This window comes from Aethalodelphis obliquidens, unplaced genomic scaffold (assembly GCF_003676395.1).
Source record: "Aethalodelphis obliquidens isolate GAN/ISIS:26980383/991018 unplaced genomic scaffold, ASM367639v1 scaffold2, whole genome shotgun sequence".
Classification (NCBI taxonomy): domain Eukaryota; kingdom Metazoa; phylum Chordata; class Mammalia; order Artiodactyla; family Delphinidae; genus Aethalodelphis; species Aethalodelphis obliquidens.
The window spans coordinates 77,874,575-77,935,522 of NW_020837946.1; the positions used below are offsets into that span (position 1 = coordinate 77,874,575).

Consider the following 60,948-nt stretch of genomic DNA (forward strand, 5'->3'; position numbering starts at 1 on the left):
CCCCCATCCCCGATTCCCCCCCTCCCTTTCTCCTCTGGAAAGCTCTGATGTAAGGCGCTCGCTAGGTGGGAGAGCGCTTCTCCCGATCGGCTCCGGTAGGCGAGATTCCGAGAAGCCCCTTCCGCAGGACCTGCGCCTGCGGGGTCCGCTGCCCGGGACCCCGCTGTGGGCGCGGGGGAAGCGTCTCGGTCGCTTTAAGGTGTTGCGCTCTCGGAAGGAGGGGCAGGGAGCACGGGAGCCGGCGCGGTCCCGGGAGCGGGTGGGGAAGTCCTGCCGCCCTCCCCTACCTCCCGCTACCGAACGTCCGGGGGCCTCACCGCCCTCCGCCCACAGCGCCCGGGCCCGCCATGCGGCTGTGAACCATGTCCTCCTCCTACGCCAAGAACGGGACCGCGGACGGGCCGCACTCGCCCACCTCACAGGTACCGCCCCCTCCTCCCCCCTCCTCCCCCCTCTTCGGCTGCCCTAGAGCGCCCCGCCTTCGCGCCCGGCGCGCGTGGCCCCCAGTCCTGGGAGTCTGAGGCCCCGCTCCCTCGCCCCTCCCCCCGCGTCCCTTCCTCCTCCGCCCCTCCTCTTTCTCCTCCTTCTCTTCCTCCTCTTTCTCACCTCGTTCGGGTCTCTGCGCTCCCGCTCCGGAGCCCGCAGCCTTCCCCAGCCCATGCCGGGGACTCGGCCCCGCACCCTGAGAGTCTTTGTTAATGGATGTGGTGGGTGCTCGCGGGCTGCTCTTCTCGGGCGCCTTTTCAGCCGTCGAGGCTTGAGTGGATGGGTGGGGTGGAGGCTGTATCTGGGGACCGCGGAGGAGACTTGGGTGCGGGCTCTGGGGGACCCCGGGGATCTGGTGTCCGGAGGCGGACTCTAGCCAGGGGTGGTCGCCCGGTTCCACACTGCCGTCCTTACCGGGTTCTTTCTGGCTCCGTGTGTCGAGTCCAGGTGGCCCGTGGCACCACGACCCGGAGGAGCAGGTTGAAAAGATCCGATGGCAGCACCACTTCGACCAGCTTCATCCTCAGACAGGTAGGAGGCGGGCGCAGGGGAGCAGGTTGGGCAGAAAGCCGAGCGCGCGGCCCCCACGTGCCGGAGCGGCTGGTAATGCCTCAGCGCGTCGCTTTTCGGCCGCGGGCGGGAGCTCCGGCTGGTCCTTCACCCTCTGCCCCGGGTTCCCAAGTCTTCGGGTCCTGGGAAGTTAGTTTGTGGGTGTGGACACAAGCCGGCGGGGACCTAGTTTAGGTCAGGGACGTTGAATTTAAGACTGGAAGTTATTTCTTTTTGCACCTTGGATGCGTGAGGAAGCGTTTTAGTCGTGTGACTGGACTTTGAGCGATCAGAGCCCCTGGGGCCGGACAACTGCTGTGATTCGGCTGAGAGAGGGCTCTTCTATTTTGCCCTATTTTGAATACTCTCCTTTGTCATCTCCGAGCTCTGGTCAAATGAAAGACATTTGGAACAGAAAGTTTGGTCTCGCTTTGGGACCTATTTGGTTCGCTCAGTTAGGGAAAGACAGCGGATCTGGTTTAAATCGAAATAAGCGAAGTCCGGCCCTCAGTTTCGGGGGTCTCGGTGGTGCTACACTTAGTGTTTGTTTTCTTAGGGGTTTTCTTCTGCGTGGTTCTAGTGCGTGTTGACAGTGCTAAAAATCGCCGGTTCAGCTGAATGCTGAGGTGCCTTTTACCTTGACACAGGAAATTGCTCCTTAATTTGCTGCAAAGAAACTACCCCTACATAGCTGCTGGGTGCTAGAGAGATCATGCAAAAGGGAATCACCTTGATCTCTCTTTGGAACAGAAACTGTCGAGGTGTGTGAGTTCGGGGTACCCTGGGAGGACTTTGGTCATCGCACCACGACGTTTTTATCCCAAGGCTCCGCTGTGGGCTGCTGGAGTGACACTGGGAAGTTTTTTTCCCTGTGGGTCACTCAGATCATTGTGTTTTTAACCTATGATGGCAGCTGCACTGTGTTTCTGTAGTGATTGTTATCAATTTAAACAGATTATCCATGACGAATTGGGTATTAGACTCAGAATTGGACTCAGACCTCTCCTAAAAAGTCCATAGAGCATATTTACATAATATCGATTACATAGGCATTCATTTTCTGCAGAAACAGAAGTTATTCCTACGATTCTTTAATCCAGTGAGTACTAAGCATGTACATTTAAAAAATAAATATATTTTGGATTCTGAATTCATTTGAAAGTGTATTCTATCCTTTTTGCAGTGTTTAGATTATTTATGTATTTAATAAAGCAAAGACATTCTTCATCTTTTACAAAAATTGAGTTAGGTGACTGAGATCTTGTTTATGTTATTTTGTAGGTGCCTATTTTTGGTAGTGTTTTATTATTGCAACTTCTTAGAAATGTTAATTATACAGCAGTGTATTCCATGAGCTGTTTGCCTAAAACTTTTGAGTTCAGCTACACCATCACTTCACTAATGTTTTATTCTTCCAAGCACAGAGCCATCAATATCCTTTGTAATATTCTTATTCTTTCCTCAATTTAAATGAAAAAGTGAGATAATGCATGTATAAGTTCTTGTTAAGTGTGCTGGTATGTGTTGGCTTAAAAATGTAAAAAGTATTCATGCTAAATAATTTCGAGAGTAATTTAAACCATTGCAGATTTTTGGAACAAATATATTTCATAAGTCTTTCTGAAAATAGGCTAGGATTTGTTGGTGTAATAAGATGGCCTAATTTAAATTCAGAAGCTAGCTGTAATTGTATTATATACACAATCTTAACTAACTTTTCTGCACAAAAATAATACATAATTTTTGTGAGCACTTACAGTTCGGTACGCATCCTATATATGATCTTGTTTAAATGGCATAATATAGACTTCTATAATGGCTACAATAAAATAACTGAGGGATTTTTATTTATTTGACAAGAGATGAAAAATGATTCCAAATGTAACTTTAACAGTGTATTTTGAAATTAAATTAAACAGTTTTCACCCAAATGCCAAAAAAGTATTTTTTTAAAAAGCACAACAGCTGTTTATGTTACTAGAGACTCGTTATTTGTAGAGTGACCAGTGGCTTATTGTTTTCAAATTCTTGATGTATTTCACAATCTCTGTGATGCCTTTGCACATGATGAAGATAGTGAGGATACCAATAAAAACAGTGCTGCTCATTTCTCTGCTATATCATTTACAGAGATGGGAGGGGGAAGATTTCACTTACTAAAAAAAAAAAAAAAGATTGTGTTGAATCAGATGGGTAAATCTGGGCTGGTGGTAAAGAACAGAGGACAGCTGGCAAACTCATCAAATAGAACAGTGTTTATTCTTTGAGCTGGTAAAAAAATTTCAGTGTTCATGTGTGTATATGCACAGATGAATATGTGTGCACATACATACACAGGTACACATGTGAGTTGGCCTGAAAATGAACAGACTGAGACAGAGAGCCTGCCTCTCCCCTGAGGACTGCTCACAAAGTCCCTCTGGCATCTTTGACCTTGTTTCCTGGTCTCCTAGATTGCTGCCCTCCACAATTTAGGAGGGATGGAGGTTTTGGAATGAATCCAGGGAGCAGCTAAATTATTTCTTTGAGGAAAAGTGAGAAGATTAAGTATTTTGCCACTGAAAGGAGAGAGAGCTAGGGGTGACCCAGTAATGATCTTCAAAATGTACACAAAGATGGGACTTCCCTGGCAGTCCAGTAGTTAAGACTCTGAGCCTCCCCTTCAGGGGCTCGGGTTGATCCTTGGTTGGGGAACTATGATCCCATATGCTGTGCGGTGCAGCCAAAAAAAAAAAAAAAAGTACATAAAGACGTTCTTTGGAAATGTGATGGGCTGTTGTCAGTCTTCACTGAGGACGAAACTCAAGAATTGGCTACAATTAGAAAGGAATGATGCTTTTACAGCAGGACTTTCCGAAGAGCGTTGATATCATCGGAATGGCTTTCCAAGAAAGGCTGTAGAATTTTGTCTCGGGAGATTACTTTTGACAGGCTGTTTATGAATAGATTGTTTATTCATGTTTTAAATTTTTAGGAAACACATTAAATATTTGCTATGTGCCTAGCACTGCACTAGGTACTGTGGAATAGGAATGAAAAGAAGAATGAGACACAGCTTCTGTACCCAAAGGATTTTATGATCTAGTTATGGAGACATAGATGTATACAAATAATACGGTGAAATGGAGCAAGGAATTAGGGTGTCTGCAGAATGCCCATGTGTGCTGAGTATATGAAATACCCATGGGTGGCACTGCATACAGGTTGTGTGGTAGAATGCTACAGGTTACTCTCACTGGGGTTACTCCCACCTTTCTCCCCACTGGCTTTCGAAGGAAAATCTGATCAGAGTGAGATCAGTTTGTTGACCTCTCCTTGTTAAGTCTGCCTTTATGAGAACTGCAGAGTCTCACAAGGCCTGGCTCCTACCAGCTTCCAGCCTCATCTTAAGCCATGATCTCTAAGCTCTGGACACAGATCTTGAACACACCACCCTCCCTCCTGCCATAGGCCCTTTGCACATGCTGAGTTGTCTGTGTGGAGGGCTCTTGTTCTCCCCTCTGCCTAGCTGATTTTTTAATCTTCCTTGAGACCTAAGTTTAGTCTTCACTTCTTCTTCTACCCTCCCTGTTAAGGTTAGTTCCTTAGCCACTTACCTCACCCCAGAGTGCATTGTGCCAGTTCTCAATAGTACCATCACGATTTATTTAACATTTCATTATTTAACATGTAATTAGATTTTTTTTGTTAATGTCTGTCTCCCTATCCAGATAACAAGTTCCACTAGGGCAGGGACATGTCTGTATTTGGTCTCCTTTTTGCCCTCAGCACTTAGCATAGTAGATGTTCAGTAAATACTTATTTGATTGAATGAAGGAGTGGATGAATGGAGGACTAGCTTGATGTATTTTAGACATGAGGTTCTGCTCCAATATTAAACTCTGTTTAATCTGGAGAAATTGCCTCTTAACAAACCTCCCTCAAATTTAGTGACTTAAAGCAACAACATTTTAAAAAATGTCTGTGTACTGAGCAGACACAGTTCTTCTTTGTGTGATGTTACCTGGGTACTGGGAAGGCTGAAATGTCTAAGACAGCCTCACACGTGTGGTTGGTGGTTGGTGCTGGCTGCTGGCTGAGAACTCAAGTAGAGATTTTGGCAGAGGGCTCACTTTTCCTCTACCTGGGCCTCTCAGCATGGTTGCTTGAGCTTCTTCCCAACATGGTCGCTAGGTACCAAGCAGGACCATCCCAAGAAGCAAAGGCTGAAGCTGTAGACTTTATAAGACCTGGTATCAAAAGCTATATGACATCACTTCTGTTGCAATCTCTAAGTCAAAACAAATCAAAGGGATAGCCCAGTTTCAAAGGGAGGGGAAATAGACTCTATCTTTTGATGGAAATAGACTCTATCTTTTGATGGGGTGTGTCAAGGTCACCTTACAAAGGAGCACATAGAATGGAAGATATTGTTGCAGCCATCTTTGGAACCATCTACCTTAAAGCAAGGTTCCTGCTGTTTTTTTCAGATTATGCTAATCAGATAATCATTACAATAATTCAATGAACCCACACTGTAGGTAGAGATCTAAAACACATTCAGGTACTAAGTTGATACTATAATAAAACAAGTTGGCAAAAATATTCTTTGGGTTCTAATTTGAGCACTGGTTATAGACACATTTCTCTGATGAAATGCAGATTCATCAACAGAAGGTATAGGCTTTGTGCACAGCTCTAAGAATAATCATACACTTGGAGTCATGCATATATGCAAAATTTATCCATAAGCTTAGAATCACAGAATTATAGAACTGGAAGAGATTGTGGAGGGAAAGTACTTTGATTCCCCATTTTTAGATGAATGAAACACAGACCCAAGGACATAAAGCCCTTACCAAGGTCACACCAGTAGATAGTGGCAGAACAGAGACAGGAGACCCCCACTCAGATTCTACAGTTTTTCCACCACAACACACTTCATCCCTGAATAATCACGACAGGCACACAAACACACAAGGACTTACTCCTCTTAGAGCCTAGAAATATTCCTAGTTTATATGGTTACTGTGAAGAGCAAAGCAACCACTGAAGAATCTGCAGACTGTAGTTTTTTCCCAGTTTTATCATGGGATGGAATTTTTGTTTGCATGGTTCACGGTTCATGGAGGTTTGTTTGTTTGTTTACTTACTAACGTACTAGTCATTGTATTAGCCAGTCTAACCAGAAGATGAAATTACTTGAGTTTTTACAGCTGAGGGACTTGAATTATAGAGACATGATTAAACAGGTGAGGGGAGGGCTTAAAAGCTAAACCTAGAGGTTAGCAACAGCGGGAAGCTGCTATCACCTCTAGGTACAAGGACAAGGGGAGGAGACTGTAACTAGAACCCAGGGGCCAAAATCACCTGGTAGATGCTGGAACCAGTGGGGTACTGTTTGTAGGAGCAAGAGACACAGAGGAGATGCAGCCTCTGTCAGAGAAACCACTTGAGGTGGAGAAAATGGGGAGAAATACTCTGGCTTCTCCTTTCTTGTGCTCCCAACCCCTGCCTTGTCTCCCACTGGCTGACCTGGACACCAGCTGACATGGGAGTCTGGGAAACAACCTGCAGGCCATGGGCCCCCTGAGACAGAAAGCAGAGCAGAAAAAGGAGAGGATGAATCTGAGGAAAACAGGCCAGGACTGGCACAACTATTATTATATTTTAGCTGCCTGGAAGATAATAATGAATCGTTTTCATCAGCAAAATTGGAAGCTTTTACTTGCTCTGTAAGTCGACTGTCCTTGCTAAATGATATAATCCAGTGATAGTGAACCTTAAGGAAAAGTTTATACCTATTTCCTTTGTGAATTCTATCCGGAATGCATCTTCCCAAATTGAGATCTGATAGAACAAAACAGAACTCTGCCTCTGTGGCAAACTGTGCTGCGTTCTGGCTCTTGGGCTTGAATAAATGGAACTGAATTTATGAAGCTTCTTTCGGATTGAGAAATCTAATTACTAGGCAGCTAACACGTTAAGCAGTCGTTTTTGCTTTTCTCCGAGTTTCTGTTCGTGGCGTGCAGAGTTCCCGAAATCTCATTTTTTATAGAATAAAGAACTATGTATCCTTCAGTTTAGGTTGATCAGATTTTATTGAAGCTTACATAAATTCTGATTCAAATTTTAATCCTTCTAGAAAATTATAGGACGCCGCGTGAAAATGAAGCTGAAAATGACCTTGGCTTTGCTGTGGCCCTCTCCCTGTAATTATTCCACGTGCTGCCCCAGACAATGTTGTTACCAAGGATCAGGGACTGTTTCTTCATCAAGGGAAAATGCAAGGGCAGAGCGGAAGAGAATGTAGTTTTGTCTACAAACTACAGTTAGTAGCTAGTTGTAGAAACGAGTCTTTTCACTCCTGATGAGCCTACTAACTCAGTGGGGTTAGCTGGGCTTAGCAGATCGAGTTCTAGCCCATCTTTTCTGGCCGAGTTTGTGGCGTTGTCCAAGCTCATCATTGTCCCCTGAGTCTGGCCCTTTCTTGGTCTCATTTCTGCAGCTCAGATTCAGAAGAAAGCATAAGCCCTAACCAGGGTGAGTGGGCTTGCACCTCACTCAGGTTCACTGAAGACCCCAGGAAATGTCCACAGACTTGTGGGGAGTGGAGCGTGCAGGCCGCATTCCATGTTTGGCCTCTGCAATGCTTTGGAGAGGAGTGCTTCCTAGAACAGCGCCACCCTCTCTGCTTGCTTGCCCTTTTCAGCCAGAGTGTGTGTGTGTGAGAGAAGGACCATCTGAGCCCCTGCCTGGTATAGGCAGAGCCCCTGGATGGTGTTCACTTTCTTTGAGTCCAGGCTGTTGCACCAGTATTTCCCCGGTGGGCTGTGCAGAGCACTTCCTTACCGTCCCCAATGACACATTTTCTTGATAATACCTCTCCAGATTAGAATCCACCAAATTGATAAGTCTCAAGAAGAGCTAGGCTGTTATCTTGTAAAGAACCCCCATAAAACCCCATTCCGATTTAAGCAGCCAGTATGGTCCTGCCTTCACACAGTTACATGTCCTCATTCTAACTGAGCCAGGAGAACGTAGAGGTAGCACACGCACTCTTTGTTCTAGAAGAGTGTAAGTTATGAACTTGACTACAGAGTGACACATCAGACGTTTTACATGGATTCAACCATGTGAATGGGGTCAGGGAGGCGGGTAGGGTGAGAACTGGAAGCCTGAACTAATGAAGAGGCTAAATTATAGATTCAATTTTAAGGGAATAGTTTTATTGCTTTCAAGTAACAATAATGACAAGCTGTGTGCTTCCTTAGCTGGCATTCAGAAAGCGAGAAGGCTGATGAATTACCAACACCTGGCTTGAATATAGATGGTGCTTTGAAATTCCTTGAAGATGGTTTTCATTTTAACTAGAAAAACATGCCGCTCTGCAAACTTCCTACTTTCTTTACTATATCCTTTCTTATTACACCCATAAACAGAGCAGAGGTAATTACTGGAATCCGAAGGAATGACATTCAGCATTGTGTTTTATTTACTGAAAGTATAAGTTAGATGGGGCCATAAAACTTGAGGGACATCTGCTGAATCTTTCTCATCATTTTCACTGTAATCATTGGATGACAAAGTGTGCCTATTTTATTTCTCATTTTATGTTCTTTTCTGTTGGTGGAGGTATCTTGCTCCAGGGCTGCAATTTAAATTGCTGGAGCAGAAGTCTTTGTTTTGAGAGGAAATATTTTGTAAACAAACTTGAAAAGAATCTGCATCTTTTTCAGGTTGTGAGAATCACTAGAAATGGTAAACTTTTGTAGTGCTCACTGTGTCTGAATGTTACGATATTATTTTTTAACTCCTTAGGAAAAATTTTTTTTTCAATTTCTTTTTTAATACAGGAAAGACCAACAGTAAGTGAAATGCATAATAACTCACGTAGATGAATTTATCATCCTGGCCCACTTCCTTCTCCAGTGGCCTAGTGCTAGGGTAACAGCTCAAAGGCTGATTATGTTTCCAAATCAAACAAGTGGATAAAATCCTCACTGTTGAGGTTGGAGTGCTTTATGGTCACACCTTTCTTATTTGGCCTCTTTGTGTGTGTGAGTGGAACAGAAATGAGGAAGTCATTCTTTCAGGAATTCAGAGGCTGTATTCTGTTATCACCATAATCTAATTTTTGAACATTTTCATCACCCCACAAAAAAACCTTGTAACCATTAGCTGTCATTCCCCAACCTCCTTCCCACCTCCAGCCCTATGCAACCACTGATCTACTCTCTGTGTCTATAGATTTGCCTGTTCTGGACATTTCATTCCAAATTACATTCATGTAACTGGAACCATACAATAATATGTGATCTTTTGTGACTGGTTTTGGATTATTTCATTAGCATATTCTCTACACCAGTCTGAAGGTTTCCAGTCGTAGCCCCTGGTCTAAATGCAAATGTTGGCCTGCCTGTGGAAAGAGACTTGCCTTTCCTTAAGCCTAGATCCAGACAGCACTTCAAGTCATGGTGTTGAATTGGGTGGATCATATTTGTATTTATTTTGGAATTGCAGTGTCAGGTCATAAAGCTGAATTTGGGGGGGAGGGGTAAAACTATTTGACCTGCATGGAAATCAAATCCCTGACCTTGGCCTCCTTGTCATCAAGACTGAACAAAACTGAGTGACTCTCATCTATAGAAGGGATTTATGTAATAGGATGAGATCGACAGGATTAAAGAAAAATGTCAGGATTAAAGAAAAGTGATCAATGCCATCATTTTCAATAATTTTTAGTGATAGAAATGTCTTGGGTACTTACAATTCAAAATACTTCTTTTATCTAGATGTTTGTAATAACTCAGCTTTGGTAATTATATTTCTTCCTTGAGAGATACAATTAAGGAGAAAGCAGAGTGCTTGAGTCCCAAGCTAAGTACAATATTTATGAGAATTATTGGGTGTATAAAACTGTACTTTCTATGTGGCAGGTGCTGCTCAATTATATTTGAGCACTTCCCTGGGGGACAAAAGTCAATTATCAACATAGTCCTGTGGGCGAGAAATAGGTCAGCTGCAAACATTCTCTGCTAATTTCAGAAAGCTTGAGGGGTGATTTCTTTTGGGGGATTTTTTTTTTTTTATTCCTTTGGTTGTTGTAGGAAGACCTTCTGATTAGGGAAGGCTCTGTTTTTCATTTGGGTGTCTTATTCAGTTACTTTACTGTGAATATTTCTTTTGATCATGTAAAATGAAAATTAAACAAAATAGTATCTTTTAAAAAACTGTCAAATCTACATTGTAAGAATAATGTGTACCATGGGTATTATTATTACTGTCTCTTATACATTAGTAGAGATGCTCAGGCTTTAAATTCACCTGGTAAAATGCAAATTTCATATTTGCAATATTTTGTTTAATAGTTCTGTTACATAGGAAGCGTAAAAAGTGTTAATTGTTAAAAAAAGGAAGGATACTGGTGTTTTTTTAAAAAAAATTATGTTTATATTTTTATTGTGGAAAAATACATGTAACAAACTTTACCATTGTAACCATTTTTAAATGCATAATTCAGTGACATTAAGTCCATTCGCTGGTGTCATTTTTATTTTATTTTACTTTATTTTTTTATAAATTTATTTTATTTATTTATTTATTGGCTGTGTTGGGTCTTCATTGCTGCACGCAGGTTTTCTCTAGTTGCGGCGAGCAGGGGCTGCTCCTCATTGCGGTGCATGGGCTTCTCATCGCGGAGGCTTCTCTTTGTTGCGGAGCATGGGCTCTAGGCGTGCGGGCTTCAGTAGTTGTGGTGCACAGGCTTAGTTGCTCCGTGGCATGTGGGATCTTCCCGGACGAGGGCTTGAACCCTTGTCCCCTGCATTGGCAGGCAGATTCTTAACCACTGCGCCACCAGGGAAGCCCTGCTGTCATTTTAAAAATGAGTGTGGCAGGTTATTTAAAAAGTGCAGACCAGGCAAAACTTAAATATATCCTACTTAAAAATACACTAAAAATGTCCACCATTGTCCAGGCCCCCAAACACAGCTGTGACCTTGTTTGAAGCCACAACAACAATAGCAGGAAACCGGCCCTGGAGCACGTCACGGTGCCATGGGGACTGCAGCTGAGCAGAACCAGGAGGCACTGTGGATGCCCAGCCGACCCCCAGGCTGGGTGTGGAGAGGTGGATGGGAATAGGTTGGGGCCCTGCCCCAGAACACCTGTTTTCTTCTTCCTCCACTGTCTGAAATCCGAACAATTTCTAGATGATTTGGGTTAAGGAGCAGCCTATTTTAAAACTGTGAATGTTCCTGGGAGTCTTAAGGGGCTCTCGTCTTTCATCTGTGATCGTGGTTTGACTTACTGCCTGCAGGTAAGCTCATTTCACTCTTGTCCCCAAGCCCACCTCAACAAGGCGGACGGTTCCCAACAGAGACCCCAGTCTCCCTGGGTCTTGTTTGTCCTTTCACACGTGTGTTCTCCCCTTACTTTCCCCCCCGACCCGCCCCTGCTACAAGCACACCTGCCCAGACGCAGACTCAACTCCTGCTCTCTTCCCTCACCCCCTCAGTCATGCCATTCCTTCTCCTTGAAGAAGCTCTCACCATTTTCACTTGATGCTGATCTTTCCATCTGTTAAACCCTTCTAGAACCTTCTCCTCCATGAAGTTCTGTGATACAGCTGCAGGTCTCCTTCTCTGGCACTCCCTGACATTCTGTTTTGACCGTTCCCTATTAAATTCTCCTTTGTGTAACCTGAAGGACCCCGCGCCCCACCAGCCTGTGGGTCTGTGTGGCCATTGTCACTAACTAAGCACATGGCGCAAGAGAAAGGAGAAGCAGCTTGTAAAGGAAGTCTTGATGCAGAGACATTGATAATGTCCCATTTTGCTCGTTCACTTCTCCTAGCTGTAGACAGAGGACTGCAACGCCTTGCCTCCTAATAGCCTGCCCATTATCTTTGAGTCGAGGGGGTGATCACAACTCTGTCCCTTATTGAGCTTGGCTGCCACAAGCCTTTGAAGGAGGTTATTCCCGCTGCAGTTGCTCTGCTTCATCTGTGAGGACACTGCTTCCTTCTTACTAAGATGCTGCTTCTCAGGCAAAATCTCAAAGGTGACTAACAGCACTATACTCTTCAGCCTCTCTGGACAAGTTGTGTTCCAGACTTCCTCAACTCTGGGTCACACTCTGAACCCTGGGCCCTCGAGGGGCACTTGCTGTGCCCTGCATCTCACATGTCCCCTTGTAAAGCCAGCTTCTGTGCTTTCAGCCTGCATCTCACTGTAGGGTTACACTGGGAAACAGACGTCATTCTGCCTCTGCCCCAGATCTGTACACAAAACTTGCTTCGAACAGCGACCCTCCCACCCATGCATACGTGTTGACCTGTACAGTTTGAGGTAGCCAAGACCAAACTTTGAATCCCCCATTAGTCTCATTGATAAGATACTAATAGTAATTTATGTATTTTTTCTTTATTTTTGTTTTATGAGTTTGAATGGGGGTGCGAATAGAAAAAATAAGAGGAAGGAGGAAGGTAATATTGGGGCCTGAAGCACTTTGGGAGTTAGTGCAGGCCTGGGTTGGATATCAGAATGGAGACCTTGGGACAGAAGGAGGGCACTGGGTGCCTGGAGAGAAAAACAGTGGCTGGTGGGAGATGGTTTCAGAAAGGGAAGTGAATGAGGAACACACTTTGTTTATTTCAAACTTTGTTCTGGAACTGTATCTGTTGGGAATCTTTCAGTTGCAAATAAACAAACTCAATGCAATTGGCTAAGGCAAAGTAGAGAATTACTGGCTTATGCTGGTGAAGAATTCAGGAGTACGTCTGGCTAGCTTCAGGTACGGCTTGTTCCAGTTCATGACTCATCAGGGCTTCTGTTCCCTTTCTCTGCAGTTCTTCCAGTACTGCATGATCTTCTGTGCTCAGTTCTGTGTGCTCGCTCAGGCCTCGGTTTGGCATTTTTCATGGTGGCAGCAGTGGCCACAGTGGCTCAGGGTCTCCCATTCATCCACTCCCCTGTTCAGAGGAAGAGCTAGCTCTCTTATGGTAGCTCCAGCAAAAAGGAAAAGAAGGTTTTGTTTGTTTGTTTTCAGAGGTACCACCCTCCCTCTGAAACAACACAACACACACACACACATACACACACATATACTTCTTGAATCTTATTGGCCTGAAATGGCTCATGAACCAGTACTGTGGCCAGGGGACTGCCTGAAGCCAGTGGTTGGCCACTCCTGGAGTCGAGATTGGGGTCAGCCCCACTAAGACTGAGAATGGGGAGGACCAGTTCCCTAAGGGAATTTGGGAGCTTAGTGGTAGACGGAGGGGAAAGTGGATGTTGCAGAAGCAATTAATCAGACGTTTATTCAAGGAAGGACCCTCAGGTGGACCCAGCCAAGATGGTGGGATTCATTCCTTCTCTTCCTTCTTGTATTACGTTTCATCCACTTCATGGGTTAAATAAGAATTTTTTAAAAATTGTGTTAAATACATGTAACATAAAATTGACCATCGTAACCATTTTTCAGTGTACAGTTCAGTGATGTTAAGTACATTCTCACTGTTGTATTATCATCACCACCACCCATCCTAATTATAATTTTGTAGGGAGTCTAACGTTCTGTTGTAACATTGTTTCTTAATGAGAAAATATGTACCAAATTTCAAATAACTGACTAAACAATGAATTTATGGGACACCACGCAAGTATTAATACAGGAGTGGCTACCTGAATTAATATTTCTCAAGGGCCTCTGTTTTCCTGTCTGCAAAACGGGGGTTTGAGTGGGGTGGACTAGATGACCTCTGAGGTTCCTTCAGTCTCTAGTATTATAGAGCTTCACATCTGTGTCTGCAGATGTGTGTGGTCAGTTCATGCATCTTGGTAGAAAACACTATATTCCGTAGTTTTTGCAGAAGTCCAGTAACACTTAGCTGCTGAGATGAACTCATAAAACATAGGGTCATTCAATATCAAATATTATTAAAAGTATTAGATGAAGGCATTCTTTATAGAATGTAGCAAAGAGATGATGTGGAAAGGTTTACAAGAGGAAAGATAATTTTGGATAGAGCTGGAATTTATAACTCTTTCAGGCACGTGCATACAGCCTGAAAGGATCTGCAAAGAATAGAGTGGGTTGTCAAGAATGAGATATTTGTGAAATGTGCTGAGATGGTTCTCAGATGTGCATCCTGGAAGCTATTAAGAGGAAGTCAGCTGAGAAGTAGTGTAGCTCCTGCTATTATGATGATTACAGCCACCAGGAAGAGCAGTAGCTAATGGGGCTTAAATCTATAATAAAGAATAACAAAAGTTGCCATATGGAAACTTTGCTGGAGGTGAGTGGAACCACAAGATTGATTCTTATCATTTAAAAACACTGCATTAGGAGCTTTCAGTACTGACTTCCCTGCGTACCCCTAGTTTCATAGGGGAAGGATATTTAGCATTTGTAGTTCAGCATGGCTCCCCATATTCCAAAAAATGAGGCAGGAATTTCTGTTTTTAAGTGACATTAACTATTTAATAAGTAGACTTTGGTGGATATGTTTATAGAACTTCGTGTGTTCAAGTTGCCTGGGTAAGCTGGTGCACTTGATTGTTTTCCTTCTCATCCCTCTTCTAGTCAGTGGCACATGCTCCTTATTTATTATTTAAAAGATATGTTTACATCATGGCTTGGTCTGGAAATGACTTAAGTTAGCTTGTATGATATCACAAGTGAAGAAAATGAACTAAGGAGAAAATAAGGCTAAGATGGTGTGCCAGTAAAATCCGAGTCACTTGTTAGTTGGGGGCCTCCAGTTTGACTCTGAACTTTCTAGGACGTACCCAGAGAGGAAAGCAAGGTCATTTACAGGATTTAGGATGTCCAAGGGTAAAAGTACACTTGTGGTTTAGGAGAAGCACAAATACTTCCCATTCTGAGACTAGAGAGAAGTTTCTCATGGAGTTGAGAGTGTGTAAGATAGTAAATTAAACCCTGATATGACACCTTATCATTATTCTGGAGTTGTTTTTTTACTAATATCATTTACTATACAGATAATGTCCCTCATCGTGCTGGAGTATAGTTCAATAAAAGCAATTATGTGGGAGCCGTTGCTATATCATCCACAGATGTCTGTAATTCTCAACCTTGGCTGCATATTAGAATCACCAGGGAAGTATATAAAAATCCCCGTGCCAGGCTGCACTCCAGCCTCATTAAATCAGGATTTCTGGATATAGGACTCAGGCATCAGTATTTTTCAAATCACTTCAACTGATGGATGGGCTTATCTGGACTCAGTAATCCAGGTAGGGTTTTTTTTTTATAACATCTTTATTGGAGTGTAATTGCTTTACAATGTCGTGTTAGTTTCTGCTGTATAACAACGTTAATCAGCTATATGTATACGTATATCCCCATATCCCCTCCCTTTTGCTCCTCCCTCCCACCGCTCTAGGTGGTCACAAAGCACTGAGCTGATCTCCCCGAGCGATGCAGCTGCTTCACACTAGCTGCAGTAGTGGGATTGCTGGGTCATATGGTAGTTCTATTTGTAGTTTTCTAAGGAACCTCCATACTATTCTCCATAGTGGTTGTATCAATTGACATTCCCACCAACAGTGTAAGAGTGTTCCTTTTTCTCCACACACTCTCCAGCATTTGTTGTTTGTAGATTTTTTTGATGATGGCCATTCTGACTGGTGTGAGGTGATACCTTACTGTAGTTTTGATTTGCATTTCTCTAATGATTAATGATGTTGAGCATCCTTTCATGTGTTTGTTGGCCATCTGTATATCTTCTTTGGAGAAATGTCTATTTACATCTTCTGCCCATTTTTGGATTGGGTTGTTTGTTTTTTTGATATTGAGATGCATGAGCTGCTTGTATATTTTGGAGATTAATCCTTTGTCAGTTGCTTTATTTGCAAGTATTTCCTCCCATTCTGAGGTTGCCTTTTCATCTTGTTTATGGCTTCCTTTGCTATGCAAAAGCTTTTAAGTTTCATTAGGCCCCATTTGTTTATTTTTGTTTTTATTTCCATTTCTCTAGAAGGTGGGTCAAAAAGGATCTTTCTGTGATTTATGTCACAGAGTGTTCTGCCTATGTTTTCCTCTAAGAGTTTGATAGTGTCTGGCCTTACATTTAGGTCTTTAATCCATTTTGAGTTTATTTTTGTGTATGGTGTTAGGGAGTGTTCTAATTTCATTCTTTTCCATGTAGCTGTCCAGTTTTCCCAGCACCACTTATTGAAGAGGCTGTCTTTTCTCCATTGTATATTCTTGCCACCTTTATCAAAGATAATGTGACCATATGTGCGTGGGTTTATCTCTGGGCTTTCTGTCCTGTTCCATTGATCTGTATTTCTGTTTTTGTGCCAGTACCATACCATCTTGATTACTGTAGCTTTGTAGTATAGTCTGAAGTCAGGGAACCTGATTCCTCCAGCTCCATTTTTCTTTCTCAAGATTGTTGTGACTATTCGGGGTCTTTTGTGTTTCTATATAAATTGTGAAATTTTTTGTTCTAGTTCTGTGAAAAATGCCATTGGTAGTTTGATAGGGATTGCACTGAATCTTTGGATAGTACAGTCATTTTCACAATGTTGATTCTTCCAGTCCAAGAACATGGTATATCTCTCCATCTGTTTGTATCATCTTTAATTTCTTTCATCAGTGTCTTATAGTTTTCTGCATACAGGTGTTTTGTCTCCTTTGGTAGGTTTATTCCTAGGTATTTTATTCATTTTGTTGCAATGATAAATGGGAGTGTTTCCTTAATTTCTCTTTCAGATTTTTCATCATTAGTGTATAGGAATGCCAGAGATTTCTGTGCATTAATTTTGTATCCTGCTACTTTACCAGATTCATTGATTAGCTCTAGTAGTTTTCTGGTGGCATCTTTAGGATTCTCTATGTATAGTATCATGTCATCTGCAAACAGTGACAGCTTTACTTCTTCTTTTCCAGTTTGGATTCCTTTTATTTCTTTTTCTTCTCTGATTGCTGTGGCTAAAACTTCCAGAACTATGTTGAATAATAGTATTGAGAGTGGGCAACCTTGTCTTGTTCCTGATTTTAGAGGAAATGGTTTCAGTTTTTCAGTTTTCACCATTGAGAATGATTTTGGCTGTGGGTTTGTCATATATGGCCTTGATTATGTTGCGATAAGTTCCCTCTATGCCTACTTTCTGGAGAGTTTTTATCATAAATCGGTGTTGAATTTTGTCAAAAGCTTTCTCTGCATCGTTGAGATTATCATATAGTTTTTAGCCTTCAGTTTGTTGATATGGTGTATCACATTGATTGATTTGCGTATATTGAAGAATCCTTGCATTCCTGGGATAAACCCCACTTGATCATGGTGTATGAGCCTTTTAATGTGCTGCTGAATTCTGTTTGCTAGTATTTTGTTGAGGATTTTTGCATCTATGTTCATTAGTGATATTGGCCTCTAGTTTTCTCTTTTTGGGACACCTTTTTCTGGTTTTGGTATCAAGGTGATGGTGGCCTCATAGAAAGAGTTTGTGAGTGTTCCTCCTTCTGCTATATTTTGGGACAGTTTGAGAGGGATAGGTGTTAGCTCTTCTCTAAATGTTTGATAGAATTTGCCTGTGAAGTCATCTGGTCCTGGGCTCTTGTTTGTTGGAAGATTTTTAATCACAGTTTCAATTTCAGTGCTTGTGATTGGTCTGTTTATATTTTCTATTCTTCCTGGGTCAGTCTCAGAGGGTTGTACTCTTCTAAGAATTTGTCCATTTCTTCCAGGTTGTCCATTTTTTTGGCATATACTTGCTTGTAGCAATCCCTCATGATCCTTTGTATTTCTTCTGGGTCAGTTGTTACTTCTCCTTTTTCATTTCTAATTCTGTTGATTTGAGTCTTATCCCTTTTTTTTTTTTATGAGTCTGGCTAGTGGTTTATCAATTTTGTTTAACTTCTCAAAGAACCAGCTTTTAGTTTTATTGATCTTTGCTACTGTTTCCTTCATTTCTTTTCATTTATTTCTGCTTTGATATTTATGATTTCTTTCCTTCTGCTAACCTTGGGGTTTTTTTCTTCTTCTTTTTCTAATTGCTTTAGGTGTAAGGTTAGGTTTTTTATTTGAGATGTTTCTTGTTTCTTGAGGTAAGATTGTATTGCTATAACTTCCCTCTTAGAAACTGCTTTTCTGCATCCCATAGGTTTTGGGTTGTCATGTTTTCATTGTCATTTGTTTCTAGGTATTTTTTTATTTCCTCTTTGATTTCTTCAGTGATCTCTTGATTATTTAGTAGCATATTGTTTAGCCTCCATGTGTTTGTATTTTTTATAGTTTTTTTTTCCTGTAATTGATGTCTAGTCTTGTAGCGTTGTGGTCGGAAAGGATACTTGATACAATTTCAATTTTCTTAAATTTACTAAGCCTTGATTTGTGACCCAAGCTGTGATCTATCCTGGAGAATGTTCCATGAGCACTTGAGAAGAAAATGCATTCTGTTGTTTTTGAATGGAATGTCCTATAAATATCAGTTAAGTCCATCTTGTTTAATGAGTCATTTAAAGCTTGTGTTTCCTTATTTATTTTCATTTTGGATGATCTGTCCATTGGTGAAAATGGGGTGTTAAAGTCCCTGCTATTTTTGTGTTACTCTCCATTTCCCCTTTTATGGCTGTTAGCATTTGCCTTATGTATTGAGGTGTTCCTATGTTGGGTGCATAAATATTTACTGTTGTTATATCGTCTTCTTGGATTGATCCCTTGATCATTATGTAGTGTCCTTCTTTGTCTGTTTTGATAGTTTTTATTTTAAAGTCTATTTTATCTGATATGAGAATTGCTACTCCAGCTTTCTTTTGATTTCCATCTGCAGGAATATCTTTTTCCATCCCCTCACTTTCAGTCTGTATGTGTTCCTAGGTCTGAAGTGGGTCTTTTGTAGACAGCATATAGATGGGTCTTGTTTTTTTTATCCATTCAGCCAGTCTGTGTCTTTTGGTTAGAGCATTTAATCCATTTACATTTAAGGTAATTATCGATATATATGTTCCTATTACCATTTTCTTAATTGTTTGTTTTTGTAGGTCTTCTTCTTTTCTTGTGTTTCTTGCCTAGAGAACTTCCTTTAGCATTTGTTGTAAAGCTGGTTTGGTGGTGCTGAATTCTCTTAACTTTTGCTTGTCTGTAAAGGTTTTAATTTCTCCGTCAAATCTGGATGAAATCCTTGCTGGGTAGAGTAATCTTGGTTGTAGTTTTTTCCCTTTCATCACTTTAAATATGTCCTGCCAGTCCCTTCTCGCTTGCAGAGTTTCTGCTGAAATATCAGCTGTTAACCTTATGGGGATTCCCTTGTATGTTATTTGTTGCATTTCCCTTGCTGCTTTTAATATTTTTTTGTATTTAATTTTTGATAGTTTGATTAATGTGTGTCTTGGCATGTTTCTCCTTTGATTTATCCTGTATGGGACTCTCTGCACTTCCTGGACTTGATTGACTATTTCCTTTCCCATGTTAGGGAAGTTTTCAACTATAATCTCCTCAAATAGTTTATCAGTCCCTTTCTTTTTCTCTTCTTCTTCTGGGACCCCTATAATTTGAATGTTGGTGCATTTAATGTTGTCCCAGAGGTCTCTGAGACTGTCCTCAATTCTCTTCATCCTTTCTTCTTTATTCTGCTCTGTGGTAGTTATTTCCACTATTTTATCTTCCTGGTCACTTATCCGTTCTTCTGCCTCAGTTATTCTGCTATTGATTCCTTCTAGAGAATTTTTAATTTCATTTATTGTGTTGTTCATCTTTGTTTATTTGCTCTTTAGTTCTTCTAGGTCCTTGTTAAACATTTCTTGTATTCTCCATTCTGTTTCCAAGATTTTGGATCATCTTTACTATCATTACTCTGAATTCTTTTCGGGTAGACTGCCTATTTACTCTTCATTTGTTTGGTCTGGTGGGTTTTTGCCTTGCTCCTTTATCTGCTGTGTGTTTCTCTGTCTTCCCATTTTGCTTAACTTACTGTGTTTGGGGTTTCCTTTTTGAAGGCTGCAGGTTCACAGTTCCTGTTGTTTTTGGTGTCTGCCCCCCAGTGGGTACAGTTGGTTCAGTGGCTTGTGTAGGCTTCCTGGTGGAGGGGTCTGGTGCCTGTGTTCTGATAGGTGGGGCTGGATCTTGTCTTTCTGGTGGGCAGGGCTGCATCCAGTGGTGTGTTTTGGGGTGTCTGTGAGCTTAGTTGATTTCCGGCAGCCTCTCTGCTAATGGGTGGGGTTGTGTTCCTGTCTTGCTAATTGTTTGGCATGGGACATCCAGCACTGGAGCTTGCTGGCCGTTGGGTGGAGCTGAGTCTTAGCATTGCGACGGAGGTCTCTGGGAGAGCTCTCACCGATTGATATTACGTGGGGCTGGGAGTTCTCTGGTGGTCTAATGTCCTGAACTCGGCTCTCCCACCTCAGACACTCAGACCTGACACTCGGCCAGGACACCAAGACCCTGTCAGCCACACGGTGATCATGAAATTGGAGGTAGCAAAAATGGATATATGCAAGTCACTCCTCTTTTGGCTGATGGTACTCTCTCCAAAGGCTGTGATTTGTAATTGGAAAGCCAAAACTTCCAGCTACAGTCATGATCACAGATGCCTAGTTCTTCAAAATGAAATGAAATGCATGAGTCAGAACCAGGCTGCTAGTATTGGAGGGTCTCCTGCAGAGGCGGGGGGCAGCTGTGGCTCACTGCAGGGACGAGGACACTGGCAGCAGAAGTTCTGGGAAGTACTCCTTGGCGTGAGCCCTCCCCAGGTAAGGTTTTAAAGTAGCTATTTTTCAACCAGAATGTATTAGTCAGGATAGGTTAGGTGATGCTGCAGTAATAAAACTTTCCTCAAACAACAACTACAACAGCAAAGGCTTATTCCGCACTCACCCTCCATCTATCTCCTGGATTAACTGAGAGTTTGTTCACTGTTCTTCTCACTCCAGTGGAGCAGCCACTATCTGGAACGTTTCTGTTTCCTGCAGAAGAGGGAATGAGACACATGGTGGATCATATTCTGGCTGTTGAAGCTCTGCATGGGTGTAGCTAAACTGCTGCAACACTGTAGTCAAAAGGTATCATATGTATTTGTCACTTAAGAGTCCAGAGGTTGGTGGGCAGTTCAGAGTGGGTAGAGGGCTCTATTCTAAGAGATCAGTGGTCCGAGGACCCAGGCTGGTGGGTCGGCTCTGCCGTTCTCAGCATGTAGATTTCATCTTTGGGTCTAACGTGGCTGCTACCATTGTCACCATTTCCTAGGCAGCTCAAAATGAAGAGATTAAGTAGCTTCATTTTCAAGGGAATGACGTAGAAGTTAAACATATTTCTTCTGCTCACAGCCCATTGGCCTGAACTTTGTTGTGAGGCCACGTCTAGCTTCAAAGGAGGCTGAGAAATGTGATCTTTAGCTGAGTAGCCATGTGAAGGCTAAAAATTGCAACAGCTCTATTTCTGGAAGGATAGAGAGAATGGATATTGGGGCCAGTTAGGCAGACTCTGCCTTATCACAGTAGTGGTTTTCCAAGTTTGGTTTTACCATAAACACCCTTTTTCCAAATGAAATTGCAGATGTCATTCTTGGCAATCAACATATTTGGAGATGCTTTGATTGATGCGGTGGCCTATATCTGGACCACTCTCCCATTATACACCTCATGCTCTCTGCAGCAGTTCTAGTGACATCTAAGAGAATCCATAAAAATCACTGATGTAGATGAACTGATGCATATGCTGTAGACCATCCTCCCAAAATAGTCTTCCAGTCACTTCTATCTCAAAAGTCCTCTCAAGTCCATCCACTTCTCTCTGCATCTCTCCTGCCACCACCCTAGTTCCTAGTTTGAGCCAGCATCATCTCGTCTGGTCTACTGAATCTCCCTGCTTCCTTTCATCACCAGATCCATTCTCCACACAGCTTCTGGAGTTTTTTTTTTTTTTTTTTTAGCAGTACGCGGGCCTCTCCTGTTGCGGAGCACAGGCTCCGGACACGCAGGCCCAGCAGCCATGGCTCAGGGGACCAGCCGCTCTGCGGCATGTGGGATCCTCCCAGACCGGGGCACGAACCCGCGTCCCCTGCATTGGCAGGCGGACTCTTAACCACTGCGCCACCAGGGAAGCCCCTGGAGTTATCTTTTTAAAAAGGAAATCAGAGCATGTCATTCCCCGGTTTTAAGCCCTCCAGTGGATTCCAGTTGTGTTAAAATATAATCTGAATTCCTTATTGTGGTCTGCAAGGCTCTGTAATAACCTGACTCCTGACAAACTCTCCTTATTTCATCTTCAACTCTCCTGCTTGCTACTCTGCCCTGCCACCCCTTCCCCATCCCTGGCCTGCTTTTGTGTACTTTGAATAAGCCAGGATTAATCCTGTCTCTGGGCCTTTGCACTTCTGCTCTCTTGTCCTGGAGTGTTCCTTCCTCAGCTCTTTACATGGCTGGCTCCTTCTCATTCTTCTCATCTCAGCCCAAACATCACCTTCTTAGAGAGACCTCCTCTGGATGCCTGTCTGAGGCAGCCCCCCTCACCCCTCCTTCCATGCTTTCTTGCTGTCACTTTCCGTCACGATCAGAAATCACCTTTTGTTTTTTTTTTTTTTTTTTTTTTGGTACATGGGCCTCTCACTGTTGTGGCCTCTCCCATTGCGGAGCACAGGCTCCGGACGCGCAGGCTCAACGGCCATGGCTCACGGGCCCAGCCGCTCCGCGGCATGTGGGATCTTCCCGGACCGGGGCACGAACCCGTGTCCCCTGCATTGGCAGGCGGACTCTCAACCACTGCACCACCAGGGAAGCCCAGAAATCACCTTTTTAATGTTGTTTTCTTTTTCCTTATTCCTATCAATCCTCACTGGAATGTAAGCTTCAAAAAGGCAGGGAACTGGCATATCCTTGTTATTGCACATTCCCATGAACAGAAGAGGCATCTGGCGCATAATAAGTTTAATAAACATTGATTGGTAAGTGAATAGAATGACAGTGATTTTGAGGTTCAGTAGCTGGGTAAGAATCTGGGTAGGACTGAGTCTTTGTTGTCAGTTAAGGGAGAAATGGTGCCAAAGATAGACTTGATGTCTGTCTTACAGACCTCAAGAACTGAGGTCTCTAAGAAGAACATGTTCCTGAAAAAGAAGGCTTAGAGGTGGTCCAGGGGCCAAAGGTCTTCTCAGAAAGTAGCTTGGAATTTACTCAAAAACACACAATTGGATGTTTGTGGACCCGTAGTTTCAAGCCCAAAGACAGAGCTGCAGTGTTTTTGGCTTGGAAAAAAAAGCAGTTGCGGTCACATGCCACCTTGGCCCCTACCTTGGTACACCTTGCTTTGAGAAATTTCCTTCCTAATCTACTTTCCAAAAAGGCCTCATGACAAAATGTATACCCCAAGCACTGAATTGCGTGGCTTGGTATCAGGGATGTTAGCTGCAATTTGGTGACATGCAGGTTAGCAATCGCTTTACCTGATTGTTTCATTTGGACACTCCGTCCTGGATTTGCTTTGGGACAGTATCTGCCCGAATAGAGGGTGTCTAAAGAAGCCCCTTGGTCAGTCCCAACTGACTAACACTGGGCCTCAGCTCTTAATCGCCTTGTGGCTGATGCCTTGGTCCGGTGCCCGCTATTGGATGCCTGAGTTCCTGCAGACCAGATCCTTTCGTCCCAGACTTCCTTGGGAGGCGACAGGATGTGTTGGACTCTGGATTTTGAGCCAGAGTTAGGAAGGGCTGAGACAGGTGTCTGTGTGTAAGGCTTGGTGGAAGCTAGCGGTTTGACCAGACCTGAGGCGAGGCCCTCAGTCAGACCAGAGGTCAAACGTGGGAACATCAGCAGAGCCGGCTGAACATCAGCTAAGGCAGCACAGTGTGTGTCCTTCGCACCTGCTGGCACTCCACCTGGAATGCTCTCCGCTCCACTGCTTTATCTGGTGAACTCCTACTCCTTTTCTTCTTGATTGTATAAATGTCACATCCTCTGTAAAGTCTTCTCCAACCACCCCCCGCCCCGTCCCGGACAGAATTAGTTTCTTCTTCCCTTAGTACAGTCGAAACACTTCTCACATTGTTTTTGTTTGTTTGTTTGCGGTAGTCGGGCCTCTCACTGTTGTGGCCTCTCCCGTTGCGGAGCACAGGCTCCAGACGCGCAGGCTCAGCGGCCGTGGCTCACGGGCCCAGCCGCTCCGCGGCATGTGGGATCTTCCCAGACCGGGGCACAAACCCGTGTCCCCTGCATTGGCAGGTGGACTCTCAACCACTGCACCACCAGGGAAGCCCTCTCACATTGTTTTGAAATATGTTTACGGGCCTCTCCCACTGCCAGTGAGCCCCTCGAGGATGTAGCTGTGTCTTAATTTTCTTTAGAGAGGCGACACAGCAGAGCTGTTCATAGAATCAGCTGTGGAAGCAGGTGGGCTGAAGTGTGAGGTCAGGCTCCATCACTTTTTACTTGTGTGACCCTGGGCAAGTACTACTGTCCCCGAGGTTCATTTTCCTCACTCGTAAAATAGGGGTAGCCATGCCTGCCTCCTAGAGTTTGTGAGAATTTTAAGAAGTGAGCTAATATATGTCTATCCTGGATGAAAATTATTAAACCACACCTACTGTAGCTGTTCTGCTTTGTAAGCTGGGTAGTGGCCATCGTTTGTATCAGTACTGCCATCTTCCATTTTCAGGGACTGGTGGGGAAGGTTGACATTTCAAAGCCTCTACCAGCTCCTCTGTGCTTGTGAAGGGGACATCCTAAAGGGATGATGGTCATGGGATGATGGTCATATTGGCGACGTGGCTGGTGGTAGTGATGGTGGTTGTGGTGATATTAGTGGTCACGATGGTGGTGTTGGGAGTGAGGGTGAGGGTGGTGGTGGTGAGGGTGGTTGGTAGTGTGATGGTGATGACTGTAGGATGGTGATGGTGCTGATGGGAAGGGTTGGGTGGAGGTGGAGGTGACGGTAGTGATGGTGGTGGTGGTGATGGTGATGGAGGTGCTAATGGGGGTGGGGGTGATGTTGGTAATGGCGATGGCGGTGGTGATGGTGAGGATGGGGCCTGTGATGATAGTTGTGGTGGAGCTGATGGTGGTAGAATTGGTGGCTCTGAAGGTTTGGGGAACAAGCTAGTTACTTTCTTTTTTTTAAATTTATTTTATTGACATATAGTTGATTTACAATGTTGTGTTAGTTTCTGTTGTACAGAAAATAATTCAGTTATACATATGTATACATTCTTTTTCATATTCTTTTCCATTATGATTTATTACAGAACATTGGATATAGTTCCCTGTGCTATGTAGTAGGACCTTGTTGTTTATCCATTCTCTATATAGTAGTTTGCATCTGCTGACCGCCCCAAACTCCCAGTCCATCCCTCCCCCACCCCTCTCCACCTTGGGAAGCTAGTTTCTGGCATTTACTCCAGGATCCTCACTTCTGTTGCTCAGCCTGCTAGTTGATACTCATGGCCTCCAGCTCCTGGAGTTATAACCACAGGGATTTGTTTTCTCTTGTCCTCTGCCTGCCCACCTGCCTCATTCTGAACTCAGTCCCCTCCACATGGGCTTCCCTGGGGTTCTTCACCTGGCTCCCAGCCCTTGACTCTGTTTGGACACTAGCTTTGGTGGCAGATTCCCAGATCTACCATAGAATCCTATCCCACCTGTCCCCATTCTCTACTCTATAAAGCCTTGCCTCTTCTGGTCCTAGATCCCTGCCCTTCACCCTGGAGCCAGGGACACGGCCCCAGTACATTAGTCCTTTGAGTTGCCTGTCAGAGAGAGATTTTAGTGCTAGAGGACCACATTTCTTATTGAAGGGAATGCTCCAAGTTCTGAGAGCCCCCCTTTGAAGAACATGGCTGGCAATGGAGAATGGATTTCCTTTTAAACAATGACAACAGGTTGACCAGTCAGCCCACAATTTTATTCTGTTCTCAAAATCTATCTTTAATTATTTTCACAGACAGTTTTTATTATCCTGCATTGTGTTCCAATCTCTTAATGTTATTTAACCTGTTTTTAAAATTTATATATTTAGCAATTCATTTGTTTACATTTCTGTCTTTGCTTGTTCAAAATTCATAATTCCGTCTTCTATGCCAGACGTGATGATGGCACTAGAGTGTGGGGGTGGTGGCTAAATTCTTGTGGAAACAGTGAAAACATGATGGCCAGCTTACTATATAGGGGAAACTGCATTGAGCTGTAATGGAGAGGACACTTCCAGGTGTGTCGAATTTGTTGCAGGGTTAGGGGGTGGGATGGGTGAATTTTTTGGACCTTTGGTGACCAGGAAGAAGGTCACTTTGTTAAGGAAATCATTATGCTGACATTGTGACATTTTTTTGTTCGCTGATAGCTGACTACTGTCAGTTCTCCGGGACCTTACTCTTTCTCTGCCAAGTACACAAAGTAGATATGTACAGATTTCTCCCAAAGACCAGTAGCATTTGTGATATAGTGCTCTGTGAGAGCACTTCCCTGTTATTTTGCAAAAACCCTTAAATTGGCAGTAAATTCTGGTCTAGTAGAAAGAGGACAATATTTACAGCAAAAGCCCAAGTTCAAGGCCTAGCTTAGCTATTTACTAGGCCTGGTGTATGTGAGTCACTTAACTTCTTTGAGTTTTAGTTTCCAGCTCTGTAAGATGGAGATAACTGCTGTGCCTCATAAGGTTTTTGTAAGCCTTGACTGAGATATGATCTGTGAAAAACGCTTAAATGTTAAAAAATTTCTACTGCTATTTTTATATTTGACTTATGATACTTAGCTTGAGGCATGAATGCTCTGTAACTAGGAATTTTGCTGTTTAGGAAAACTAATACAACTATCACAGATATTTGTGAAAATAATTATATATATATATATATATAAAATTTTTTTTTTTTTTTGCGGTGCGCGGGCCTCTCACTGCTGTGGCCTCTCCCGTTGTGGAGCACAGGCTCCAGATGCGCAGGCTCAGCGGCCATGGCTCACGGGCCCAGCCGCTCCGCGGCATGTGGGATCTTCCCGGACCGGGGCACGAACCCGTGTCCCCTGCATTGGCAGGTGGACTCTCAACCACTGCGCCACCAGGGAAGCCCAATAATTATATTTTTAAATCAGTTTGCATGCAAAAAAAATTTTTGCATGCAAAAATTTCCCTTAATATTCATTAAGCCACTCTAGCCACGTAGAGTTTCTCAGGTTGTCTTGGAGCTGGGAAGTAAAAGCTGGCTCAGTGACAGGTGTTCTCCAGATCTCTGCCTCCAAACTGTGCTCTCTGGGTCAGGAATGACTGTCCCTATTCCTGCCTGGTGTGCTCCTCCTCATCTCTGAGGCCCCAGCTCAAAAGTCACCCCTTCTGGGATGTTTAAGTCCTCCTGGCAGAAGGAGTTTTTTCTGTCCTTTTACATCTCCTTGTTCTTATCTCTAAGCCTCCCCTCTCAGTTCTTATCATCTAATTGTAAATGACACCTGAATGTAAGCTCCAGGAGGGCAGGGATTTCTGTTGCTTTCTATCACTGTGTGATTCCCAGGACCTCGAGATGTGCCAGGCACATAGTGGGTGCTCAGTGAACCTTTACTGAATGAACGAATGGGTAAATGAATGAAGATACGTCATCTCCTTCAATTGCTTAAGGGTGTGAACTGGTTTACATTGATGTTTCTTGTGCCTTCATCTTGGTCAGGGCTTGACACCTACTAGGTTTACATGTTTGTTGAATGAATAAATTTCTGGATTAGGAACTAAAAAACAGAAGAGAAAGGCTAAATATTATAAGGTCTTAATGATGTCATTGTACTTTTATGCTATAATTGTTTAAAATGCATCCTTTTTATTTTGTTTTTAGGTTATCATAGGCCCAAATGCTATTTTATTATTATTATTTTTTAATGAGAATCACACTTTTACTCACATCGAACATCTTAAATGTGAAGACCACAGAGGGAATTTCAAGAATTTAAAAGTCATTTAAAAACATACACAATTAAAAATTACTTCCTACTTAAATAAATGAATTTTAAAACTTCTTCCTAAAGACATTTTTTTTCTTTTTAATTTTTATTGGGGTATAGTTGATTTACAATGTTGTTTTAGTTTCAGGTGTACAGCAAAGTGAATCACTTATACATACACATATATCTACTCTTTTTCAGATTCTTTTCCCATATAGGCCATTACAGAGTATTGAGTAGAGTTCCCTGTGCTATACAGTAGGTCCTTATTAGTTATCTATTTTATATATAGTAGTGTGTATATGTCAATCCCAATTTCCCAGTTTATCCCTCCCCCGGTAAACATAAGTTTGTTTTCTACATCTGTGACTCTATTTCTGTTTGGTAGATAAGTTCATTTGTACCCTTCTTTTAGATTCCACATATAAATGATATCATATGATATTTGTCTTTCTCTGTCTGACTTACTTCACTCAGTATAACAATCTCTAGGTCCATCCATGTTGCTGTAAATGGCATTATGTTGTTCTTTTTAATGTCTGAGTAATATTCCATTGTATATATGTACCACGTCTTTTTTATCCATTCCTCTGTTGATGAATATTTAGGTTGCTTCCATGTCCTGGCTATTGTAAATAGTGCTGCAATGAACATTGGGGGTACATGTATCTTTTCAAATTACGGTTTTCTCCAGATATATGCCCAGGAGTGGGATTGCTGGATCATATGGTAGCTCTACTTTTAGTTTTTTAAGGAACCTCCATACTGTTCTCCATAGTGGCTGTACCAGTTTACATTCCCACCAACAGTGCAAGAGGGTTCCCTTTTCTCCACACCCTCTCCAGCATTTATTGTTTGTAGATTTTTTTGTTGATGGCCATTCTGACCGGTGTGAGGTGATACCTCATTGTAGTTTTGATTTGCATTTCTCTAATAATTAGTGATGTTGAGCATCTTTTCATGTGCCTTTTAGCCATCTGTATGTCTTCTTTGGAGAAATGTCTATTTAGATCTTCTGCCCATGTTTTGATTGGGTTGTTTGTTGGAGTAGTTTTTAAAACCAAACAAACCAAGTCACAGATTTCTCTGGACCAGTTTTTAATACAAATTCCTCATTTTTTTTCTAAAAAATGATATAAACATCATTATAATAGAACATACCAAAATATGTTTTACATCTTTAGTATCCTAATGTACAGATATTAGTAGTTCCCTCTTAATAAGAGTTACCGCAAATTCATGGTTAATATCAAAATAATGACAGCCCACAGTTTTGCACATGGCTGTTTGCCAGGCTTTCTGTAGCTGCCTCCCCCCTACTGAGTTTGAGGAAGTCTTTCTCATAGTAAGGTTTTTAAAATTCTACTTACAAAATTTTATATCCTCTTCAGCAGATGGGCTGACCGGCTTGCAATCTCCATGGTAACAAGGTTTCTGTATCCCCCCCCCCCTTTTAAAATAGCCTAAAGTCACAGAAGGGAACTTAGTTATTAATAGCATAAGAAATTTCAGTGTGAACAACAGTTATTAAATATGCAGCTTTTGATTACTTGTTTCTTGATCTAGAATCATTTATGATATATAGCAACTGTGATTAAGCATATATGAATATAATTGTAATACTCAGAGATTAGGAGTAGCAGTTGGTTTGCTGAAATGATTAACTGTTGGACAACCTGTTTAAATTAGTCCCTACTTCCCAACGTCCTTTTTGCCAGCCAAATCAGATTCTGCCCTATCCTTCACTTAGGAGTCAACAGCATAGTAATAATGCATTACATTATTTTAACCTCTATGTGGAAGACAAAACCAAGACTCTTTTGTGGCATTCCTGTGGACACCCATTTCTGTGTTAAGCATAAGTGTGGTGTTTGTTCTAAATGTAGGAAAAGCATGGATGATTTCTTGGGGTCACAGCCCGCCCCTGTTGACTTGATTGGGTTCTGGTATCTTTGATTGGCACATATAAGGCATTGCCACTCCAAACCCAGATAGTGCATAAATGATTCTCTAAAACTAGTACACTAGCAAAGCATGAAAAGCTATTTTTAAAAGAGAGGTGTATTTGGTTTGCTAAGATTCTGGCTTTTTCCCAAGAAGTGCCCTATTTTTGATACAGCATGTTGAGCCTCACACAGAAAAATTGATTCTTATTTTTGGGTCTACTTATAAATGTTTGTTTTCGAGACGTCATGACATATTCTTGCTTGTTTAGCTGTAAATATTGACATAGATTGTTATTCTATCAAAAGATCTTGAATAAAGGATAAGTTTTTCTTTAAAACAGCAGAAATTTATTAAGCATACCTGGAATGCTTGGTCCTATGATGGGCTCTTTTGTAATATATTATTGGGGCTAAAATCCTATTACAAGATCATCTGAGAGTTTCACTTAAACATTTCACTAAGACTTTTTCCTCCTTGTTTTCCAGTGTCATGTCTCTATATTTACGTTCTGTGCTGTCAACTAATTAGGTTGAGCTGTAAAAGACCCAGTGTGGAGGGTATGTGTCAAAGTAGCATTTGATTCTACTGGAAAAGAAAAGAAGGGTGTTGCCTCTATGCTCGTGAAAGAAATTTAGTGGGAGATTGGTTAGGCTGGGAATCTGCTGATGATGCCTGTCGTCACTGGGACTTCTGCTGTGGGACCAATTTCCTAGGAGGCTGAGGGCTTGTCCCATATTAAAGCCCTTTCTCCCCCATTATCCCTAACTACTGGGCTTTGTTTTATCCAAAGTTCCTCTGAAAGCTTTTGTGCAGGTGCTTTACTTGGGAAGTGATTTTTCAAGCAGCGGGGAGTGGAGAGCAAAAGCCAACACCAGAATGTGTTAATAGGTTGGCCCATGCTGGGAGCCACTAGTGATCGATGATGACACCAGGCCTCCCTAAGGAGCCTTGTGAGATGCATGCAGAGCTGTCTACTCTGGACAACAGGAGGGGGAAGCATTTCTCCATCAGCTTCTGTCCCTCACTGTCCAAGGGTGGCCCCGCAGAGGTTGGTTCCCTCACACTACCAGGCTGCACGTGTGTGAGTGCCAAGTATCCTGCACTGACCACACTGTCAGAGAGGTCCAAGGCCAGGAAACCAAAGGCCCATGGAAGGCGAAGGCCAGGCACTGTCAGATCTCACCAGGGCAAAGCTGGTCATGGCCCATGTGGAGCTGATACTGCAGCAGTGATGGGAGTAAGAGGTGGGACCTAGAGGCTGAGAAGTGGTTCCTGAAAGATGTACAATTGTGCATCTAAAGATACCACTGCCTCTGTTTGCAGTCCATTGCTTATCATCTTGGTAAAGGGAGGACTCTTCTCTGTGCCCTTCCAGGAAACATAGGTAGCGGGTTCTTCAGTCTCATATGATAAATTCATATTTATAGTCTCACCTGCCTGATCCTTGGATCCCTTTCTCGGTCTGGCATCTCCACTTCATTAACCAGGGAGCCATCATCCAGTCCAAGCTTCATGAGCCATTCCAGCTGGATGTTAGGACCAGTGTCAGGTATCCTTGCCAGGACTTTGAAACCAGAGTCATAGGAGAGTGCTCCCATGCCAATGAGTTATTCTTTATCCAGCTTTATATTTTGCACCCCCTGGTCTAAAACCCTCAGGATCCACTCTAAATAATCTTCCTCTGGTTCCAGCTGATATATATGCCCTTTGATAAATAAGCAATTTACTTCAGCAGTAGGAACTCTGTTTCCCTGCTTGGGCGGTGCTGAGATTTGACTCTAGTTATTAGTTCAGAGGCAATGGGATGAGGTGGCAGCAGATCTTAAAAAGGACAACAACTGGGCTTCCCTGGTGGCACAGTGGTTAAGAATCCACCTGCCAATGCCGGGGACACGGGTTCGAGCCCTGGTCTGGGAAGATCCCACACGCTGTGGAGCAACTAAGCCCGTGTGCCACAATTACTGAGCCTGCGCTCTAGAGCCCACGAGCCACAACTACTGACTGAGCCCACGTGCTGCAACTACTGAAGCCCGCACGCCTTGAGCCTGTGCTCCACAACAAGAGAAGCCACCTCAACGAGAAGCCTGCGTGCCACAACTAGAGAAAGACTGTGCACAGCAACAAAGACCCAACACAGCCGAAAATAAAAATAAATAAATTTGTTAGGCACCTACCTACCTGTGAGGTGTCTAGGAAAGGGGAGGCTGCTGTCCTTTAGCAAGAAGGAGTGAGACGCTGTTAATGGTCTGGAGGATTCAGGGATTTAAGATTCTTAGGCTCATCTACCCAGATGTACAGATTCCTGGTCACAGAGTCACCAGTTTTCCTATCAGAGTCCAGACGTTGACATAGGAGATAAATTGAGACCGCATTCAGTCTCCTTTGCAGGACTTCCAATTATAGTTCCTGAGCGTGAGTTCCAGCACTGCCTGCCTTGAAGACATGAATGAAGGTCAACCTAAATGCTATCAAAGAAGCATTTCAACTGTGCCTTGTGTTAATAGTTGACTGACCTGGATATGGAATTTTAATTTTACCTCTTCACAACTTCCAAAGAAGTTAACAAAAAACAGACAGTTCTGTGATTCTTGTCATTACCATTGACCCCCTATCATTCAAGTACCTCAACTGCCAGTTAATTCAGCACTTCACACTCCATGTGCACCTCAGCCTCATCCACCACAGGTAAGAGTATTATTAAATGGGCTACTGCCACATGCCAGGGTTTATCATCATCTTGCTTACCACCAGCAATGGGGTGGGTGATCCAGCTCCTTAATCCAGAGGGTCTGCCTTTCAAGTCCACTTGCTTATCAGCACTCTTAGCTTTGGTCCCCAAGAACGCCTGAGATAACTGCTTGCATGCAGGTAGTTTATTTGGGATGTGGCCCCAATTGGAGTAGACAACCTAGGAAGAGAAAAGGGAAGGAGAGAAAGCCGAAACACATCTACATTGTCAAATTACCCACTGCTAAGGGCAATGGATGCTTGATTCCCCAGCACTTTTCAGGCACCATATAAAATGCATCCCAGAACTGTCTGCTTAGGGGCTGAAATGAAGAAACATCTATCCATTGGCTTCTGTCACTATTGGTCAAGAGTGGCCCATAGAGGATGACTCCCCTGTGTTCCTGGGTTGCAAATGCATGAGCATGGGATGGATACCTATGGGCTCCAAAGCCTTGGTTGGCATTAGAAAGCTCTGGAGCAGGAGGTGAAGGGTATGTGGATGGGGAGAGGGAGGCAGAGGCTGGGAGCCGTCAGATTGTACCTGCTTGAATCTGGTTGAAGCTTGCATGGACCTGGTCACTTCATCAGGGGCTGGAATAAGACGTGGGGCTTGAGAGGTTGTGAAGTGCTGAGTGAGGGATATCTGATACAGGCTTCATCCCACCTGATACATTGGTTAAATGGATTCATTTTTTATGCTCCTTAGCAGTAAGCACTTCTTCTTAATTTTTTCTAATATGAACATATTTAACTTTCGTAGTCAAAGAATATTACCCCCGGGCTTCCCTGGTGGTGCAGTGGTTAAGAATCCGCCTGCCAATGCAGGGGACACGGGTTCGAGCCCTGGTCCAGGAAGATCCCACATGCCGCGGAGCAACTAAGTCCGTGCACTACAACTACTGAGCCTGCGCTCCAGAGCCCGAGAGCCACAACTCCTGAAGCCCGGGCGCCTAGAGCCTGTGCTCTGCAGCAAGAGAAGCCACCACAAATGAGAAGCCTGCGTACCACAACGAAGAGGAGCCCCTGCTCGCCGCAACTAGAGAAAGCCCACGCGCAGCAAGGAAGACCCAACGCAGCCAAAAATAAATAAATAAAATTAAAAAAAAAAAAAAGAATATTACCCCATTTGTTAAAAAAAATAAATATTGGAGTCTTAAAGCCAGGATATGTAGGACTGCCTGGGGGGAAAGGACAAGTGAAGCATGTAGAGAAGAGAATAAATTATGTAATTAAATTGCTGCTTGCTGTTACTTTTCAAGGGGAAAGTAGGGAAGCTCAACATTGTAGCAAAGAGCCTGAATTTGCACTGTGTGACGTCCTTGAAGACCTGGTAAGAACAGCTCATTGCTAAGAACTCCTATTTCTAGCACTTTCCTTTCCCTCATACTTAGGAGGATTATCTGTGTGCTTTTAGAGATGTAACCAAGCCTTCAAAATAGATATTGTTACCAGCCAAGGAACTCACCAGAAGTGAAACTGGAAAAAAAGTATATCGCTCCGCCTAAAATTGGCACTATCTTGTGGATCAAGGTTGGAGGACAGATACACAAGTAAATAACATTTACTACACAAGCAAGAGTATACATTAAGCCTACTCTTTGCTGGGCATCTGACACAAAAAGGTAAATAAGGATCAGCCCTTGCCCTCAGGGGCAGTTCCTTCTGCTGGCCCTGATTTCGTAGGAGCACTGCTGTGTAGCAGCTGATTGGGGACTGAAGGGTCAAGCTTTTTGGTTTAATATTGAGTTTGTTGGTGAATTCCCTGTATGACTTGTGTAGACAGGATTTCTTTGATTTCTGGACTATATAGATAGAATTTTTTCTGTTTTATGGTCAAGTTTCTTTGAGTATATGATATCAGTGTTGGTGTAACTGTCATAGCCATTATTTTACTTTAATGTATATCTATTATTTGGAAAATATGTATATGTAGTACTTTAAAGTGTATTATGAACATTGTGATGCAAATGTAAAAAATGAAATTTTAGAAGAATAAAAAATAGAAATATAAAGTGGAATATTTTCTTCCTGCACCCCAACAGTTGTCCGTGCATACCGCCTGGAGTGCCTGAAGTCCACTTTGGAGACCCTTGACTCAGGTGCCCTTGGCTGCATTCATATACTATAACAGGGGTGAACCTTGGAGATGTTTGGATTCATGTACTTGCCATTAGACATAACCAGACCAAAACCAACATCTTTGTATACAGACCTTCTTTGATTTATGATGGGGTTATGACCAGATAAACCCATCATAAGTTGAAAATTTTGTAAATCAAAAATGCGTTTAATACACCTAACCTACCAAACTTTATAGTTGCGCCCAGCCTACCTTAAATGTGCTCAGAACACTTGATTTAGCCTACAGTTGGGCAAAATCATCTAACACAAAGCCTATTTTACAATGAAGTGTTGAAGATCTCATGTAATTTATTGAATACTGTACTGAAAGTGGAAAACAGAAAGCTCCTGTGGCTACAGAATGGTTTTAAGTCTTTCCGTTGTTTACCCTGGTGATCAAGTGGCCGACCGGGACTGCGGCTTGCTGTAGAATATTGTACTGCATGTTGTTAGCCCAGGGAAAGGTAAAAATTCAAAGTACAGTTTCTATTGACTGTGTATTGCTTTCTCAACATTGTGAAGTTGAAAACTTGTAAGTTGAACCATCGTAAGTCAGGGACCATCCACAGTTATATATTGATGACTATCTTCTTAACATTTCAGAATTTCTACTAATTTCCAGTACTCTGCCATTTAGAAGGCTACTATTGCCTTGCCTGCTGAGAACTTCGATGAATCTAGAACAGAGGTGGCAGCCTGTGTTTGCAGATCAGTTTTGTTTGGCTCATCATTCAGAGAAAAATAATCTTGAATGAGTGCCAAAATTTGAAAATTGTGGGGATTTTGCTCAAGAGTCCGAATTTTCAACCTTTGAAAAAATGTGAGAATTGGCAAAACTAGTTCTCCCATCTTCTAGGGAGACAGCTGTCTGGAGAGACAGGTAGACATTTGCTCTCTTGGTCCTCACTAACTCCCATCCCCCCACTCCACCATCTCACATTCAGCATACATCACCCAGTTATGCTTTCTGTGTGTCTTCTGTGGAATTTAAGTTATTCCCTTTGATCTAAATTTTGTGAATGGTTGATGTTAACAAAGAAGGTCTCTTGAAATTATATAATCTTCAGAAAACCTATTCAAGGCTCATTCTGCAAGGACTGCTGTCTATCTGGTTTACTCACTCAGAGCCACAGAATAATCTAGATTACATGCGCCGGTTGGAGTTGACCTGGTACAGTGTGGTTTATTATAGTTTAGTGATTACAGCACGCCTTTAAAATGAGATTGCCTGGGTTCAGGTTTTTACTCTGCCATTTCCTAACTGGGGCCTCAGACATGTTACTTAACCACTTCCTGCCTCAGTTTCCTCATCTGTAGAATGGAGATAATAACAAGTGGATAGATGTAAACTAACCAGCTAATAACATTGCCTAACATGTAGTAAGTACATGTTGGCTGTTATATTATCTTTAATTTATGAATTTTTAAATTAGGTATTTGATAATGATTATGAAGAGGTTTGTACTGTTTGACAATATCTTAACTGGTTGAGAATAACTAAATCCACAATGTGGAATGATCTATCGATATATGCAGTTTCCTGAACAGTCAACTAGTCATAAGTATGTGTGTAACGAATTCCCAATAGCATGCTGGTGTGTCTGGTGTTAAATCCAATCCCTTTCACTGAGGGAATAGTGAATTCCTTAGTGTGGAGCAGCTACAGGCATTGTCTCTGTCCTGGTCCATCTGGATATTTCTCAGCTCATCTCCTGCCTGGAGGGCTGGCCCACAACCTCATGCTGATCTGAGTCCAAAGGGGCACTTCCTTGTCCCAAAGCGGATATGCTAATTTCAGAGAAGTGCCAGCCTTTCTGTCTAAAATTGCTCACAGTTCACACCTCACGTCCTGCCTTCTGCTCTGTTTCCTTCCAGTTTGTCAGTACACAGGTCTGAGCAGAGCCAGACTTTAAGGAAGTTCCCTCTCCTCCCCTGTGTCCTCAGCCTCATGCCTGCAGTCTGTCTGTCTGGCCAGGCTGCTCCAACTGCACTGCTCCCTGAAGAGCCTCCTTCACTGTCCAGAGATGAGGAGATGATTGATTCTATCGCATTTCCAGTCTGGCTGGGCCACGAGGGGTCTTACTGTTTAAATTTCATGCCCATTCTGGATGTGTACCACCTTTGCTTGCTTTGGGAATGCATGTATCTGGTGGAAATGCTGTTTTTCTGAGTATTTCTTTGTTGTGGTGGTTTAAAGCAGACTTCCCTATACAATTAACACAGACATAAAGGGACTGGATCAAATTCAAAGTAAAATGACCTAAAAGAGTGGTCAATGATGTGTTGGTCAGTGTTGGTCTCACCTCCGCAGTGTTGGCAAGACCTCTGGCTCTGGGGATGGGGACTTTGTTCTTCACAGTATCTCGGCTGCCTGAATACTGGTTTTCTTAAACTCTCTGCCTGTTTTTTTCTTTCTACGTATCTTGATACATTAGGAGTTCCATATATTGGCCTGTGCTTAATTTTTAGTACCACTGAAAAGCATAGTTAGCTGAAATTTTCAGAAAAACTTATAAATAAGGCGACATGAAAATGAATTTATCCAGCAGTCTTCGGTATTTGCTGAAAAAAAATTACTCAGTATTCCAGTATGTTCATGAAACATTCTTAATCATTATTTTTGTGATCATTCCTAATTTTGCTATTTGAGATAACCAGTTGCATCTGGAACCATTTGTAACATTTCCCTTCCCTGCTTTAGGACTCAGATACCATACATCTGTTTTTTTTTTACTTACTCGGTATGTGACTTGAGCAAGTCATTTGATATCTGTAAAATGTACTTAATAAGCTCTTTCTACTCACAAAGTTTCGGGAGGCTCAAATGAGTCTACTTAAAGTTGCTTTAAAAATTAAAATGTGATCGATTATGTGAGCTGCTTTTACATTCCAGAATATTAATTTAGTAAATAATTCAATTGGTAACCTATGTTTGCCAAATTAGGATAATACTAATTAATTCTTTCCTCTTTTTTTTTTTTTTTTTTTTTTTTTGCTGTACGCGGGCCTCTCACTGTTGTGGCCTCTCCCGTTGCGGAGAACAGGCTCCGGACGCGCAGGCTCAGCGGCCATGGCTCATAGGCCCAGCCGCTCCGCGGCATGTGGGATCTTCCCAAACCGGGGCACGAACCTGTGTCCCCTGCATCGGCAGGCGGACTCTCAACCACTGCGCCACCAGGGAAGCCCTCTTTCCTCTATTTTTAAACAGTATTAAGTATTTTTGATTAAAAATAAACATATGCTCATTGAAAAACACCTGAGAAATATAGAAAAATACAAAGATCAACTATAATGTGATTATGGATATCTATTAACATTTTGGTGTATATCCTTTCACATTTTTCGATACATATGTACACAGAGATATAGGCAAATACACTTTTATAAACATTTATGTACCATTTTGTTACTTGCTCTTTTCATATAATACTCTATTGTAGACGTATTTCTCTGTTAATAAATAAGATCTGGTTCATCAGTTTTAATCCAATGTGTGTATATAACATGACTTATTTAACTTGCCCCTATTGCTGGATATTTGGTTCCCCAATTTTTTACTTTAAAAAATAATGCTAATGTTTTATTCTCTTACGATAAATTCCTAAAGCTGGAATTCTTGAGTAGTTGCTTTCTAGGCAGAAAAGCTAACATATTCCCACCGTGAGTTATAGAATATCTAGTAACATAGAACATGTCCTTTTTAAAAGAGTATTTAATTAATACATTATGAGCTTCACAGCATGCTGTAGTATTGGGTTTATCAGAGCACTAGTTTTTCTTGAACCTTTTTAAAGGAGTTATAGTTGTTTGAAATATCTGAGGACCTTATTATAGTATAGTTTTACATGTAGCCCAGTACAGTGGTTCTCCTGTGCATTAATAAGCATTAATAATTAATTTTAAATGTAGATATTTTAATGTAATGGTATTTAATGAATACACATTCAGCAAACATTTACTGAGTCCTGACTGTTTAATCAACTTTGTAGCATGCACTGGGGATATAAATATGAATAAAATCTGTCATTTTCCTTTAAAAACTCAGTCTAGTGGGGGAGCAGATTTGTAAGCAAATAATTATAAAACATCATGGTAAACTGTATTATAGTCATTATATTATACTATGTCCTTGGAAAAATAAAAGTCCCTCTCACCACTGCCTGCCCTAGGCAGAAATTAGGGAGAAAGATAGTGCTTTGTCAGTGTACCTTATTAGGACCTATCAAGGGTCAGATATTCTCTGGGGTCAAATCAATCTCTCTGCCTCTGTCTCTGTGTGTCTCTATCTATATATTAAAAAAAAATTTTTTTAGCCTAAGATAGAAGATGTCATAGTAGAGGAGGGAGGGAGAGGCTGAATAACATGGTAGAGTGGCTAAAGGATTCTTATAGAATGTCCAAGATGCACCTTTATGCTTTTAGTGTTTCTGTGGTACAAATCCTCTATGTCTCCTAAACGATGAGTAAAGTCTTCTGTATACACAGATGTCCCACGTGAATGGGGCTGCTTGTTTATTTGTTAGGTTTTGTATTAGTTACCTATTATTGCATAAACAGCACACATTTATTATTTCATGGTTTCTCTGTGGTTGGGAATCTGAGCATAGCTTAGCTGGGGCTTCTGTTTCACCTGCAGTCACAAGGTTGCAGTCAAGGTGTCAGTCAGGGTTGGGGTCTCATCTGAAGACTTGTGTGGGGAAGGATGTGCTTCTGTGCTCACCTACATGGATGGTGGCAGGATTCAGTTCCTTACGGTCTATCGGGCTGAGGGTCTCAGTGCTTTGGCTTTTGACCAGAGACCACCCTTAGTTCTATGCAGCATGGGTCTCTCCAGTCAATGAAAGGGAGTCTGATAGCAAGTCAAAGTCATTCTCTTTTGTCATCTGATCACAGAAGTAACATCCCTCAATATTGCCAGATTTTATTGGTTAGAAGCAGGTTACTCAGGGGGAGGGAATTGTACAATACCAGGAATATCAGGAGATGGGGATTGTTTGGGGCCATCTTAAGGGATGCTTCCTGTAGTTTTCAATGGAAACCAGTATAATGAGTTGAGGTCCACGTTTGCGGAAGCAAAGACACTGAGCAGAGAATAGGAACTCAGTGGAGATAAAAAGTCAAACATAATAGTACCTACCAAGATGAAACACCACTCTCTCCTCAGCCTCTAGGAATTTCAGAAATCTTGGATGGGTATTGAATTTTCCATGGGGTAGAATTGTGTTGTGAGCCAATAGTGACTGTAGCATAAAGGGCAGGGTGATTCTAGTTGCCATCTGGGTTATAATAATAATAGAACTATGAAGAAGATGCTGAGGATATCATAAAAGTAGAATCTGTTAATTGGCTGGTGAAGTTGGGAAGACTTCACCAGGGAAGCAACACTGTCTGGGTCTTCACGCATGAGTAGGAGTCTACTTTGTGCAGAAGAAGGAAAGTACATTTGAGAGCACAGGAAGTTTTAGGGGTCCAATGGTTTTGGTAAACTGGGAGAAATTTGATAAGGCTTGAGTGTGCGAAAGGTGGGAGGTAATTATAGCAAATGAGCTGGAGAAGCATCTGGGGACTTAAAATTTCTGATTTCTAAGTTTTTCTGACTTCTGAAAAATCTTTCATATATTAATGAGTCAATTGATATAACCAGATTTTTGAATTAAGATCCCTCTGGCTGTGATGTGGTGGGTAGTCAAAGGGGGTGGTGGTGAGGGTGAGTGATGAAATAAGCATGTTAAACTTCAGTTGCCCCAATTTGCTGTGTGTATTGAGCTCTCCTTCTCACACGTTGCCCAGTTTCTATTTCCTTCCTCTTTCCTAGTCAAAGTTAGAGAAGTTCAGAGGCTAAAGTTCCTCTGACGAAAGTTATTTGTCTTTAAAACAACTTTTTAACTGTCTTCTTATCTCAGAATGGTGGTGGCGGGGAGATCACCTTCCTTCTTATCCCTCACAGCTATTTTAAGTATTAATTAATAATTCTGAAAGCCTGCAGAAGCTTAAAAGCCTTCCATAGCTGTGTGAGTGTTCAAGAATAATCATAGACATCATCAGAGAGCAGCAGGACTCAGTGGGGGTGAAAATCCATTCATGTCTCGCATTGCCTGGGGGCTGTGTGGTCTGCTCTCTCTGCATCTATGAATGAGTCAGGCCAAGGAGAAGCCCTGCTGCTAAAATGGAAAAGAACCAATGCCTGAGACTGCGAAACACAAGCTGAAAAAAGTTTGTTTTAAAAGAGTTTGATCTTGAGATATGACACCAGAGCACAAATAACCAAAGGAAAAACAGATAATTTGGACTTCGTCAAAGTTAAAAACTTTTGTGTTTCAGAGGACACTATCAAGAAAGTGAGAAGACAGCCCACAGAATGGGGGAAAATATTTGCAAATCCTATGTCTGATAAGAGACTTGTATCTAGAATATATAGATAAGTCTTACAACTCAATCATAAAAAGACAAACAACCCAATGGAAAATTAGACAAAGGATCTGAATTGACATTTCTCCAAAGAAAATATACCAGTGGTCGATAATCACATGAAAAGGTGCTCAGTGTCATTAGTCATCAGGGAAACACAAATCAAAACCACAGTGAGATATCACTTTACACCAACTAGGATGACTGTAATCAAAAAGATAATTTTTGGTGAGAATGTGGAGAATGTAATGTGGAGAATAATGTAATGTGGACAACCAGGTAGGAATGTAATGATCCAGCCATTTTGGAAAAGAGGTTGGTAGTTCTTCAAAAGGTTAAATATAGTTACCTTATAACCTAGCAATTCCATTCCTAGGTGTATACCCAAGAGGCATGAAAGCATATGTCCACATAAACATCTATAGATACAAGAATGTTTATTGCAGCATTACTCGTAAGAGCCAAAAAAAGGAAACAACCCCAGATGTCCACCAACTGATGAATGGATAAACAAAATATGGTATCTCTACACAATGGAATATTATTTGGCAATTAAAAGGGATTAAGTATTGATAACATGCTGCAATATGGATGAGCCTTGAAAACATTATGGTAAGTGAAAGAAACCAGACACAAACCCCCCACATATTGTACGATTCCACGTATATGAGAAGTCCAGAATAGGCAATTCTACAGAAACAGAAAGTAGATTAGTCGTTGCCCAAGGAGAGGAGGGGCTGGGGGCTTGGGGAGTGACTGCTAAAGGGAACAGTGTTTCTTTCTGGGGTGATGGAAATATTCTTAAATTGTGGTGATGATTGCACAACTCTGATTATACTAAAACCACTGAATTGTATGCTTTAAATGGGTGACTTGAATGGTTATGTGAATTATATCTCAATAAAGCTGTTACCAAAAAAAAAAAGTTGATAGTAGAAAGCAGGATGAGGGAAGGTCTGGGAAAAGGACTTTATTAGGTAAACTTGCTCAGTGGTCACTTGTCTTTACATTACGTCATTCATTGTGTTGCTTTTAGAAAAACTGGATATGCCTACATTTTTCTTTCCTCGCTGTAGTGGACCTGGCCCTATTTGCTTATCAAAAAAACAGTGAGCATTGGTGGAATGTTAATGGTCTGAACTATATTAACTTCCCATCTGTCTGTTACTCTCCAGGAAGTCTCTTTTTATTTGATTGTGACTGATTAGAGGTTTTGTTCATGTTCCATTTGTGCTGATTTGGCTCATTGAGAATAAATCTAGTTTGTGATGCACCCTCCTCCCATCGTGTAGCATTTTAAACAGCCCTCCTCCAGATCTGTGTTCTCTTCATAAATAGCAAGTGAGACTTCTGACCAGCCAGAGTGGGATACAAATTGAGGGGAGAGTGAGGGTTGGAACTGGGTGTGGAAGACCCTGCAGCTTTCTTTCCTGGTCTCTAAATGACAGGCGGCAGGCTCAACACAGGGCGTTACTTTGGGGAGTCATTTTCCTGGCTCAGCTGTCATCAGCTGTATTTCACCAAGAAACCTGTGGTCCTCATCCAACTTGCTATGTCCTGGAGCAGTGCCAGCTCCTTGGAGCTGCATCCACACAGCACGGGAAGGCTCATGCTGGGGTTCTCTGGGCCAGATTAAGGCATTTGGGCACACCACCTCTATATTGTGTCCTGGTTGCTTCAGACACAGTTGCCTTGCAAACAAGTCAATACATCTGGCCTTTATTAGGAGTTCTTCATCTCAGGTTAATGATGGTCATTTGCAAACATAGTCATGACGTATGACAGTCTTATGTCCCATAAAAGGAATCATTCATTCATATGATAAAGGAGGAACTTAGCATATGGAGGCTTCATCCTTCAGGACACAGTTTGACTTTCTTTCTGTAGAGCTGAATCTTTTGAGGAGATGGAATCTAGGGCTGCGGCTGGTAACCTATTTCCTTCTTCTGATGAAGAAGGTCAGGGAGAGAGGGAAAGAGAGCGTGAGCCAGTGAGAGAGCCACAGAGAAAGAATCGTCATAGAGAATGAAGAGAAATGAAGGGGTCTGAATACAGAACAGGGAGAAAGAAGTGGGAAACCGGCTTGTAAAATAAGAGGGAAAGAGAGTGCATATGGAGAGGAGTATTGGTATCAGGGTATGGACAGGACAAGTTAGGATGGGTGAAGATGCTGGGAGTGCTGGGCAATATAAAAAGCTACTTCTTTTTTTTTTTTTTTTGCTGTACGCGGGCCTCTCACTGTTGTGGCCTCTCCCATTGCGGAGCACAGGCTCCGGACGCGCAGGCTCAGCAGCCATGGTTCACGGGCCCAGCCGCTCCACAGTATGTGGGATCTTCCCAGACCGGGGCACGAATCCGTGTCCCCTGCGTCGGCAGGCGGACTCTCAACCACTGCACCACCAGGGAAGCCCAAAAGCTACTTCTTATTAATCCTTCCTTCTTTACGTCCTAGAAATTGCATTTGGTCGTTGCTGGTCTTAAGCCTCCCTGAATTTTCCCTGAATTTTCTTAAAAACCTGAATTTTCTTAAAAACCTATCTTAGGCCCTGTCTTATGCATACCATGTAGTCACCTGAGACTATTCTGTTGTTTTCTAGGTTCTTGTGCCTCTGTCTTCTCCCTGCTCCTTTCCTGTACGGTCCCCCAAGCATCTGGCCCCTAAAATAGTTGTACTCCAGATCTAGAAGTAACCTCAAAGGAGGTCTAAAAGATTTGGCTCATTTGCTTTACACTGAGGAAAAGACATCTAGCAAAATTAAATGCCTTGCCCAAGGTCACGTGACCAGGGTTGCACAGCTGGACTAGAACGCAGAGCTTCTGTCCCGTGGGCACCTGTTGGATCCCGGTGGGCCCACCTCTGTCAGTGTAGAGCTGTCTCCCTGCAGCTCAAGTCCTTGGATAGATCGCCTCCTTGGCAAAGTGGAGGGTGGAGAGACCACAGGCCAATGAAGTGCTAGCTTTGTCAGCTCTTTCACAGGTGGGAGACGGAGATTTGAGGTACTTCTTATATTCTCCTCTCCTTCATTTAGCTTGAAGATTGAAGTGGAGGCCAGTTGGTTTCCACTTGGACAAATTCTCATCCTTCCCAACCTGGGTCCTGCTGATGGGCCCTCCTGGATCTAACGCATGTTCTCAGGAGTGATGGGTGGGGGCGGGACAGGGGAGGAGCGTTCAGATTGACGTTTATGATGGTGCTGGGTGGTGGGATGGAATCTCATTTCACCCGAGTGGTTCTCAGCAGGGGTGATTTTGCCCCTGTGAGGACTTTCAGCAGTACCTGGAGACGCCATTGGTTGTCGCCTCTAGGGGGTGCTACTGGCATCTAGCAGGTAGAGACCAGGGATGTTGCTAAACTCGACACAGACAGCCCTCCCACAACAAAGAGTTCTCTGGCCCACAAAGTCACTAGTGCTGAGGTTGAGAAACCCCGACTGACCAGTCCCCGAAGCCCAGGACAGACAGAGACACTTTTTCCTAACTGGGTGGAAGCACCAGGGACGGTTAGTTCAGATACCCAGGGCTTGGGCAGGCTGCCTGAGATGATAAGCTGACTAGAATTTCTGGGTTAATTAACTTAATTTAAAAAAAGCAGAGGTTTGATGAAAAGCAGGCAGAATTCTCATCTCCTTTTGAGATTCCTACAGCCCAGCAGGTGTATCTTAACCCCTCTCATCAGTGGCCTCTGCCCGGGTGACATCTTTAACAGGCAGAAGTAAGGGCTCTCTAAGATGAAGGCTTCCTGTGGTCTGTGCGTGGTGCCGGATAGACTGAACTGTTAGTTGTGGAGAATTAAACAGAAAGGAAGTAAGCGTGAGGCTGAAGCGTGACGGGCAGATTTTTAAAAGAGCAAAATAGATCGTTCTGTTTGCTGCAGTCAAGTTGAAACCGGTCACAGCTGTATGGAAGAAATTATGGAAGGAAGATAATCATCTTAGCAGTTGTTCTATAAAATTGCTCTAGGCCAGAGTGTTTTCTTTAACATTTTTGTAATTTAATCTCTTTTTACCTTGTTGGGCCACAGAGCGCGTTTGTGTTCCTAAAATACCTTTTTTTCTCCAGGAAGGAGCTGTTTCTGCCTGTGGTCATGTTTGAGAAGATGGGTGCTTGTGTTCTCTTGTCTCCTCTGAATGCATAGAGCATGAGATATAAAAATACATTCTGGGGCTTCCCTCATGGCGCAGTGGTTGAGAGTCCACCTGCCGATGCAGGGGACACGGGTTTGTGCCCCGGTCTGGGAGGATCCCACATGCCGCGGAGCGGCTGGGCCCGTGAGCCATGGCCGCTGAGCCCGCGCGTCCGGAGCCTGTGCTCTGCAACGGGAGAGGCCACAGCAGTGAGAGGCCTGCGTACCGCAAAAAAACAAAAAAAGAAAGAAAAAAAGAAATACATTCTTATGTAATCAGAGTTTCCAGGTAAAATGTTGCCGTTTCCCTCCTGATCACTTATTTTCCTTTCTATTTTATTAAAAATGCTAACTCAAATTGATCTTATTTATATATGATGATTCTTTTCCCTTATTATAATAGACGTTGTTATTAAAGAAAAAGTTTCCCATCCTTTCATTGATTCTCAGTTACTCGGAAGATTGACTTGTTGGTTTCTAATCTGCCTACCTTCTAGTCAATTTATCAGAACTTTTTACCCCCCTGTCTTCCAACCTCTGTTCCAAAAAAGGAAAAACAGTCCTTCCAACTGTTTATTACCTGTGCTTTTTTCCTTTTCAGTGAATCTGCAAATGTTTAATGCACCCCTGCTAGCTGCAAGTCACTGTATTTAGAGCATGGGATCTACAGTTATGGATAAGGCACCATCTTGGCTCGCTTGGAACCAGAACAGGGAATTCACAGGACTGTGAGTTCCCAGTACTATGTGTTTGAAATGGGATGTATGAAGTAGGGGGATGTGAGGTCACCTGTAAATCTGTGAGTCTGCACTCTGGATCCTCTTTTCTAATCCTTATCTTTTTTTTATCGTGATTAAATTTACCGTCATAACCATTTTCAGGTGTACAATAAAGTGGCATTAAGTACCTTCACGTTTTGTACAACCATCACCACTGTCCATCTCCAGAACTCTTTCATCATCCCAGAGTGAAATTTCCTCCCTCCTGCCCCTGGTAACCACTAGTTACTCTGTTTCTGTGAATTTGACTATTAGGTACTTCATGTAAGTGGAATCATACAATATTTGCCCTTTTTTTTTTTTTTGCGGTATACGGGCCTCTCACTGCTGTGGCCTCTCCCATTGCGGAGCGCAGGCTCCGGACGCGCAGGCCCAGCGGCCATGGCTCACAGGCCCAGCCGCTCCGCGGCATGTGGGATCCTCCCAGACCGGGGCACAAACCCGTGTCCCCTGCATCGGCAGGCGGACTCTCAACCACTGCGCCACCAGGGAAGCCCAATATTTGTCCTTTTGTGTCTGGCTTCTCTCACTTAGCATAATGTTTTCCGGCTTCATCCATGTTGTAGCAGCTATCAGAATTCCATTCCTGTTCAAGGCTGAGCAATATTCCATTGTGGGCATGCACCACATGTTGTTTATCCATTCGTCTGTGGATGGACATTTGGGTTGTTTCCGCCTTTTAGCTGTTGTGAATCATGGTGCTATGAGCATTGGTATACTTCCGATCCTTTTAAAGCGTGTTAAAAACCTCGTCTGCTTTGTGGAAGCACCGAAAAGACGTTAGCAAATGATACCTCTCTATAACCATACATATATACATATATTTATGTATTTATCTAATTGCATGCTCTGGGAATAGTTACATGGTGGAAAATGATTTTTTTCTGGCCTGAAATTCTGAGCCAGGCCAATATTATTGCATTCACTTGCTTCATATTCTCCCTTCTCTGCACCTAATCTCCCTCTCTCTCTCTTCTCTCTTCCTCTCTCTCTCTCTATCTCTCCATCTCTGTCACTCCACCACCATCTCTTTCCAATGTCTTCTTTCTCCTAATTCAGTTCAATTTAGCAAACTTTTATTACTAAGAACTTTTTGGGTGCAACATGCTCTGGGAATTTTGAAGCATAAAACTTCCCTTGGGTTGTTCATAGTCTCTCATTGGAGACAAGACCTCTAACACCAGATGTGTGGGCCAGGCCAGGTACCTGCTATGGCGGCCAGGCTTTCTGAAGGGCGGCAGAGGTAAGGGCAAATGTGTTTCGGCCAGAGAAAGCCACCCAGCAAAGGACGAAGGATGGGAAATGTTAGGGACGTTTCATTTTAAGTTGATTTTGTTTGAATGTGGCCTTTAAATGTTTTCCATTATTATGGTGTGCTTGATAAGCCCTCTACCTGGGAACAATAGTGATTTTTCTAAACCCTGTATTGGAGACTTTATTTAGGCAGTTTCTCTTTAGTAATTTTGTTTTAAAAGAGGTGCGTTTTTGTTTGAGGTAATCTCCACAGACGTTCTCCATGGTTCAAAGAGAGGAGCAAGTTTTTTTGGTGTATTTTACGTCAGTAATTTATTTGGATTTTTTCCATATAATTCTGTTGGTTTTTTAATTAAATAAATCTGATTGAATCAAATGTTTGTGAAGCCTGGAAAAGAAGACTTCTCAATTTAACAGTTTAATATTTGAAGAATGAAGACGTTTCTATTGATTTATTTAACAAAAGAAACAAGTGAATTCTAGATATTTTCCCACAAATATGTAAAAGACCCAAGTATTTATATGTATATATATGTCTGTATGTGCATGCGCACACACACACACACACACACTTTTAACTCCAAGTGTGAAGGTAAAAAAATCAATACTTTCAGCCAGAAGGGACACCCGAAGATTCAAAATACTATTTTTCTTTCCCATGATCATCTTCTAATGATTATTTGCTTTTAGCAGATGGCCACACAGTATGGGCAGTAAATGATGTAGTAAATTTAGCTGGTGTTTCTGGTCAATGGTACTGCCAGTCTAGCTCCTTGGACCTCAGCCTGACTTCGAAGAGTGAGTTCTCCTGGTTTATAGGACTCACTCAGGAAATCTCAGAGGTCTAAGATGTCCAGGATTTTTCTTCCGCAGGAGCCTGAGAAATACAATTCAACCCCCTGGGAAACAGCAAAGATATGAGAACAGAGCCTGGGGAGGGGACAGATGGAGGAATGAAAATGGAATTGGACAGCATTCCCAGGGGTAGAAGGAAACAGGAGCAGGACACTGCTTGAGACCTTGCTGGTGACCCCAGATTAGGTACTAGGGGGACCCAAAAGGCATTCTAGCCTTCCCACGGTCCAAGCTTCTGGGAGCTTGTCCCCCTGGGAGTCACTGACGTGCTCTGGCCATGGATGTTGGGGAGATAGAGTGTTGCAGCTAAAGCACGAGTTAGTTAGTGTTGCATTTGTGGTGAGGTTTGGCTGGACTGAACGGATCACACAGTTTACTCATTTGTTCCCATGTGCAGCTAGTACTTATTGAGCACCTACTATGTGCCAGGCATTATTCCAGGTGTTAGCAGTGATGGGGTGAGTGGGACAAAGACCCCACATGGTGTTTATGTTCCGACGGATTTTAAAATTTTGATACATGTATCTTTTGTGAAATGATTACCACAACAAGGTCAGTTAATGCATCCATCACTTCACATACGTACAAATTTTTTTTTGGTAAAAACATTGATTTACTCCCTTAGTCACTTTCAGATATGCAGTACAGTGTTGTTAGTTAAATTATTGTCACCATGCTATATATTAGATCCCCAGAACTTACTCATCTTTCTGATGGGATTAAGAGGAGAATTAGTGTTAACGTTTGGTCTTCCGACTCCCAGGGGAGTATCCTTCCACTAGTGCTAGACCACTGTCTTTTAATTACTTGCAAAATCTTTCTTTTTTTTTTGATGGTTTTGGAGGAAGAAAGAGAAGCCATACCCAAAGCTGTTTCTGGAAAGACTCAATGTTTCCAGGGAAGTGTTTCCAGTGCTATATCTCCAAGTCTCTTGGCCATGGATGATTTGCCCAGATTCTTCTTTCTTCCTGCAAGGTCTCCATGCTCCAGCCCCCTATCAAAATTCAACCTTGCCTGGTAGTGATTTTAGTAAACTCTCTCATAACCAACAATTGCATTCTTCCAGCCAATTGCCTACTTTCTGTGTTTCTTCCATTGTTATATTAATATTGTTTTTTTTTTTAAACTGGAGTTAATCCCTTGTGGCAAATTTAAACAGAAATGTATAATCCCCATTACAGACTGCCCTTTACCTTATTCCAGAAATGCTTCCCTTGAGTACTCAGTTTATGCAACTAAAAAACAATGATGCCTTGTAAATTCACGGGTTGTTAAACAGATGCTTGAGCCTCAAAACACAGACCTATCTATGCACAAAGGATTCTGCAGTGAAAAATTCCACAGGGAAAAAAATAATACTTTGGAACTAGCTAATGGGAATGGGAAAAGTCATCTGTATGTCTTAGTGTCTCAGAATCACTATATTAAAGGCTAAGTGTTTGTTGAGAGAAACCAAAAGGGCTTTATTTGAGGTTGAAATCCTTGTTGTGTTCGTTCCACAGAATTCACAGATTCTACTCTGGCTGCTCAGAGGGTGTCCATCCTGAAAGGCTGAGATCGGGGGTCACAGTCGTTGCTCTACTGCCATGGGCATTTAAGACTTTGCAGAGATGACCAACGTGGAGATTTGATCATAATGCAGCTTTGTTTATGTGAACATTTTCTTACTAGGAAATGGTCCTGAAAATACCAATTTGTGTCACAAAAAATATCAACTGGGGGTTAATTACCATCATTTGGCACTGGCAACTTGCACATTTGGGTTTGAACAAAGGGCCAGATTTTTCGGTAAGGTCTAATAAATATTTCTCTGATCTTGAAAAATTATTACTGAATTTAATTTGCTGAAGGAAATATAATATCAGTGATTGGCTATACATGGTTCGATTCTCATCTAAGCTAGATTTGATAATAGAGATTTATAAATTTGAAGGTTCTAAATTTATTGAATTCTTTTTAAAATGTAGGAGTTAAATTCCATGAAATAGGAGAATCATGAATTTTCTGATACAGCAGATGTAAAAAATTCTTTTAAACTAGTATATGGGTTAGACCTCTTGGTGTTTTTGATACTTAAAAAAAATCTCCCGGCTAGTTTATTCAGCATAACCCATAAATGAGACATTTCCATTTAGCTGTAATGAAAACGGGCCATCGTTCATTAGCCAGTGTGATTTATGTTTGTTTGTTTGTTTTTGCGTTACGCGGGCCTCTCACTGTTGTGGCCCCTCCTGCCGCGGAGCACAGGCTCCGGAAGCGCAGGCCCAGCAGCCACGGCCCACGGGTCCAGCCGCCCCGCGGCACGCGGGACCCTCCTGGACCGGGGCACGAACCCGCGCCCCTTGCATCGGCAGGCGTTCTCTCAACCACTGCGCCACCAGGGAAGCCCAGCCAGTGTAATTTTTATAGAATAGAATGTGGAATTAGAATTCATATCCTGCTTGGATGTAAAGTACATTCATTTCCATAATACAATTAAGAGGCTTTAATCTTTGTCAACAAATTATGCCCAAAGTGTTCACAAGGTATGTGTTGTAAATATCTTTATTTTGTTCCCTTGTCTTTATTTTAAATTCTTTTGAAAAATAGATGTTATCTTATGTACGTTCAGGTTCAGTGCTTCCTCCATGTCTACAACTGTTTCTGAGGACTTATTTCATTTTCTCAGAGCTTTGCTCTGCTTGCCCAGTGTCATAAAGGAAATTCTGCATTTCTGTGAGCAACACTGGTCCCAAGCTGCTCCCTTGCGCTCCCTGCTGGCCCTGGGTAGAGTGATCAGTCAGATGTTCTCAGTAAGTGATAGAAAGAAGCACACAACAAGGCTCTAGCCTCAAAGAGCAAACAACATAGTTGGAAGGGTAAGGTAGAAGCTATGTGAAAACAATGAAGAATATTCCAGGGCTCCACGTGCTGTTGGCACGTGAATAGAGTAGGAAGGTGTAGGCTTTCTGCAAAAGGCCGGTCAAGGAAAGGTCTGGGTTCAACACTGGGGGTTAATAAGGTTTTTAAATAGGTAGAGAGATTGGAAAGGTATATTTCTTGATTTTTTTTTAAATACAAGGAAACATTAGCTTATAGAGCTAAACCTTTAAAACATGCTGTTTAATGACCACTATATAAACTAAACAAGGGACCTGAGTGCTGTATTACAGTCGACTCTTGAACGACACAGGGGTTAGGGGCCCTGCCAACCCTCCCTGTGGTCGAAAATGTGTGTATAATTTATAGGCCGCCCTCTCAGTATCCACGGTTCCTCCGTATATCCATGGTTGTGCGTGTGCAGATTCAACAACCCTGCGTCATGTAATACTGCAGTATTTACTATTGAAAAAAATCCATGTATAAGTGGACCCAAGCAATTCAAACCTGTGTTGTTCAAGGGTCAACTGGAGTTTCTTTCCTTTCCTCTGTACTGGTCCAGAGCTGTGTGATAAGGGGCTAGCAGGAAGGCATCTCTGGGGAAATATCCTCATGTCCTCTTGGGGTGGGCATGCACAGGCCTGGGAAGAGAGTGGGAGTTTCTTTTCTGCCCAGAGTGTCCTGGGCCTGGAGGCAGGAGGCCTGGACTCCTGTCCCTCCCCACCACCAACATGCTGTGTGACCCCAGCCAAGTCATAGCACCTCTCAGGGGCTCTGTGCCCATCTGTGTGGCAGCGTTCCCTCCACCCCCCAACCCCAATCTCACATTCTCTGAGTCTTTGAAAATGACTGAATTTGCAGCTGGTCCTGCCTTCTATTACCTGCGTCTTTCATGGAGAGAGATTCAAGAAGAAATGGGATCCTCAACCTCTGCTATTAAAAAGCCGAAGCAGAGAGAGACTGGGCTATGATAAAGGGCCGGTGTGAGGCAAGGACAGCCTTTCCTCTCCCAGGCCTCCAGCTGCTCCCTCGCACCGCCCCACGTACATCTCCCAGCCAGATTCAGGGCCCGGCAGCAGGCCTAGGTGCTCATCACCTGTGCTGAGCGCACTCGCTATCTGCAATCAGGCCACACGCCACCTCTGCCCTGCCAGCAGCCAAACCCCTGTTGTCTTTAGTAGAAGCTGGATCCGGGATACATGGTCTGAATTCAGCCCCACGGGCCAAACAAAGGCAGACAGCAGAACCGAAAAGGGCCTGGGGAGGGCTGTCCTGCCATTCCCACCCAGCAACTTGTACACACGTTGAGAATTAGCAAAGCCCAGAATTACAAGCTCACCACCCTCTTGCCTTACAAGGCTGTTTGTTCTGTGTGTCCATTGCAGGTGAGCATCCCTGATGCTTTAAAGAATTTAGGAACTCTGTCATGGGCAGGATTTATGAAAGCAAGCAGCACTTCCACTCCCGCCCCCAAACACAGCATATGGTAAATCACAGGAGGTTCTTGACATGCCTTTCTTTGGGGACCCCTCTGATCCTCCCCAGTTTTCCCTGCCAGCTTCAACACTGAACAGGTTCCCTGGCCCTGCATTTTGTCACTGTCTCTTTGGGGGCCGTTGCCTTCGGCATCTGGCTGCTGAAGCCTGGCTCCGTCTTCCCTGCAGGTTGGGGCTCTGCCAGCTCCCTGCTGTAGCATTTGGTGGGCAGTTCTGAAGATGAGGGGCATGCAGCAATACTGCAGGCCCGCTGATGGCTTGGCTGCAGGATGGGCGCCCTGGCTGACTTTCAACCAAGTGGGAAAAGGAAAATCTCTCTGGCAAAACACTTCCTCCTTTCAGGTCACAGAGGGAAGCTCTGGCTGCCCTACAGCAATTCTTTCTCTCCCTCTCACCCATAGGAACAGAGGAGTGTCATCCTGAATGCTGTGCCCTCACCTGGAGGGGTTAGGTGCTTTGGGTCAAAGCAAGATGAGTGAAAAAAATATAGATTCACCAGGAGTCAGAAGATCACATTGAGTTGTTCATGGAATACTTCAAAATGTGTTAACATGTGTTTCTTTCCTTAGCATGTTTTTTGCTTTGAAATACCTAAAACAAGAAGTCAGACATATAAGCATTCTTGGAGGTAGGGTTTATGCTGACTCGAGAGCATCACAATTCCTTTGTATTGTCTGCAGATGTGTTTCTTTTACGAAAGATTGAGGTTTGGGTCCAAGCAGTGTTTATTTTTCTTGGAATGCTTGCTTTTGTAAATCAGTGGGACGCAGAATGCTACACAAGCACCTTCTCAGATTCATACTCAAAGGAGAGAACCTTGTTACATTCTTAGTGTAGTGTTATACTTTATACTATACTAATACATTATTAGTATAGTTATTGCAGTATCTACCCTATTAGAGTACTCATCAAAGGGGATGAGTGGAATATTGTTATTATTTCTGCCCAAACTAAGGTTCTCAGATATGACTTATGCAAAAGGTAATGAAACAGAAGTCCAGGGGAGAAGACCTTTAACTAAGCACTTCGGAGCCTATTTGCCCTGGAAGAATAAACTGTGAGACAGTAGGTGTGCAGTATGGTCTATGAGCGCCATCTTGTGGCTAAGGCCATTATAATTGTTTTGAGATAGAAACACCCAAAGACTTTGCCCAGGTTCATTGCCCTTTTGAAGCTGGAGCTCATGATAGCTGCTTTCTAGCATCTGGTGCAGTTCCTGACATACTCAGTTAATCTTTGTCAAATGAAGGGGTCTCATATTGTGACAGAGGACCCTTGTTGTATGTTATACTAGAAGGCATAGCCAAGACTTTGGTATTACGTCTTTCAGCCATGGTCCCTAGGCCACTGGGTCCATTGTGAGAAAGAATAAATCTAAATCTAAATCTAGTCTGAGTGCTCTAAAGTACCCTGGCAATATAACTTCCCATGTGCTGGAAACTCTGCTTCTAGAGGTTGATATCCTCATCAAAATCTGTCCTTCATCACATTTAACACTTCTATTCTCGTTGTTATGATGGGGTTTAAAAGTCTTATGGAGAATTTAACTTATTCTTGAAGTTTTAAACTCAGAAATGCTTAAGGGAACAAGCTTGAGGGAGATTTTAATTTTATTTATTTATTTATTTATTTATTTTAACATCTTTATTGGAGTATAGTTGCTTTACAATGTTGTCTTAGTTTCTGCTGTATAACAAAGTGAATCAGCTATATGTATACATATATCCCCATATCCCCTCCCTCTTGTGTCTCCCTCCCACCCTCCCTAACCCACGTGCCTCTAGGTGGTCACAAAGCACAGAGCTGATCTCCCTGTGCCATGCGGCTGCTTCCCACTAGCTATCTGTTTTACATTTGGTAGCGTATATACGTCAATGCCACTCTCTCACTTCGTCCCAGCTTACCCTTCCCCCTCTCCGTGTACTCCAGTCCATTCTCTATGTCTGCATCTTTATTCCTGTCCTGCCCCTAGGTTCTTCAGAAACTTTTCTTTTTTTTTTTTTAGATTCCATATATATGTGTGTTAGCCTGCGGTGTTTTTCTCTTTCTGACTTACTTCGCCCTGTGTGACAGCCTCTAGGTCCTCACTATAAATAACTCAATTTCGTTTATTTTTATGGCTGAGAAATATTCCATTGTATATATGTGCCACATCTTTTTTATCCATTCATCTGTCGATGGACACTTAGGTTGCTTCCATGTCCTGGCTATTGTAAACAGTGCTGTAATGAACATTGTGGTACATGACTCTTTTTGAATTGTGGTTTTCTTAGGGTATATGCCCAGTAGTGGGATTGCTGGGTCATATGGTAGTTCTAGTTTTAGTTTTTTAAGGACCCTCCATACTGTTCTCCATAGTGGCTGTATCAATTTACATTCCCACCAACAGTGCAAGAGGGTTCCCTTTTCTCCACACCCTCTCCAGCATTTATTGTTTGCAGATTTTTTAAAAAATTTTATTTATTTATTTATGGCTGTGTTGGGTCTTCGTTTCTGTGTGAGCGCTTTCTCTAGTTGCGGAAAGTGGGGGCCATTCTTCATCGCGGTGCGCGGGCCTCTCACTGTCGCGGCCTCTCTTATTGCGGAGCACAGGCTCCAGACGTGCAGGCTCAGTAATTGTGGCTCAGGGGCCTAGTTGCTTCGCGGCATGTGGGATCTTCCCAGACCAGGGCTCGAACCTGTGCCCCTGCATTGGCAGGCGGATTCTCAACCACTGCGCCGCCAGGGAAGCCCTGTTTGCAGATTTTTGATAATGGCCATTCTGACCGGTGTGAGGTGATATGTCATTGTAGTTTTGATTTGCATTCTCTGATGATTAGTGGTGTTGAGCATCCTTTCATGTGTTTGTTGGCCGTCTGTATATCTTCTTTGGAGAAATGTCTATTTAGGTCTGCTGCCCATTTTTGGATTGGGTTGTTTGTTTTTTTGATATTGAGCTGCATGAGCTGCTTGTATATTTTGGAGATTAATCCTTTGTCAGTTGCTTTGTTTGCAAATATTTTCTCCCATTCTGGGGGCTGCCTTTTCATCCTGTTACGGTTTCTTTTGCTGTGCAAAAGCTTTTAAGTTTCATTAGGTCCCATTTGTTTATTTTTATTTCCATTTCTCTAGGAGGTGGGTCAAAAAGGATCTTGCTGTGATGTATGTCATAGAGTGTTCTGCCTATGTTTTCCTCTAAGAGTTTGATAGTGCGTGGGCTTACATTTAAGTCTTTAATCCATTTTGAGTTTATTTTTGTGTATGGTGTTAGGGAGTGTTCTAATTTCATTCTTTTACATGTAGCTGTCTAGTTTTCCCAGCACCACTTATAGAAGAGGCTGCCTTTTCTCCACTGTATATTCTTGCCTCGTTTATCAAAGATAAGGTGACCATATGTGTCTGGGCTTTCTATCCTGTTCCATTGATCTATATTTCTGTTTTTGTGCCAGTACCATATTGTCTTGATTACTGTAGCTTTTTAGTATAGTCTGAAGTCAGGGAGCTTGATTCCTCCGGCTCCGTTTTTCTTTCTCAAGATTGCTTTGGCTATTCGGGGTCTTTTGTGTTTCCATACAAATCGTGACATTTTTTGTTCTAGTTCTGCGAAAACTGCCATTTGTAGTTTGATAGGGTTTGGGGAGATTTTATTGATTAAACTGAGATAAAGTAACCTTGTGGTTTGTCAACAGGGGCAGTCTTAATCCATATTGGGTACATTCTAATACCCTAATATTTTTGAAAATTGTCTTAAATAATTTTTGGAGCAAGGAAGGGACTAAATGTACAAAATAGAAGAGTCCATTTAAGAAAGTTCTGGCCTCCACAAGGCCTTTGGATATTGCTTGTAATGTGGTGGAGACGATGTCAGATATTTCTCTCTTCATAGGAATGTCAGACTTTCCTTCTCCTTCCCAGAGGCTTGGGATTTTGAAGGGCATGGGATTGTAAAGTAGCCTAGCCAACTGACGATTAGGTCAGGACCCTGGAAATGTGTTCACTTAACAGGGGCCACTTATCAACCACTGACAATGCTTTTGCCACTACATTCCCCGCACTTCAGCTGCCTGGGTGGTTCCTTTGGTCAGCTTCTCTGCCTTAACCCATCTGCTGATCCCACGGAGAATACAAAGTCAAAACCAGCTAGTTCCACTTAAGTAGCACCACACAGTGCTTAGGAAGGAATAAAAGGGCCAGGGCAACTCTTTTCCCCATAACTTATTTTTCTTTCAGAGGTTAGCTGTGTTTGGAAGGGTATTTTTGTGAGGGGCACCATCACAGAAAGTGGCAACTCTCTATATGATGCCATCCTCTGGCCTTTTAAAGCTGGACGGCAAACACCTAGAGAACAAAAAAGCCACCACCTCCTCCTCATTCATATGCAAAGCATTAAGTAAAAATGGACATTTATGTGATGCTTTTCCTGTCCATTTTGTGGTAACAGGGCTTAAAATAAAAGAGGGAAGGCCAGAGCAGGCAGGGAGATCAGCTTGCTTTCCTTGTGTGGTACAGATTGTCCTCGCTCTTAATTCCCCTGCAGGGTGGCCTTGTCCCTTCGTTGTCACCGCCTGTCACTGGAGTTCTGGGTGACCATCCTAATGGAGACCTTGGCAGCATTCAGTCCATAAAGTGTTACCATCTGCACCCTAATCCCAGCTCCCACCTCCCCTGCAGACCTCTGCTGCCTGGCATGGAAGTATTCAGACCCGCTTGCACGACATGACTTCTGGTGGGATTTTAATTTGAAATGAAACTTAAATGCACTAACCCTGTGCATTCTGATAATTTAACAGCCCTGTTGGGAGACGAGAAATGAGGAGAAAGTTGCTCTGAGTCGATCTTGCTCTTAAGCCTGACAGGTTTTATTTGGAAGAGCTGCCTGTTAGCAAGGGACAAATGCTCATTTTTTTTCCTGCCTGAGGAGCTGTTGAACTTTATTTTCCCCCCCAGGTGTTAGGAAACAGGAATTAAAAATAGTATGTGACCCAGACACTGTGCAATACAAAGTTCTTTCTTTGATCATGTTGCTGATTACCTGAATCTTGTTAATAAGGAAGAAAAAGATCTGTTCCCCCAAAACTGAAGGAGTGAATCATTCTATTCAGGGAAATTTGAAGTATCAGAGGAATTGGTGGAGTTCTTGAAAAAGAGCAAAACCCTACATTTTTCAGTTTTCTCTTTATTTCATGTGACTTTTGCCCTCCTCCCCACTTCCCCCCCCCCCCCCACTCGCTAAATGTTGTGTCAGATTATTTAGAACTTTCTAAATAGGGGAGAAAAAACTCTTCCAAGTTTGGCTTCCCAGTTTTTTGAGGAGATACCATCTGTGGAGGAGAATTTATAAAAAGATGGGAGGTTTGGGTTCCTGTTACTTTTGGAAATGGTATTTACCCAGACCACACTAAATCTGCGTCTCCCCCTAACTGGCAGATGCTGATGGGGTGGCATCTTCATGTGCTAGAAAGGCTGCTGGAGACCGAGCTGAGACCTCAGGTGACCTGAACTACAGGGGTATCCAAGCAACTGCGGAGAGGGGCTGCAGTTTGCTCTTGCAGGATGCCGGGCTTCACCCCTCACTTCCCCCTGTGTTGTCTGCAGTAACCTTAAAGGCGTGGCAGTCCGTTCACAACACTCAGGGGAGAACTTACCCAACGAGTTTAATCTGCACGGGCAAGTAGAGATCTGCCCTCTTGCCAAAACACTTGTCAGAGTAGCTCTTCGGCCTCATTTCCCTCCATTCTCCTTGGTGGCTATTTTACCAGCTACAGGAGCCTTCTTGCCCTCAAATAAACCAAGCTCATCCCCATGTAGGCTGTGGAATCTCTAGGTCTTTTTTCCCGGCTCCCTCTTCTTCACTCAGGCCTTAACTATGGTGTGACCATTGCAGGGGGGTGAGGGGGCTTTCCCCACCAACCTAGTCCGTCATTTTTCTCTTTTCTATCGTCATAGCCTTTTTCAATTCCAGAAATGGCCTTAGATCTAGCTCGTTAAAGGCACGGGCTGTGGCGTCAGGTCCCTTAGGTGTATCTCATCAGCTCCACCACTTAGGTGCTGTTTGCCCTTCGGTTTGAGCTTCCAAATCCGGGTCCTCTCCTCATTGTTCTGTGTGGGCGGGACCACGGCTGTGGGGCTTCTTACCTCCAGCTTTCAGTTCTGCTAGCACAGCGGGGGATGCGGTGCGGTGGTGTGGGCGTGAGCGGCGGTCCGGGCAGACCCCGGGCTTTCTCGCAGTCCAGGCACCTACACCCCTCGAGGAACGGCCACACCTCTGCCCCAGCGGCACCGTCCATGGAGCCGCCGTGTCAACGTCTTGCACCCGCTCCTTCGCGCTGGAGTGGACACGGCCCCCGCTGTTCGTGCCCTGGGGTTCTGCACTACCCCTTGTTGGTTTTCTTAAACACTTTGAAAAGCACCTTGATTAAACTCTCCTCAAATCACTCAGTTTGAGAATGCTCTTTATTTCTCCCAGAGGCACATAACTTACTAGCTGTATGAACTTGAGGTAGTTAATTAATCTCTCTATGCCTCTGTTGCTGCATCTGTGAAGTCCACATAATAACAGAACCTGCTTCATAAAGTTGTTGTAGGATTAAATGAGTTAATATATAAGAAGTTATTAGCAGGGTGCCTGGCACATGGTAAGTACTATATAAGCGTTTGCTTTTTTTTTTTATTACAGTTATAATTGTAATTATACAGTTATACAAATGTAATTATAATTATTGTGTGGTTGTTGACCCATGTATTGCCTCGTTTGTCCCCACTAGAATGCATGCTCCCCGGGGGCAAGGGCTCTGTCTTCTAGAACAATGCCTGCTCCATAGAGGCACTTTATTTATTTTTCTATTTCTCTACCTATTTATCTATTACCCATTTATTTTTAAAACTGGCTGTCAGATAACCAGTAAATTGTATTCTGTAATAAAATTCAAGTCCACAAACATTTATTGCATGTGTCAAGTTTTATATTCTAAAAAGTTCAAAATCAGTTATTGATTGATTATTGAATGAATTTTAATTGATTCAATCATATTTGAAACAGAATAAAATCTCTTTAAATAAACTCTAGTTTTATCAAGCTGATGAGCTTTAAATTTGCTAATTTTCAATACAGTAAAAAAAATGGTTCCCAAATTACCTAAGTTTTCCAGGGTCTTAAACTTTTCATTTAGGCAGACTTTGCCTGCTAACCTGGAAAAAAAATAAATAAATAAAGCTAAAGGCATGCTTTTAGCTGGACAAGTGTCTCTTCGGGGCTTAACATAAACCCTGCTGTGTGTGAGGAAATACAAGGCTGCTTATAACACTAGGAGCACATATTCTGGCTGAGGGGATATAAGATTCCATAATGTTAATGTACTTACTGAATATATCTCTTTTTAAACTGAAATCAGTCAGTTTCAAAGTACCGTTTACAGCCTCATACATGCATCATGCAGTGTAGACTTCCAGGCCTTTTCTTCCTTTAAAATTAGCCATATTACATATTTTCAGAGGATCATTGGCTTTTATGTCTTTGGAGTGTCTCTTGATATCACTTACTTAATGGCAGTGGCAGTCGGACTATTTAGTAAATGCATTGAATCAATCCTTAAATCCTTTTACTCCTCTTGCTATTTAGCAGAAGTAGCAGGGCTTCCCATGGCTGCAGTTTGGGTCTGTAGCATTTATTGAACAGTAGACTTCACTGCGGGGGTCGGGGAGGGAGCAGGGTAAGTGGGAAGAAAGAGGGTAAAGAAGACGAAACATAAAGTAAATAGGAGGCAATCCTTCCTTCAGGCAGTTCACAGCTGTGTTAGATACGTGGGAAAGGAAAAGGCTTGAGGCCATTCAGAGATTAAATGAGTAAATAAAATTAAGTCTTAAGTCTGTGTATACAAGGGGACTGTGAAAAACATACATTATATTTATTTATTTTTATAGGGAGATTATGTTAACAAAGATCATGCAACTCCTTTTAGCAACATTGGTATTTACTCGCAGTAATCAGTGCCCTCACTGTACAAAGGAAATGCAACGATGGGACAGATTCCAGGGAATAAATATTGACAAATACTTAGAAGATATCGAAACTTATTTTGTCCAAAATGTGGTTCATTTAGGAAGATTCCAGCATGACAAAAGGGGTGGGCTAGGCCTACCTTGTTGAGAGCTTGTTGTAATGGGATTTAGAGAAGTTGTCTAGTGTCACAGTTCCAGAATCAGGTGTTCATATCCTGGCTCTATCAACTAGCTGCGTACCTTGGTCAAATTTTGCTGCCTCAGTTTTCTCATCTGTAGAGGGGGATAATAGTGACCCTTCTCACAGTGTTGTGAGGAGTAAATGATTCAATACAAGTAATCTGACATGCTTATTCATCTCCCAACAGAAATATCAAAAACTTTTTAAGGTAGAAAGATATGAAGTACATTGAGATCTTCTTTGGCAAGAGGAAATGCATTAAGTGAAAAAGCATTTAGACTTTTGAATTCTCTATTATTAAAAATTAAGTTTTATTAAAGCATCTCAGTA

The 60,948-nt window shown here is 42.7% G+C and overlaps 1 long non-coding RNA gene across 1 annotated transcript; it reads left to right on the top strand.

Annotated features, from left to right (window-relative positions):
* Positions 1-605: 605 nt before the first annotated feature.
* On the top strand, positions 606-57,734 carry LOC113633298 (uncharacterized). The gene is made up of 3 exons (XR_003438136.1): positions 606-707; positions 934-1,017; positions 56,977-57,734. It is a non-coding gene; the product is annotated as an uncharacterized LOC113633298 (long non-coding RNA).
* Positions 57,735-60,948: the final 3,214 nt, after the last annotated feature.